General features: G+C 37.5%; 1 protein-coding gene and 1 long non-coding RNA gene across 2 annotated transcripts; one reads left to right on the top strand and one right to left on the bottom strand.

The window, feature by feature from the left end:
* Positions 1-12,943: 12,943 nt before the first annotated feature.
* LOC128073940 (uncharacterized) lies at positions 12,944-16,060 on the bottom strand. Its single transcript, XR_008202935.1, has 3 exons — positions 16,045-16,060; positions 14,039-14,203; positions 12,944-13,539 (listed from the first exon to the last, which is right to left on the bottom strand). It is a non-coding gene; the product is annotated as an uncharacterized LOC128073940 (long non-coding RNA).
* Positions 13,717-22,358, top strand: RERGL (RERG like). The gene is made up of 5 exons (XM_052669285.1): positions 13,717-13,953; positions 14,071-14,127; positions 16,583-16,656; positions 19,083-19,225; positions 20,321-22,358. The coding sequence occupies exons 1-5, from the start codon at positions 13,902-13,904 to the stop codon at positions 20,601-20,603; spliced, it is 609 nt and encodes a 202-aa protein (XP_052525245.1). The 5' UTR covers positions 13,717-13,901; the 3' UTR covers positions 20,604-22,358.
* The last annotated feature ends 49,731 nt before the right edge of the window (positions 22,359-72,089 follow it).

Here is a 72,089-nt window from a genome sequence, read left to right on the forward strand (position 1 = left end):
CATTTTTATTGGCGAAACGCCTCTGGTCATACACACATAATTTTGGCAGGAAATTCACGAGCCTGTAATGTTCTCACTGTACCCATGTAGAAACAGATCTTGCCAAATGTAATTGGTTTAACAGCAGTTTATAAGAAAAGACATTCCAAACTGATAAAGGAAGGAATTTTTTTCAGGACAACTCAAGGCATGTTTTCTAATCACGTAAAACAACTTTTTGTGATCATGTAAAACAACTTGTCCACTCCTAGAACAGCATGCAAAACATATATAACTTTTGCACAACACACCTCAAGATTAAAGTTGTTACTTACATACAACCATACATTGATTTTCTTTGACAAAGTGAAAGAACACAAATCAACATGCTTAAGCACAAAAACATTCTGTTATGGAACAGAATACAACTGCCTTTGGAAAATTAGCTCTTGTGAAAGATTTGGGGAACTCTTGCCAGAGAAAGTAAACAGTTCTGAAATCCATAGATGAAAAGAATCACTTTCTTGGAGGGGCGGGGAGGAATAACTCTTCCATTGAGAGGTAACTTGAGGAATTAAAAAACTTACTTAGACAAAGTCACAGTAAAATTTGGACAAGTTTTTGTAGCATCCAAGGAATTCAATTAATGTGTGCTCACCTTTCAGAAGAATCTTTAACACTTGCCCACCCTTAAAAATACATATTGTTACAGACAGCAAACCACAGAGTTTTAATCAACCCAGTATGTGTGCTGTAAAGAATGGCAGAAAGTGGCACATGCCTTAAAAATGTGCGTCTGCCATATAGTCTCCATTATAAACAAGCAAACACACACACATTTCAGCCACTAGAATGACTATTTTTCTTTGCAACTTCCAACAAAATAAAGACCCAGAAGAACAACCTCCACACATTGCAAGACACACGAGTGAAAATTATTTCACTTTTTGAATTATAAAACTTATCCCTATGTTAAAAATATGATGTTCTGCTGTGGAATTTAAGCAGTATGAAACTTTAAGCGAAGCTTCTTGTGTTTGTAATGGAAGGAAAGAGCTTAACATTAGCTGTGAGCAAGCATTTTAACAACGGTGTATATTAATCAAGAGAGCAGTTTAAGATCAGATGATGTACGTGTTGCCTGAGAAGCCATATCAGGACACTGTGGTCAGAGAATGGTACAGATAAGATAAACCTGCAGCTGCAGAGTCCCCTTCTGAGATTTTTATAACATTAACAATTTTTCAATAATAATATTAAAGTCAGTTAGTTCTTCCATTCAAACTTCTGCATGACTCAGTTAATCTTTGAGAGTAAGCAAGGATTTTTATGATATAGGAGGAACCACTTCTTCAGGTGTGGTTTCTGAAGTTGTAAACTGATCTGAAATTCATGACTTTTATCAGAATATTTAAACAATTTTGGAAAATATAGTTCACAATGAAGGCATTTTAGAGCCTGTAGTGCCAAATTAAACCAAGCTGGAAACATTAAGTTTCTATCATGGCAGAAATGAAGGATTAAAGTCTAGGTAAAACTACAGAAAGACATAAAGATGGCTCCTGCCACCCCAGTGTATCTTTCTCCTTACCTCTGCAAGTCACATCTGCTTACTACCCTAACAAATAAATTTTAAATCTGTCAGCTTTCTCCCTCAAGAGCTAGGACAGACATAGAAAGGCAGGATGGACTCAGCCATGTCACAGTGACATGTCAGCTGAGTTTTAAATGCAGAAGAATCTTCTACAGATTGAAGCATAAGTAACAGTTTGAATTTGAATTTTTAAGACTGAGGCTGACTTTGCAATTCTGGAAGTCAATAAAAAACTTTGGACTTGTAAACTGATCAGATTCAGTCTGGAAGTCACTGAGAAAAAAATACATGCAATGCTCCCAGCATGTCAAGCTGACAGGTCACTTTGATTTTTTGACCACAATTCTACTTTAAAGCTAACCTTTCAGCAGCTGCTCAGTTTCAGTCATCAATCCTACTACTGTTGAAAAGTAATAGCAAAATAACATGTTGACTTTAACAGAAAGAGGATAAGGCTCTGGATAGCACTTGTCTTGTAAGTTATGGTCTTACGACAAACAAAAATAATCACAAGAAACTTCACACGAATTAGACAGACATAAAATATCTCTGACCTGCAGTTTTGGGGCAATCAAAATCCTTGGTGGGAAGAGGGAGGTGGAAAACACTGCTGAGGCCAGTCTGGATCAGAAGTACATTCCCAGCACAGCTGTGCCCAAGCCTGTTCCAAGACAGAGAGATGAGTTCCCTTTTCATATCCTTCCTCTACAATACTCACAAAACCTGCCCTCCAAAAGGAGAAATAGAAATCTTGTGAATTCTGGATCATTAACACCATAATGCAAGGGCTGTAGGGAGCCAGCTGTTTCCATGTGAAACAAAAATGTGATTTATCATTATTTCCATTAAGAAAAGATTGAGATGTGTAAAACTGGGGACTTAATTGGGATACTTTCTGAGAACTAAGAAATTTAAAGAAGTTAAGTGTAGGGAACACTCAGTGGCTACTCCTGTCTAGCAGGTAATGCTACGTTACCTATTTCTAAATTTAAGCAGTTTCCTAGATGTTCTGTGACCCTTTCAATTTTAAATCTTTTTTTTTTTTTTTTTTTTTTTTCTAGTTGTGATGCATAGTAAGCAAGAAATTACAAGAGTTTGGGGACTGAATCTTGTTTTTCTTTCTGACTTATCATTTCTAGCAACATCTCTGTTGCTTTGTCTGGAATCCTAAAGAAAAACAAATAATCAATTGCAAACATGTTAGATGTGTACTATCTATGCTCTGGAGCTACTCATGATCAGACTCCAAGTCAGATGACAGAGTCACAGAACTCTCTTCGTATCAAACTCAGGTTACTCTACTCTGCTCCCCAGTTACTCTGAGAATGTCTTCTTGACCCCTCTAAATGGAGTAGCAATTTCATAATGTAATTCATCATGAGGCAATGTTGCTAAAAGTATTGCATTGCCCACTGGAAAATGGAAATTCTGATACCAGAAGCCTTAAACATGGAAACAATACAAAAAGGTAATCAATTCTTATGCAATTTCTAAATTCAAAATTCGTAGAATCACACAATGGTTTTGTCTGGGAGGGACTTTTAACGCCCACCCAGTACCATCCCCTGCCATGGGCAGGCGTGTCACTCAGCAGCTCAGTCTGCCCAGGGCCCCATCCAACCTAGCCTTCCAGGGATGGGGCATTCACAGCTACTTTGGGCTGCATCAACACCCTGTTAGTAAATAATTTCTTCCTAACTTAAATATTTCTTCTTTTAGTTTAAAGCCATTCCCCCTTGTTTAAGACTATTGAAGGAGGTGATTGTCCCCTTCTACTCTGCACTTGTGAAGCCCCATCTGTAATACTGTGTTCAGGCCTGGGTCCCCCAGCATAACAAATATATGGATCTGTTACAGTGGGTCCAGAGGAGGGCCATGAATATGCTCAGTGGGCTGGAGCACATCTCCTGTAAAGACAGGCTGAGGGAGCTGGGCTTGTTCAGCCTGGAGAAGACCTCATGAGACCTTCCAGTAGTTAGAGTTTCTAAAAAAGTCGGAGATTGGCTTTCACTGCAACATTTTACCGTAAAACATTTGTTCCCAGCACAGCATGCTAAAATGGATGCCTTTCACCTGTTTGGATTATCTGCTCTAGAAAATCTAGCCAGTAACAGTCTCTGGCTTGTTTGGTTCCTGCCTTGTAGCACAACTTTTTCAAAATGTTTTGCTCTATGAGGAGCAAAGAGAGGCTTCTCACGACATGTACTGAGCTGTCACCACTGTATCAATAGTTTTGAGCAGTCACAGTTTTATGTACCCTAATTAAACCTCCACCATCCAGACTGAGCTAATTAAAAAGACAACAAATGAAGTATGAAACAAACTGGCTGTAACTGTGTGTTTACATGATGCAGATACCTGCTGATGAATGTGTTTCTGTTACTCTTTTTCCCTCCTGCTTCTTTCAGCTACAAAGCCAACAGCTGTGGGCACTTGGAGCATCGACAGCAATTCGAGATTCAGATGTTAAATCCTGATGTATTTTTTCTTCACAGACGTAAGCTCCATTAATGTCTCTGCAATATGCTCTGTGGTGGGGCTGCTTTCTATTCCTGTGTTCTACAGTCCTACTGCTACTTTTGATTATTTCTTTTCTGCTACTATCATTCTTGCTATATGCATAAGAATAAACTCATTTATAAGTTTCTCATGGGAGCCTATGTAAAAGAACTCCTCGTGGAAAAATAAGGTCCAGTGAGTTGTTTGGTAATAAATTACACATTGCCTTCAAGGAAGAAAAGAAAAAAAAACATTTTTTCTGGGAACATGCTGCGGTTTCCACTTTTCACTTCTAAGACAGAAAGATGCAAGACCTTTTCTGTACAAAAACAAACAAACGAGCAAACAGAAAAAAACAACCCACCAAAAAAGCAGCATTTTTGATCACATTACAGCTCAGTGAGTAATTTTAATGAAAATGGCTCCTTTTCAGTTCTTAGCAACAAGATAAACTTTTAATGTTACACAACCAAGTCAATTTTGAGTCAGACAACCTCCTTCTAAATTTCAGACCAAGAAAAATACTCCATGGCTTTTGTTTTAATTCCAATGGAAGCGATCGCTTCTAAGTTAGTAACTCTAGCCTTGAAATACTTGCATTCTACAGCACTAATCAAAACAAACCCATATTGAGAACTCAAAATTAATGCTAGCCATGCTAAACTGTAACAATTTCCATGGCCAAACTGAGAAAAATTCAAAAGGTATATTATGGGTAGTAATAGTAATTTGGATCATAAAAAACTTCAGAATGATTTTATCCATGTTCAGCATATTACAAGAATAATTACATGTAGTCATAGCAGAACTATGTCTGAATCCTTATCACAGACTATAAGCACCTTACTCTAACAAAATCACACTTAGCAAAATTATGCATTTAGTAAGTACACTGCATTTAATCAGAAAAATAGACCATAACAAATTAAACATAATTTTAGGCTTTAGACTCACAAGGTTTACTAAAAAAAATCCTTAAAGGTTTTAATTGCAGGTTTTCCAGTGACGGTTCTGCTGAGAGACACCAGAGTGTTCAATCCAGAATAACATACTACAGAACACTAAGAAATCATTATTCTTTACTTGCAGATTCTCTGGGACTATTTTAAAGGTTCACAAGTCTATTAGAATATGCAAGCAAAATCAAATAGCTATATTATGACTTGCCTATTCTGGCTGATAGATTCTAGTGCTCAACACATTTTCATATAAATTAATCTTGCAATTACAGAACCTTGAAGAACTTTCAAGGCATATTAAAAATGGCTTTCATGGCTCTATCATAACTGCAATGAGAATGAACGTGAAAAGTTGAATGATCTTCAAGTAAGTTTACATCAAATAAAAAAATATTTTATCAAAACTGGATATTTACTAATGCAAATATTAGTTTCTCCCTGGACAGCCTTGCAGCTTTAGAATCTGAGGTACCATCTTATGACATGAAATTAGTTAAATTAGCCATCCTGTTTGCCAGTTCATTATAAATTTCTCTACGGTTTAGATTTAAAAATCAGGGAGATGTTTTATTACATATTGCAGAGATAGCATTACATTGCTAAAGTAGATTTCCGAAAACACATTTAAATTTAATCATTTTAAGTAAACTAGTGTACTGTAATCAACAGAGAACTTTGCATTTGTCACTCTTGTCTGTTAAAACAGTTATTTTTAAAATAAATCCTTTAGAATTATAGACTAGTTGAAGTTGGATGGAGCCTCTGAAGTGTCCAGTCTGAATCTCCTCTCAAAGCAGCAACAGCTACTGTAGTTTGCTCAGGAATGTGTCCATCTGGGTTTTTAGTTTCTCTAAGGGTGGAGCCTCTACAGCATCTCTAGGCAATCTGTGCCTGCATTTAATAAGCCTCACATTAAAAGGACTTTTTCTTACATTTAAATTGAATTTTATCTATTTCAGTATGTGCATCACACTGTGAAAAGTGCAGTGTTGAGTCGATTGAGTAAATTGATCTGAGATAAAAAGAAATGCAATACAATTTTTTAAAATTTATTTTTATGAAAAAAAAATCAGCAAGCTGATCTGTTCAGCCACAGGTTCACAAGATTTAATGCTAGGGAAGTGGCAAGAATCTCCAGGAAGGAACACAGGAAGAGCAGAGCTTATTCTTTTGGTGGAAAATCATCTTTTAGCTTAAGATGGATGTGGAATCTCCTCGAGTGTTTTTCTGAATCCAAACCACAGCAACCTACACAGCTGCAAACAGCTGCGTAATTTCCTGAAAAGGTTAGATTCTGACATCTTTAGAACACTGTATCTGGGAACTGAATATTTCCCACGGCACAAAAATTTATGAACAAATTTTGACTTTTTATTTTCTCATTTATTTTACTAATACCTGGTGGATGCAGCACAACTTCAACCTGAGAATAATAATCATAGCATTAGCCTGGAAGAAACTAGGAGATTAAGAATTGCTCATTTATGTGTAAACCTAAGAAATCCCCCATATAAAAGATACTAGTGAGGTGTCATATAACTAGCAGCTGAACATTACAACAGATAAAACACAAGCAGACATTGAAGACACAAAACCTTAAAAACCTCCTTCTCACCTCCCATGATGTCTCAAATTGTGATTTACAGAGATATAAGACTCATTGGGGGAAAAAAAAACTATCTTCTGCTCCATATTTTCTGTTTGGGCATAAAAACATTGTAGAACACACTTACAAATGATAAAGGAAGGAGATGTGATTTTGAGAGGTAGAATAATTGCAGATGACAAAGAATATGCTCAGCTGGAATCTTCCTTCATCTCTAAAATGATGGAAGAAACATCAAGCCTCTTTTTTTTTTTTTGATAGAGCCGGCATTAAACTTGACATTAAACTTAAAGGGCCCTGGAGTGAGGGTACGACTTTATAGCTCTACACCAACATCTTATGTAGCATCCAGAAAGACCTTACTATCATTTAGTATCAACATCTCTCACATGGTCACTTGAGATAAGAACATATGAATTCGTGCTTTACCGCAGAGCAACTAAAATGACTGTAAACTTGAACACTAATTTATCTCAGTGTGTCTCATTTGGGAAATCCCAGTAGGATAATTCTCACCAAGTGGGCAGAATGAACATCAGAAACTGCTAACAGAAATGATTTAAGGTGTCCCTTCTCCCAAGCTTTAAAAGTGACTGGCTCACCAATCAAGTTCATTTTAAGCCTGTTTTTTCTACTTTAGCGTCAGTGGAAACTTCGCATCTGATATGCTGGTATTGTCTGTTTCCAGGGTTCTGTTCCTTTCACACATTTCAGGGAAAAATATATCAGTTACAGTTTCTGCCATTTTTTGGATATAAGTTTTTTGTTCCTAGACAGTGGGAAAACTAATAGAAAACACAAGTTCAATTGCTTTTTCTAATTTGTTATATCCTCTTTGCCACATCACAAGACAACATTTTTTTTTCCCCCAAGAAATTAAAAAATAAAATTAAAAAGAAAAATGGGAATTAAGTACTGGCTTTTTCTCTACCTTTGTTTGTTTTCTGATTGTGATCAAGCTTTGCCACAAGGATGTGAGTATATGACATCCTTTTCTTGAATGGCAGAAAATGGTATGTATGTGTTCCAAATCCCAAATATTTGTAGAACAACAACAACAAAATGGTGGTGTTGCTACATTTGTTGTTTCTGTTGCTGTTGTTTTAAAGGGAGCATATGAACTGGCAGAAAAACAGAAATCATGAAGGTACATGCAGTTCATCTGGTATGCAATTCTAGGCAGGGCACTGGTTAGATTTTTACTGTTAGAATTGCCCTTTGAAAATTAACAGTGATCACCCTAAGTGTTTTTTAATAACCTTTCTGACAAACTCATTAGGAGGGGCAAGACAGACTTTCTGTAAATTAGACAGTGAATGAGAATTTGAATGAAATATTTGCAAGATTGAATATGTATCCACATGCAAATAACAAATCTTAAATGCTTCCTTTTTTGCTTCAGTCTGCAAGCACAACCAATGGCAACTGTTTTAGGTTCTCATTCCAATCATTAAGAGCTAGAAATGGTTTTGAAAGTGCAGACATTTTTTGATCAAAACACTTCTCAAATCAGAGGTGAAAACTGAAGTGAGAAAAAAAATTAATGCACTCAGTCTTGTGGCAAAGATACATGCGTGGAGGTGTAAGAGTTCCTCAGAATAAGTGCTTTTTTTTGTTTTGTTTCTTTAACAGTCCATCTTGTATACTTATATAAGTAGAATAATGGCAGTGAATAAAAACTGCTTACACCCCCAAAGAGAACTGTAATCACCTGGAATGTAGGAGACAGATTTTAAAATCCTCCTGTCTGATTCTGGATATGAATTTGAGCATATTTTTATGAAACGTTAAACAAATACTCCTCAATTAAAAGGTTATTTAGTTAATCTTGGATTATATTCTGTCTTATTTTTAGAACTCTTGCAAAGGATATTTGGAAGTACAGATTTTTCTTCCAGGACCCAAAGTGGGAGAAAAGTTTAAACTCTGAGTTACTTGACCAAGTACAGTTGTCTGGCCAATTCCATTACCTTCATTGGAAAAATATTTTATTTTTGCTTCAAAGATTGTAATTTCCTCTGTATATAATCTTCAATTTTTAAATGTGAATTAAAGAAATTAAAGTCTAGCAAATACCACAGTTAAATATGTATTTTGTGATTTTTTTTTTTCCTTAACAAATACCTGCAAAACTTGAGATAATATTCCCTTAGGAACTAAAAAATAATACAAAATATATATAATCTTTATATTGGGATTTAGGGTATAAATACCCTCATTCCAGCATTCTTGCAACTCAGATTCTAACATGAAAATAAAGTTAAACATCTAAATACACAGAAAACATTTCTATTTTCTAGAAGAAGTCTTATATAAGCACAGCAGAATTCAGACAAAATTGGAAGTTAAAACACTTATATATAAAGATGATATATGCCATTCAAAATCCCTCGCTTCTTGTCATTAACAGCATAATTACTCAATAATTAAAGATAAAATTTTTAAAGCTCCCACAGGACAGTCCAAGCCATATGAAGAGACTATTTTTGTGCTTTAATATTTGCAGTAGTGAAACATAGAGGTCTTTATCATGTACTAGTCCCTTAACAGTTATACATTCAAAAGATAAGCTGCATCCCAACTTTGCATAAAACAGATGTTAAAGGAATAGATGTTTTATGTGGTTAATTACTTAGAGTAAGAAATGAAAATAAACTCAACAGTTTACCATGCAATAATGTCATCTTGGGACTTCCTCAAGCCAAAGTACACTATTTACCCAAGAATCACTCAACTCGCTTTTTAAGGATACTGAACATACTTTTCATGCTATTAAGAAGATGTTTATTTATAAGGATAATGGACAATTGGTCCTACAAACTTGTAAGTCCAGATGCCTCTGATTTCATTCCCATGCTGACCACAAGTTATACTCACCAGGCTTTGTGTTGTCCCAGCTTTCTCTGGGAGTATCACTCCTAGGGACAGTGTTTAGCCACCTGTTAAGCCACTGCTGTGGCTGAGTATAAGTTAAAGGCCTCTGTAAAGAACTAACCCTGTTCTACCAACCTTATAAGCTAGAGTAGTAACAAAATCCTTCATGACACCATGAGGGATGTGCATTTACAGATCCTGTTGGAAGTCTGAGATGCTGTGGAGTTTTTCACATCCAGTATGACTTGAGTACTAACAGTACTTTATCATGGATCAATTTTGTAATTTCTGCTAAAAACAAACCCACGCTTTTTCACAGTCAGCATCAGAAGAACATAAGAATTTGCCCCCAAAATCAATTCACCATTTTGCATTACACCATGCAAAGAGAACCCTAAGTGGAATAGTACTGTAACTATCTTCTTTTTGTCATAAATATCTTTGAATATCTCACTAAGAATGTATCTATGTTCACAAATGATAAAAACATCACATTTAGCTGAAGAGCATGTTCTACTTTTGTTAGTTTTGTTGTGGCTTTAAGCCTCTAATTGGACAGTTCAGTGTACCATAGCAGCTGTCAGAGTAGCTGATAGAAAATTTACAACACACTTCCTAAAGATTTGGTGAAAAATAGGCTTTAAGAGACAGATCTTGCCTGGAAAATATTACTCCTTAAGCCAAAAAGAGACTAATTCTGCAGGGATGGAAACCTCAGCAAGCATTACAAATCCTGTGCCATATGGTGCAAACAGCTGGCACCTGCTTCACCCAGTGGTTTCCAACTGTGCTTTTTGGATCAAAACATTATGGCTGTCTACAGAGTGCAGATAGTCTTGTACTCCCAATTCCACCTTATTTTCAGCAATTAAACTGCATGGAAAAAAAAGCTAAAAAGTAAAGTAAGCGTTTTTCTGATGCTCATTTTCACCACAAGCATTTTTGACTCACAGAGGTCTGACACCGAGCCATACAAATCCTCCTCTACAGAACTGGGAATGGAATGAGAAGAGACCTCACCAGGCCAGCAATCTGCAGCTTTGTGAAAACTTCCACCATAACTAAAAATCAATCCTCCACTCACTCTCATAGCAGAGTTTGCTTACTTGGTTAATGATTTATTTCTATTACATGTATTCTTCACAGCAGAGCTTTAAGTGTGCAGAGATCACTGACTCATTTGTGACCACCAGATCTGAAAACAACCCGTAAGCTTCTGTTTACTAGGAGGATGAACTAGTTCTGTTTTGTTTCACCTCTACACCTTTACGGCCAGGGTAACAAAAACACAATCAATCCAGTACAGAGGGGACAGCACACACGGTACTGGAAGGAACAAAAACTCAAGAGTTGTACAAGTTGCAGGGAAGGCCAGTCACACATAGACCCCACAAAGCAAGGAAAGAAAGTGACTTATTTTTAAGCTGCACTGGTTTCATCTAAAACAGCTCTAGTGAGGAAGATGAGAGGGCAGCATGCACAGATAGAGAAAGCAAGCAACTTTCTGAGAGGCATTTTAGACAGGTGTCACTACTGCATCTGCCATAATGTTCAGCTACGAAGTCCTAGGCAAATAATTCTGAAAGATGTGTTTACACTGTATCATTTCTTCTAAAAGTGATACCTTCCTTCAAAACATTATTATTCAGTGTATACCTTCCTTCAAAACATTATTATTCAGTGTTTCGAAAAGCTGATCAAGAAATGTGTTAATTTCATTTTGAAATGTCAAAAATGACATTGTTTAGACAGGGATTGGTCTGTTCACTCATGGATGAGTAACCACTGCATTTCAGTTTCATGTGAGTGCTCACATAAAAGGAATTAAAGATGTGCCCTCCATGCGCAGAGCAATTCAGGAATACCTTGTTGTATATACATGTAAGTAACAGGCACAATAGCAATAAAAGAAAGCTAATAGAAAAAGCTCATAAGAAACTCATTTGGAGTGGATATTCAAGAATTCCTTCCACCATGTTTTCTCAATTTCACTTAGTTCTAAGAAGTGACGGAGAAAGTCTCAGAAAATAAATGTCCTTGTTTAATATTCAGTTAAACTTAATTTACCTAATGCTTTAAGAAATATGCAAAACAAATTCTCATTCCTCTCAAGATTTTTTATTTATTTCTAACAGAAATAAAAGTTCTAAGCAGCAAAGTCTCCAACACAGGCAGCACTCTGGCTTCGGTTATCACAGCTGTTACCTACACGTGTGAAAGTGTTAATGTAGTTAAGAACAAGTAATGGGAAAAAAAAAAAAAAGGAAAGCTGAATTCCTTTTTTATATCCTTTGCCCAGGGTATAACTTGAGTTTGTACAATTTGCATCCTGACTGAAACATTCAGTACTGCAGCAATTGAGTTTGAACAAGCTGTAGCTTTCTTAATAGAGGTGGTTGAGCTTACTGCACTTTGAAGCCTCTCATTTTCTCATTTCACTTGCCCGCGCTTGACTGCAGCAGTGTCTAAAATAGGCTTGAGTCTTCCTTCAGCTATTGGGAAATCTCCATTCCACTCCAATTCTGACATTAAATTTACTGAGGTGAAAAATAATGTTATGATTTCCCAAATCACATTCACAGCCCACCTGCACAAAGAGCTGTCCTGACTCGCCATGACACAGAGGCAAGAATGAGCAACAGAATCATAATAAGCCAACATTGCTATGACAAAGAAAGGAGTAAAAACATCAAGAAAATGACAACCAGAAGAAGGTACTGTCAGTCCACTTCTTCAATCTGTTCTCCTGTAGAATGGACCACTTACGGGGGTTAAAAGTGCATTAATCAGCATTTCATTAACATAGGGACTATTTGTACATTCTCCAGCAGAAACTGAAGCCCATTTGCCAATTATGAGAAAGGCACACTCACACATCACACCACGGCCCAAAAGGAACAGCAGAACAGCATTGTGCCCAAGGGCAAGCACTCAGACTTTCCTACTGCAGAACTGTCGATGTGTATGAAGTGATAAAATACTCAGTTGTGTTGTTATACTATTAGTAACTTTAGCCTAATGATGTCAGTATCCATTTCAAACGCTAATGTTACAATAGCCATAGAAGGTCAGACTACAGTTCTTTTTAGACACCTGTCTTGTCAGTGAACAGTAGCAGGAAACTACAAAAACAAACAAACAAACAAACCCCAAACCAAAAACAAACCCACACAAACCAAGAAAAAATCCACCCACAGAAATAGGTAGGGACATCCCCTGCATCCCCTGAACACACTTCCAGCTGTTAACATCTTGTAAGTCAGGGACTTAGGAGCCAAGTTATGTCTGTTATCTGTACATGTCTTATTCTTAAATATATTTACTTCTACTAAGCATTCTCTTGAACTGTAGAAGAAGTATTCTCAAATCCCTTCCCTGACTCATTTTTTAAAGCCACGGATACAATTGGTTCTCATAATAGCCGCTAGCAAGTATGATGAAGAAGGATTTATTGAAGCATTTATACAGAGCCAATGTTGGAACAGAACAGAATAAAAAGACTAAACAAACATATTCAATTTACATAAACAGAATAAAATAAATGGGAACAGAGTAGTTACATAACTTGTGTACTAGAGTAGTCTCCTGTTTACTAGTGGGATAACTAAACTTATTCTCAAGTGCACATTCAAACAGCCTTTAGAGAGCACTTGTGGAGCAGAACAAAGTTTTTGTTTGCAATACTGCAAAAGTGGTTTTGGCCTTTGGTGCTCTCTGTACTTCTGTCACATTTCTCTACAGCAGAGGAGTGCTGTAAGCCTTACCTAAGCTCCATTCAGCAGAAAACTTTAAGTTCTTTACCAGACTGATTTAAGGAGTAAAAGTCCTCATACACACAAAAAGCACATTTGCCTACGAGTAAAGGTTTAGTGAGTGACAAGAGCTTGGAAACCTTTTGAGGCTGAACAGCAGAGAAGTGAAAAACAGTTATTCTCAGCAAGTTGCCTCAGAAGCATTTAAAGGGGCATGGGGAGGAAGGGGGGAATCCCTCCATTTTCTTCACATTCCTGGCACGGAAGGATGGCGACCTGGAAACAAAACAAACACTCCCAGATGCAGAGCTGGAGAACTTCTTTTTCCTCTGTATTTCGTTTGTTTAGTTTTATTTTTCTTCCTCCTCCCTCCCCCCCACACACCACCTCCACCCCCAACAAAGCATTGGGGCCGGGAAGCGGACATCGAGGGCCACACCAGGAGGCAGGAGGAGCTGCCAGGAGAAAAGTTTGCACAGGCTGTGGGGAATACAGGAGACGCCGGGGGCGGACCGCCCGTCGGAGAAGCGGCGTATCTCAGCCCCTCCTCCCGCCCCCAGTCCCCGGGAGCCGTAAGTAGCGGCAGCGCCGAGCGCTGTTACTGGAGGGCTGCGGCCCGGCGGAGCGTCGGGAGCGGCATGAGCGAGGTGAAATTGGCCGTGCTGGGCGGCAGCGGGGCCGGCAAGTCGGGTAAGGGGGAGGAGTGGAGTAGAGGGGCGGGCTCGGTACCCCCAGTCCCGTTTCGCCTCGGGCTGCCGGGCACCGCTCCGCTCACCTGCTGCTTCCTTCCTTCCTTCCTTCTCGCAGCGCTGGCGGTGCGATTCCTGACCCGGCGCTTCATCGGAGAGTACGCGTCCAACGCCGGTGAGCAGCGCCGGGCTTCGGGAAAGGGAAGCGGGCGGCCGTCGGGGCGCGGCGCCAGCGGGGCGGTGGAACGGTTCTTGACGTAGCGAAGGGGGGGGGGGGGGGGGGGGGAAAAGTAGTTGCACACAACTTTTTGGAAACACTGAAGTTTTAGCTTGTTTATCAGTGAGGTCTGGCGGCCAGACGTCGACTCTGCAGGCCAGGGAAGGCGAACCGGGTATCTGCGCAGGGATCGTCTCCAACTTCAGTCTGGTGACAAGCTCGTCGTGAGGCGGCTGTGAAGGGCTTGTGAGGGAGAGATAACCGAGCTGTGTGCGAGCTCGTGTAGATTATAGTAAGCTCCATCAGAGAGGAGATAGGGAGGAAAGAAGTAGATTTAAAAAAAATAAAAAAAAAAAAACACAACACTTCTATTAGTATCTCCTTACCCGTTCTAGAGGTGAAACACTGTTTATCAGGCACTGCTGGTTAATCAAAGTGTGATGCAAAGTCCCCTGCTTCTGCAGGATTGCACTGCTTTGATAGCTTAGTGACAAGTCTTGCCATGCTGAGGATAGAAGTTCTCATTCATATCAGAATAAACACACTTAAGACACTCCTAAGATCTTGGAAGATTGCAAAACAGGATTTGAACTTTCGTGGTTTAGGTGGAAGCAGTAAAAGTATTGAACTGATACACAAGCACCTCTGGAATTGTGCTATTCCGGTTGTATGGCACAAGAAGGCCCAGAGTTTAACAAGTCAAGTGGATTGCAGTCTATCTTGTTTTCTCTGCTAGAGGATTTTTTTCTTTCCAAAAACTTGTTTTAAACAAAAACCAGAATAAACAAAAAAGTTAAAGTAATACTAAGAAGCTGAATTTCAGTTATACATCTAAAATAACTTAGTCTGAAAGTAAGGTTACAGTTGCACAGAAGTGTTCTACTACTGTAGTTACTTACGCCAAGACTTGAAAAGCTGTTGATGTCCCAAATATTCATTTAAGCCTAAGCTTTTACTTGCAGATGTGTAGTGCTGTCCACGCATGTTCTACATCACCTAGAACTCTGAACAAATTCCTGGGTCCTGGGCCAAAGTCCTGGGCCTCTGATAGTACATGCATTTTCTGAGACTTGCAAACACCTAAAACATTTTGTATTCGTGAACAAATGTTGGAAGAAAAGCTTCCCCTCAATTTCTAGAGGGGCAAAAGGGAGCTAAAAACAAAGAAAAGGGATGATAGAATACATAGCACTGCAGAACTGAATTTAACTGAACTGGATTTAAGTAGTGATAATGAAAGTTTAGTTATGGAAATCACCAAGGAGCTTAGTTTTGATTCCTAAGATGTTTGGGGATCATAGTTCATTATCAGTTGAGCTCTTAAGAGTGAAAGAAGAATGCTTGATGTGAATATAATGCTGAACCAAAGATGTTTGGTTCCAGACATCATAGCCCTTAACCATACCCTCCTTATATACATTTTGAAGGGTATTTTCAGTAGTGCCAACACTGATTCTTGTTTCTGTACCTCAGTAGTGTGAAGGATTTACACTGTAGAAAACTTGTTGACGACCAGCTCTATGAACACAAGCTGGTTGTATTCTCTTAGAACAAACTACTGTCTAAAACAGTGATGAATATCTTGCTGCAGTAAGGTTCTCAGAGCTGCTGTGCTGCCAGAGAATCTTTAATCAGAGAGCTGACACTACAGAAATGTTTTAGGATTTAGGCTAAGGACATTATCCTGTAAATATTGATCCGATACTACATATACTACTGAAGTTCCAAATACCAGTAATCTAGTTTACCGCTTTTATAATGCTGAACCTCAAAAATAAGTAATTGTAATGAGATGGCAAGTGTAGCAATGGCAGTATAGTAGTCCTGGGCTGCAGCAGCTGGGGACACAGAAACAAAGTAAGAAAATCTACTCACCTTGAGAAGGCCTCAGGTACACAGGGATTTCCAGCAAGATACCCTTGCCTCCACTGCCAACCCTTAAATGAGGTCTGGGAAGGAATGGATCCTGGCTCTGCCCCTTCCAGTCACTCATGTGGATTGCATCCACCTGAGCATCATGGGTTGGCCTTGCCTTCCTACTGTGTTAAAGCCATGACTTAGCATTTCCACTACAGTAATCATCAAAACTTAGCTGTTTCTGAGGACTGTGTTATGTATTTGTCTTTGAGAAGAAATCTAGGGTCTAAAAGTATTAATCACACCATTGCTTTCCTGGGAATGCCACAGTGAAATGGTGTTGGTTGGTCCATGGGACTGGGCAGATCAGGTGGTGCAAAATGAAGTGGGATTGTTTCCAGCTAAAAAAATGAACAAACAAACAAACAAAAAAACTGTAAACAAAAAAAAAAAAGCCTCTTCGGTATTATCTTCCCTTTATCACATTTTATTCACCACCATTCCCAGTCACTCTAGTGCTGCTTCTTATTGAATGCCACATATTTATTTTTTTTAGAATGCATCTACACTAAACACTTTTGTCTGGATGGGAAGCAGATACACTTGGAAATTTATGACCCTTGTTCACAGGTAAGAATTTTAGGGGACAAAAAAAACCTACTCCTCATTCTACCTGTGTGAGGTTAAAAAGGGTTGTAAACATTCTTTCTGTTCTAGGAATTTATTCTTGCACTTTTTCTTTTGCAAGACACAAACTTTATATTTGTTGTGGTTCAGGAAATGTGCACCTTCCCATTTCATGGAAGAAACACTCAAATCCTTTATTTTTTTCTGTAAATACTTCTGCATTTTAGAATGTTTGATATTAATTAATCTTTCCCACTTCCATATTGTATATTTAAATACAGCAAACTATTATAGGAGTATAAAAAAAAATTCTTAAATTTCCTACACAGGTGGATTTTGTTATTTTTTTTATTTTTTAATAAGGCAAACTGTATATTAAGTGGCTGTGGAAATTATCGAAGTAGGTAAGTCTGCAAATGAGACTTACATTCACAGAACAGACAAGGAGAGCCATAATACAAGCATCTAAATGTTGGCAGATAAACTTTGATCACAGTAAACCACCCTCAAATGAAGACTCTTTTTTGTATTAATTTCTTTCCTTCTGTTTCTGATACGCATAAGCCTTGGTAACATATAATGCAAATGGATCTAGGTAGGTCTGTCTCTGCTAGTTTACAAGGATCCCTCTTGGACAGTGATCCTGCCTCTCACTGACCAGAATAATGAATGCTAAAGCCAAAGCACTGGAAGTTTGGCTCAAACTTGAAATCAGTGACTTAAGAAATGTTAACACGGTGAGCGCATAAAAATAACTTACAAACAGATCTACTTCTTTTCTTCTTAAAGACAAGCAACAGCAAAGCAGATCCTGAAATAGGCACTGTGCCTTGTTAATATATTCAATGGAGCCCTCCCTTGTCATTGCAATCCCTCTTCAAAGCTACTTTTCTGTAGTCATTTCCACATATCTCAGTCGTCTTTCCTAAGCCCATCTCTAACTTCTGTTTACTGTCATATTAAATCCTGTGGCATCTGAGCATACTTGAAACAGTGACAGTAGTAGCTTGCTATGTTAAACTAGACTAGACTACTTGAGGGTGGAGTGTTTGGTTGCTTCCCCTTGGGCTCCCTTTTTGCTTTCAGGCAGACTGGAGATCAACTGTGTTGAGGACAACTCCTCTTGCTGGTCCTCTTCTAGCTGCCAGTTCTTCCTTAGTAACAAGGCCTAACGCTCACTGTTCGCTGTCTTGAGTCTTTCTTTCTTCATTTCCTGTAGAAAGAGACCTGTAGAGGACTAAGTAGGTGATGGGCAGGAGAGGAGGTGGTGGTAATGCCTTTTTATCAGTATGAATTGTTGATGTTAGAAAGAGACGGATGGCATATAGAATTCCTATGGGGAAGAAAAACAGGTCCTGAGAGGAGGCCAAGCTGGGAAAGGAAAATTCACATTTGTTTCCACTTCCTGAAATCTTGCTGTTCTCTGAGGCTTCTGTCTGGTAGCTAAACTCCTGCTCTGCAGCATTCTCTGTCTCTTCATCTGGCAAACAGCCATCATACACAAATCACCTTTCCTGCCCCTTAACCTGATGCTCTGCCAGCATTCACTTACCATCCATCATATAGACTAAGTTGCATTTATGATGCTGCTTTGGTGTTGAACTAATCAAGGCAACCAGGGTAGGACACTGATGAAGGTTATACACTGCAAAGAGCACAGCTTTAATTCAGCTTAAGCAGTCCTCAAGTTACTGTCCAGTGTGTTTTCCATAAAGCACATGGTCAAATCTAGGCTGGCCTATTCTACCCATCTTGGGTCATGTGGTCCTTGTTGATGGGATAGTTTGCAGCTGTTGCTTTCTAGAAATTATGACAGTGACACTTCCTTGGTGTGAAAAGACACAAATACTAACTCTCAGTATCACTTTGTGTGAGTTCTGTCACTTGTGGAATTTAAGTCAATGGCAGCTAGAAAGGAAAATTTTCAAGCCCCGTGGAAATCTATCCTGTGAGTAGGTACTGCTTCAGACTTGAATAATACAAAGAAAAAATGAGAAATGGCTTGGAACAAAGGACTTTTAATAAATTAGTTAAGTTCACTGTGGTCAGGCAACTAGAAGCATACAAAACAATGCCATAATCACAGACACAAATGGCCTGCATTTAATTCCCCTGTAACTTCAGAATATTCAACATATGTCTGCTGGAAATACAGTCTGTACAGATAATGCAATTTCACTGTTTAAACAAAGCAAAGGTATTTCATAATGAATTCTTTAGTGCTCCAAAGTGCAATCTGTAGTGATGGTTATGAATGGGTTTTTGGAGCAAGACTCACCTGTATTCAATGCAAGCATCCATATCATCTATTCATATCTTTTGCAGTGAAAGATACAGTATTCTTGCATTCACAAAGACAAAGAAAATACTCAAGAGTGACAACAGTAATGATATTTTTGCATGTGAATTTGAACTTCTTTCACCCACAGCAGGGGAAGCTTTCCCTCACAGATGAGCTCCACTGGGCTGATGGATTCATCATTGTTTATGACATCAGTGACAGAGCATCATTTGCATTTGCAAAAGCATTGCTATACAGGATCCAAGAGTCTCACATAGGAGCTTGTAAAAAGTAAGTGGCATTGTTTTAGTTTCTTTCAGCAAAGCATCCAAAAATAAACCTGAGAACATTTCATAAGCTCTAGGAATCCAAATAATGATTAAAATCCAGCAGTGTCCTCCCAGCACAATACCAGCAGTATGATACATCAAGGTAAACTGTTAAAAATTACAACCTGTTTCACTCTGTCCACAGCTAAGAGAACAGTGGTCTTCATTCTCTTTTCTTACAGCAGTATGTTTTAAATAATTGCCATAAATTTGTCTCCTGTGACTTAGATGAGTAAAAACCTGACACATACATCATGTAATTTTACTCCCTCACTGCTGTTCCTATCAATGTTGGGGATGCACCTACAAGGAATTCAAAGAATCTAACACCGTGAATTTCCTGTAAGCTGCATTTAGCTGTGACTCCAACATCATTTGTGCATGAGTGATCATATGGTAAGAAAGTACTTAGAAGGAAAGTTGAAAGTCTGAGTAGGTGTGTTGGTGGGTATTTCTGTATTGGTTCTCTGAGGTGCTTACTAAAATGAATAGAATGAAATCCTTTTATTACCAGAAATGAAATAAAAAATAACTCTTTTTCTGTTGTCTTGCTTCTGAGCATCCTTAAACAGAATTTCTATGGAAGAAATAATTTTAACAAAAAAATTGGTATTAGGATTCCCATGTCTTTTTTTGAGTTATGTTATGTGCATCTCTTTGACTTTGTTGTGTTACCTAGAAATTGAGAAAGTATTCACCTTGCTTATTCATGAACTGCAGGAGCTGACAATATCCTCATCAGCGTAGAGTATGAAAACTGCAGTCAATGCAAAGTACATGCAATTATTGAGTAAAGGATCTAAAATAAAAAATTCCTGATAGATATCATAAGAATATGTTGCATGGAAATTCCCTTTCATATTTGACTATGGTCAATAGAAAGCTGTAACTGTACTTGGTAAAGTTAGGAGGCTGGCTTTTTTGGTGTATGTTATTGGTTGTTTTTTTGTTGTTGTTGTTTTACAATGCCTCTTACTCTTATTATACATATATAGCACAGAATACTACTCAGTATTTTAACTTATCTTTTCTCCAATTAAAACTTTTTTGATTTTAGAATGGTTGAGTCAACAGTGTTTTTGGTTGGTAACAAACAGGATTTATGCCATATGAGAGAAGTCGGCTGGGATGAAGGTCAAAAGCTGGCGATGGATAACAAGTGCCAATTCTGTGAATTGTCTGCTGCAGAACATTATCAGGAAGTTGTGGCAATGTTCACAAAAGTTCTGAGGAGTATCACCTCAAATCTCAAGGCAAAGGAAAAGAGAAGACCAAGTGGATCAAAATCAATGGCCAAGTTAATTAACAATGTGTTTGGAAAGAGAAGGAAATCTGTGTAAAAGATGGTTAGTCCTGAAGTAGGAACAAGCTGAAATAGTGGAGCACAAGCAGGTTTGGGATTCAGTCAACTTCCTCTGCGGGTCAATGTCTGGAGGAATAAGATGGTATAAAAACCAAAGGTGGGAGATAATATGGTTGAGGAGCAGGACCTAGGCCTAGGAGATACGACCTCTATCTTCAGTTCTACAGCAGATTTGTTGTGCTAGGGCTATGTCACTTAATCTCTAAGCTTCTTTCAACCATTATCTCCTAAGTTCTTCAAAGAAGGAGAGTTTTGTTACATATTTATTCAGCACCAACATGGTCATGGGTGGAGCTTTTAGGTGCAGCTGAGAATAAACTGTTATTTACAATAAACTCAGTCTTGCTGACCAAACTCTTTCTTGAGAGCTTGAGATATAGTTCTTTTGTGCAAGAACTTCTTCACTAAAGAAAAGTAAAATACTCTTACTGAATGCAAGGAAGAACAGTTCAGAACCTCTAATGGTTTAAAGGTGTTTGACACCTGCTGATATTCATAAGAATTTAATGCTTGGACACCAAATCTATCATCATATCTATCATCAAAGCTGCCTTGTGGAGACATCAGAAGTAGGGAAGCATATAAACAGAGCAGTATTGTCTCCAGTTCCAGTATCTTTTTGGTTTTGAATGATAAAAGAAAGTAGAGAGCACTGAGGAGGTTAGAAACTGAAAAGTGGTAGTGGGTGAGCATTGGATGGCTTCAGTGAGATCTTTGTTCTGTGAAATTGTTTAAAGCTAGGATCAGTGTAACATCTTAGGCTGATGACTTTCCCAGAACAGTTTTCCTGAGTTGTAACACAGTTTCTTTAAAAGACAGATTTGTCAGTTAAAGTATTTGATGTCTGCCTGCTGGTAGGAGCCATGCTCCTAAATTGTGCAGTGCTTTTTCGAAGGACCAGTGTTTTTATAGCTGAGTCATTGTGATGGTATTGAAATCCTGCTTGAGAGAGTACTAAGGAATATGTTAGCTATGCTTTGAAATGTGGATATTAAACATCAGATGGGTCTAAATAAGCTGTCAGTTAACATTCAGAGCTCTTGCTGTAGACTTACCTAAATAAGGGCTTACCCCTGTGTGTTTGAAATTGCTTTGCTCATACAGAAATTAGAAAGGGAAGTGGTTTGAAAGCATACTACTGCCTCCTGCCCATTCCAGAGGACAGCTGGAATTCAGTCTTAGTGACATGCTACCCTGAAGCTTGCCTCTGCTTGGGAACGTTATCTGCATTTTAAACTATTAACATTATAGGTAAGGACAAAATACTGATTTTAAAATGTCCACCTCCATAAGATGGCATATAGAAAGCCATACAATCTTAATATTAATGTAAATAAAACTGAAGCATATTTTAGTAATTATTGAACAGAGAGCCCTTGCTTTTTTTAAGGAAAAAAAAAAAAAGTATTTCCTATTTACTTATTTTATTTTAAAAGTACAGATATTGGAATATAGTTCTCAGCCACAGCACTGCTTTATTTTTATTCAGAGGCCGCTCTATCAGATCAGGAATAGTGTATTTAATATTGCATTGTCATTATCTATGAAATTGAACTTGAAGTCTACTCATGTACACCTCTCAGCTTTTCAGCACACAGAATTCCAGAACAACTGCTAGGCTGTTCATCTGCCAGGGCAGCTGTATCTTGCTAGCTCTAGCATTGTCTGATTCTGAACCTATTACTGTGTTTACTACTGTGGTATTAAATAAACGGAATATAAGATGGATGTATTTATGCTTTTCCTTTACTTTGTTATAAAGCTATAGCATCTTTTCATTTTTCTTTTAATCATTACTTTTTTAGTACTGTGAAGTGAAGTATTATATAGATCTGGAATTTGAATTATAGAGGTAAATTTGGAAATCCGACATTTGCACGGAAGAGCTTCTGGATGCAGTTCCTGCACACAGTGAAGAAGACTTCGTGTACCTTTATAAAGTGAACAGTAGAGAACAGTAGATAGCCTTTTTTTTTTTTTTTTTTTTTTTTTTTTTTAATCTTTATCCTTTTAGAAATACCGAAGACAACCACAGAGAAAATAATTGGTTTTGATTTGCTGGTATTAATTGGAATATGATCTTACAGATAGCAATTTGCAGCATGCCTTGCTGGTTTTCTTCCCTTGTTATCCAGATGGGATAAATACTGGAATGCAGAGTAGCTGTCTCCTGGCCCACAGGCCAGGTTGTACTCAACTGAAAACTACCCGAAATGGCTACAAGGTACGCTTAGGATTAAGAGTACCAAAACCTGCTATAGGCATAATTTGATGTTCTTAAGATTTGGATTTGCGTTGTCTTTAATATCTGGTAAGTGATGGCAGAATTTGGGAACGAAATCGATTTCAAAGCAGTAAAGCACACACATTCTTCTGTAAGTGTATTAAAAGACTGTTTTACATGTTGCTAAGTTTTTTTGTAGTTAATGTGTTAGTGTCTCAATCATAACAACCCTGTTTGCAAAGGAAGTGCACGATATATTTTGATGTTTGGTGCTCACTCTTTTTAGTGGTATCACCTGCAGCATATTGATCTCATTGAAGAGTGGAAATGGAGCTACTGGAGTAGACATGGATTGCTTCTTTCTTGCCGAAAGATTTTCAAAGTACAGGAGTTAAAGTTTATTTTTGCCGTACTTGGAAGTTGTTCTTGTTCAAATGAATTTTCAAAGTTTTAGTAGAACTTTGCCTGAGAAAGGAACTCAGAATTGACGTTCTCTCTCACTGTCTTCAACTTTTTTCTTTCTTTTTTAAACTTCAGAAACAGTGACATAAAGCAAAGATTCTACTCAAATATAAACGTAATAGCCCCTGGCTCCCAAATGCTGTCTCTCAGAAAGCTTTCAGGTGCTTTTTGAAACTCTCTCTCACTACAGTTTTGGAAAAAAAAATCAAGACAAACACAACCTCAGTTTCTTTTCCTGCTGTCATGTCTACATTAAGCACTTTCTTTCTGTAAATCTCGCTATAGTCACATTCACAACAGGGCAGAGGGCAAAACGTCACAAAACCTTCAGGCTTGATGCTGATGGAAGAAAGAGTAAAGTAATTGGATACAAAAGAGCAACCAAACACATACTGTTTCGTTCTGAAAAATACATTTAAATCAGGCCATAAAATAGCCATAAAAGAGGTAGATCAGAAGTTTTGCAACTGTGCTATATTCTGAAAACAGCAGCTACTACAGGCTTCCTAGCCCAGTGCAAGCAGCTGACATCTGAAGCAATTATGAATGGTAAACATTGAAGCATAAAACCCTTGTGAGTCATGTGGGGACAACCTCGTTTCTTTCCTTTCTCTGTCTGGCTGCCCTGTTTGGAGGATGATGCAGCAGAAGATTGCAGTGTTCTGTCAGGTGGCAGAGAGAGGGATGGCTGCTGTGCTGTCAGCCTGAGCAGGTAATCGGCTCTTACTGACGGCTTCCGATCACTCGGTGTTTTCAGAGGATGCATTGCGAAGAATTATGAAGAAGGTATTATGAACACCTCTCAAAGCAAAACTAAAATGCAGTAAGTAGCCAAGAATACCATTATTTTCAATCACTGTGCCTGCTGGAGCAAATGCATTAGGTTAATGAAGTTTTTGTACAGGGCTTCTTTGCTCATGGAGACAGAGGAACAAACTCCACCTCTGATTAATGTGCTTGAAAGGAAACCTTGCCTATCTACTCTGAAGTAAGAAATTGAAAAAGAGACTGCCAGCTTAGGATAGTCTAGAGCAATACTGATTTATTCTCTAGGATTTAGCTTTCTCTCTATGAAAAAAAAATGAAGCTCCTTCCTTCTTAAACCAGTTCACAGGAAAACTAGGCTCTTTTATGAAAAACTGGCCTTAGCCTTTACCTGACCGTGCAAAATAAAAACAAGGAGCTGATAAATTTTGACATGCTCTTCAGACAGTTTGAAAAGCACATTATTTCATTTTGTTTATATGCCTAAACGTGTATCTGGGAATCTATTCAAATTCTATAATTTCTGTTGTTTTAAGATTTGGATTTTATTTCTCTATAAAGACACAGTGTTGTGAATGGCTATATTCTGTATCCACCTGGATATTATAGGACAGGCCAGCTATTCTGGATAGGAAGCAATTTTTAAGTAGGCATTACTCTCTCTCAGACAAAGACTGTAAGTTTCTGTCTTTTAATTGCTTTATAAAGTAAACTGTGTCCCTCTGATTACATAATACCCATGTTTAGCCTTGTATTTTTTGACAAGACTGCTGTACCACTTACAGCTAAAATCGTTTTTTAAGTCTGGCTAGGAGTTCAGTTATGCATTTAATCCCTGCTGGACTCTGTAAAGTGTCCAGAGCTTATCCAGTGAAGGATTCTAATAGTACAGAGAAATATGTACTACAAAGGGGACAAGTGGAGAATGGAATTACTATCATGGGATTTGTATCAAACAATCGAAGTAGGTCTGTCCTTTCCTCCACTCCTATGTTCATATTCAACAGCAAGATGGTATTGTATCTATGTGTTTTCTACTTGATACAAATACATCAGAAGGAGACATTAAAACATTAGATCTTAAAATTAAAAGTACTGTCTCATCTAATGAAGACGACTTTCTTAGTAGACACAGTTTTTACATGGACTTCACACTTTTTTTTTTTTTACAGAATTGTTTGCTAACCTTTCTCCCATAAGAAACTTCTACTATAACGATGCTATGAGCTTCTGAAAGTTTTACAACCTTTAGCTGTGTCTTTCGAAAGGAACACGCTGCTTCGTGAGAAAAACGACAGCTTTACTGCTTCCCAGAGCTCCCTCTCGTGGCGTTTTGCACACACTTCATCCTCCGTGAGCAATAAAACAGTTTATCCCATGGTTGAAAAATCAATGCTATAAACGCAAGATCACAAAATACAGGCAAAAACCCACTTTCCTTCCAATACCATAAAATTTTGCTTTTATGCTGAGCTTAACAATAAGAAGTTTCATATGTTTCTTTTGACTTTATATATACTAATAAAACTGAATGAGTTCATAAGGCATTTCTTAAGATTGACAGATCTGAACTCAGCTGTTTCTCTGAAACAAAGTCTGCAATGCTGGTAGGTTTCCTGTTAGCACACTGCCATGCTTATTAATGTCCTTGAGAAGGCTTGAGAGTTTCCATAATTTCCTCAACTACTTCTATTGGCCTGATAAGTGGCCTGACCTCCACCTTGTCATTCCATTGCTTCTTAAAGGTGTTTATCCCCCGAACAAGATGTGGCAGGGAGCTAAGGCACAGTTAAGCAGCAGTGTTTCTTCTCTTATCTGCAAGCTATAGTACAGATACACAGTGTTTAAATGAGTAAGATCACCTAACCGGAAAGACTTCAGGAGTGGATTCATCTAGCCAAATACTGAAGTCTACTTCTAGACTGAACTGAACTGATACTTCACATCTCACTTATACGCTTTTCTACGCAAGAATTTGCCTTTTCAAGGTGATGCCTAAAACAGCGTACATGAATCACACTCCAAAAAGGCATTAAACTCTGCGGCAACTATAAAAATAATTAAGATTGGAGATCTCTGAAGTTAGATGAGATGAATCATGCTTCAAATACGGCCTCTTGAGGCTCTTTGCTAGCTGTTTTGCTCTTCTTCTTCATCACTACAGAGCCCATCTGTCCTACTTTACAAAGTCAATTGAGTCCCTATGGTTAGACAATTAACATGTAGCTGGAGACAACCAGCGGGTCATTTAATGTCAGATTTATTTCAGATGATTGATCAGGATGCTAGATTAGATTTGATCCCCGCTGAACTTCCCCGTTGAATGAAACACCCTGAAATACAACTATCAGTGTTGAATTGATAGATGGACTGGAAATCAGCAAAGGGTAAGCTGAGTATTTCCACAGATTGCTTCCAAGCTAGCCCAACTAACTAGCATATCTTGATGCTTCACTGCAGTCTGCGGCATAGACATATTTTAAATGTTTGCCTATGTAACTTTAAAAGCCCAAGGTGGAGCAGAAAGTTAAGTGAGATCTCCAGAGTATCGATCTATTAAATCAATTAATAGGTTTCTGAGTTGGAAAATATGTTTCAACAATTAGTGCAAGAGCAAATACAATGGCTCACTTTGTGACTTACTCTGATAGAAATTATAGGCTGTATGTAAAAAGCCAAACTGCTTACTTGCAAATGGACAGCATAAGATCTCTCTATTGTTCATGCTCTGATTTGAAGAGAAATGTCCTCCTGTTTGCAATTGGAGGATTTTGCACCAAATGGCTCTGATCTTAAAATTTTATTTCATTAAGTTAGTGGTCGAACTAAGCAGCAAAAATTTTCAGTAAGCTATTTCCTCTTGATTACTGATGTGTGGTCATGATCACACCAGTTTCCCATCACATCTCCAGCTGCCACAGCTCTACATTGTCCTTCAAATAACAGCATGAGTCCAGAGAAATGCGTGTACTGATGGACCAGCAGATGCTGCTGTAGAGAGTATGCAGCATCTGAGTAGCAAACGTCAGATCTAATTCTGTTTTATATTCTTAGACTGCTTTACCTGAAAGTTAGAGGACCACAAAGCAGATACCAACTTTACTTCCTCTTTCAAATTTCAAACCCCATATTTACTAACAGGTTCAGGAGTTAATATAGAGAGAATTAACCAACAGAGCATTTCAGAGAAAGTTCAGTTGTTATATAGGCTGGAATCTAGGCTGAAATATTGTCTTAAACTTTTTTGTTGCCTTATACAGTTGGTAAAGTCATTTTACAGTTGGTAAAATGTAACAGAAATTGCCTCATGGTTTTATAGTTTATTCCACATAAGCTATTACCAGGAAAGCCACCTTTTACTTTGCAACAAGATGGCTTCATGCAAAAATCCTAATTTAAACACAATCTCCATTTTCAATAATGGATTATAGAAATGTATTTTGCTGGCATATATCTGGGCTTCATTCTTCAAATCCTCTGCATGAAAATGTCCTCTGAGCAAATTTTCCTGGTTTCTAAAGTTGAGTCAAATAGGTAAAGCTACTTGTGTATAAGGGTTCTTGTGATTACTGGGCTAAGCTAAATGGATGCACAATTATATGATTAAATACAGCAACATTTTTTACTAACTACATATAATTTTGGCTGTCACTCACAATCAATTGCATTAGATGATTCAATAAGTGATTGAGGCAGTCTGGGATCTGTCCTGTACAGACCTTAGGGAATACTGTAAATTCTGAACTAAATTGCATATCTCTTCTTACGCACAAATGGAGAATTGCTTACAAAAGAACTAATCTATACTCATCTTTTACAGTGCTTGAAATCTTCTTCTGTTTGCTTGCTTTTTTTTACCACCAATGCAGATTTACCAACAAATACTATTCTTCATGTATTTTTTTTTCTAAATGCAAAGGGTTCATCTAGTTATCAGTTTAGCCTATATTAAAGAAAGGCCAATGAACACAAGATTCTCTGTCCCGAGTGGTCTGGTCTGGCTTCACAGAATTATTTAAACTAGATTTTTTACCATCTAGCCTTTAAAGAGTGCCTCCAACAAGCCTTCTTGGTACTGATGCTGTAATTATCCCAGAAGTCACACCAGTTGTGCTCAGCTTAGTAAGTTACTCTTTGGACTTCCTCATTTCCTTCTCAGTGATCCCCGTTGAACTTATTCTGTGATGAATTTAGTAGTTCGTGTTATATACGCTTTGATTGCTACGACACAAAACAGGTATAATAGAGCATATTATCATGTTCTGATCTCTTTTTAACGCAGTACGCTGGTAAGTATCTGGGTTTGTAAGGGGCATGGGAGAAATCTTTCCCTCTCTCTTCCTTTCTGGTTGCACATACAAATGCACATGTGATAAAACTCCAATTATTATTATTCTTTAAATCAGCACTGACATTCAAATACAGGTATGCTTGAATTGAGGATAAAATATGCTAATATACACAACATTTTATATATGTATATATAACCCTTTTCAGGTACACAGGACAAATAGATAACACAGAGCACGTATCAGAAATGTTGTATTTCCACTTTGACCACAAAGTACATATGCCTACATGCAGAATGGGAGGGAGATGTTGGCGTAAGAGAAGTTCTGAAGACTGTTCAGGACTCCACAGCAAACAACATACTCCCCTACTGTTAACCAGTAGTTTTTACCAAAGCATCACAGACATAATTCATATGAGCTGTACTAAGAATCATGTGAGAACTGATCTAAGTTAAATGTAAATGAGTTGTTTAGAAATCAGAAGCAGTACAGCCTCATCTCATCTTTATTCTTCACAGCAGATATCCAGCCAAAGGGCCAGGAAGGCACAATGACAAATAATGTACCCGTATATGTATATGTATATGTATATGTATATGTATATGTATATGTATATGTATATGTATATGTAATGTACCTGTATAATTGTTTCTGCTCCACTTTTCTGAAGTTGCCATTTCTCCAGATCCACAGAGCTACCTTGTGCCTGTAGCAGCAACATGCATAGAGACAACAGCCCAGATCCTATTTCCCAGATATCTCCCTTCCTTCACCCAGCAGAGCAGAAGAGAGGCAAGCCTTTGTATTTAATTTGATTATACTCAGGGTCAAATCCTACTTGCTGTTTTTCTGGAACAAATCCAGAATGACTCCAGATTTATAATGGTACAAGTGAGAACTAAATTATGCCCTGAAAATTTATTTAAAAATTTTTCAGACACCTAAACAGATGGATAAATCAAGCACAGATTCTCAGGTCAACCTCTACCAGAAGGAATCTCTCATCTGACTTACGGTGAGAATAAGATGCTGTGATAGCAGCTAACAATAGAAAAGAAGATACAGTAAGGGAGGGGAATATTTTTCCTTACCAAAGTCACTTGATTTAATACATGGCATGCACAATTAATGATGGATTTGAGTGATACCTGTATGTTTTATAGGTTTATAAATTGGCTGTAGTAAAATCTTATACATCCTATATCACTAGGTATTGTTTCAGCCTGTTACAGGAGATATCTATCTAGAGTTGACTGAATTGTATTAATCTGATCCTAGTTTAATGATGCCTTAACATTTTTATGGAAGAATTTAATGTTTGCAATATCCATGTTCCTTATTTGAAAGTGTGACTTATAGGTTTTCATCTTCCTTAAATTATGAAATCCTTCAGCTAATAAAGGAAAATGATTATGGTTTGCAAAAAAGGCAGAGTCATTTAACAATCCATATAACTGTCTATTGTAGGTCTTTGCATAATAATTGTAATTTAGCTATTAGGAGTTCTAAAGGCAGTTATCAGTCATATGCTGCAATTCTGAGGAATAAGGAAAAGCTCAAATTATTTAAGGGGTTTGTAGTTTCCCAGGGGAAAAAAAAAAATAAAGCAGAAATCGATAATACTTTTAGCAATGAAAAAAAATGCCCTACTGAAATAACCAGTTGTTGATGGCAATTCTTCTAACTACCCAATACTAAAATGATCTTATTTCCTCCATATTTCACTCTGACAAAATGATCATCATTTTATACACACTTCTGTGAGCATAGAAAGCCAAGTTAGAAGAAGAATTTGTAATCTCGATACTGAACATTTTCCTTTTTTACTTCAGGCATACGAAGAAAGGTGATCAAGGAGAAATCAGATGGACTGTAGTCCTGGAGAACAGATCCCTTTCAATATGAAATTATGTAGGTTGCTTGGAAAGTAATGTTCCCTTTTTATTTCCATTGAAACTACAACAGATACAAAGAACACAGTGATGCTATTTGATAGAGCAAATTCTCAGCTATAAAACAATGTTTTTCAACTTAGTCCCCATCATTAGCTATGCATTTTCACCAGCAATGAAAAAGTTTTGTGCTGTGCTCGTAAAAATCTGCATCGGCAGAAGTGATCCAATGCTGGTGTTACCATCACTGAAATGCACCATCCACTGCCTCATCTCACTGTGCTAACATCCTCTCCTTGGTCTCCACAAACTTGTAACAAATAATTTGAATTGGAACAGACATTTAAAGATCATCTATTCCAACTCCCCTACAATGATCAGGGATACATGCAACTAGATTCACTGCTCAGAGCCTTGTCCAGACTGACCTTGAATGTCTTCAAGGACAAGACATCTATCACTTCTGGGAAACCTGTTCCAGTGCCTCACAACCCTTACTGTAAAAATCTCCTTCCTTATATCCAATCAAAATTTCCATTTTTCTAGTCTGAAACCATTTCTTGTCACAGTAGACCCTGCTGAAGAGTCTGTCCCCTTCTTATATCTCTCCTTTAGATACTAAAAGGCCGTTATCAGGTCTCCCTGGAGCCTTCTCTTCTCCAGGCTGAAGAGCTCCAACTCTCAGCCTGTCTTTGTAGGAGAGGTGTTCCATCCCTTGGATCATTTTTGTGGTCCTCCTCTGGATGCTCTCGAATTCACATCTCTCCTGTACAGAGGACTTCACACCCGTATGTAGTGCTCCAGGGGAGGTCTCACTAGTGAAGAGTAGAAGGGCAGGATCACCTCCCTTGACCTGCTGGCTATGGTTCTTTTGATGCAGCCCAGGATATCGTTGGCTTTCTGGACTGCAAGGGCACATTGCTGGCTTCCCATATCCATATGTCCAGCTTCCCATCTACCAGTACCCTTAGGTACTTTTTGACAGGGCTGTTCTATCTTTTCATTACACGATTTGTACTGACAGGGAGTGTTGCCACTACCCAGGTGCAAAACCTTGCACTTGATTTATTAAACCTCATGAGGTTCTCCTGGGCCCACTGCTTTAGCCTCTTGATGGCATCCCATCCCTTGTGTGTGTTGACCACATCCCACCTCTCAGTGTCATAAATAAATTCTCTGAGAATGCTCTCAATACCATTGTCAGTGTCACTGATGAAGACTGTAAAGAGCATCAGTCTCAGTATTGACCCCTGAGGTATACTGATTTCTGTCTGGATACTGAGCCATTGACCACCATTCTGTGGGTATGATTTCAAAACCAGTTTCTCATCTGTCCAACACTAGTCAAAAATATATTTTCCTAATTTGGAGAGAAGGATGTCTCTCATGATGACATGGGGGAACATGTCAAAGGTCTTACTGAAGTCCATATAGATGACATCAGTGGCTCTTCCTTCGTCCACTTGATGCAGTTACACCATCATAAAAAGCAATAAGGTTAGTCAGGCAGAACCTGAGCTTGGTGAAGCCATGCTGGTTGTCCCATACCACCTTCTTCTCTTCTATGTGCCTTAGCATAGCTTCCAGGAGAATCTGTTCCATGATCTTTCCCAGCACAGAAGTGAGACTGACAGGTCAGTAGTTCTCAGGGTGATCCTTTTTACCTGGCTTATAAACGGATGTGATGTTGCCTTTTTTCCAGTCACCAGGGATTTCACCTGACTGCCAAGAGTTTTCAAATATCATGGAGAGTAGCTTGGCAACTATGCCAGCCAGTTCTATCAAGACTCTGGGATGCATCTCATCCATACACTTATGGGCATTCAAGTGCCTCACACGGTTGTGAACCTGATCTTTGCATACAGCAGGAGGGACATTATTTCCCCCATCCCCTCCTACCAAACCAAATATTTGAGCAGTAATGAGCAGTTATCAGAGAAGACCTAGACAAAAAAGTTAAGGTACCTCAGCCTTCTCCTTATCCATTGTTACCAGCTTGCCTCTGTCACTCACTAGGAGAGGTATGCCCTCCTGGACTTGTCTTTTCTGGTTGAGCCACTTGTAGATGCATTTTTTGTTCTTCTTGGCATCCCTGATCAAGTTTAGTTCAAGTTGGGTCTTGGCTTTCCTGATCCCATCCCTACACAGCCTAGAAGCTTCCTTATATTCTTCCCATGGAACTTGTCCCTGTATTTTCTCGCTCTTCAGTTTGACCATGTAGTTGCTGAGCTGCTCTGCATCATATTTGAAAAATCATGGCTGTCTGGTGAAGTCCCTGGTGGCTGGAAAAAGGGAAACGTTACTCCCATTTTTTAGAAAGGGAGAAAGGAAGACCCGGGTAACTGCAGGCCGGTGAGTCTCACCTCTGTGCCTGGAAAGATCATGGAGCAGATCCTCCTAGAAGATATGTTAAACACATAAGAGATAAAGAAGTGATTTGAGACAGCCAGCATGCCTACACCAAGGGCAGATCGTGCCTGACCTATCTGGTGGCCTTCTATGATGGAGTGACAGTGTCGGTGGACAGGGGAAGGCTGGAGAGATGTGGATTTGAAGGATGGCCCATTCAATGGCTTAGGAATTGGCTGGCTGGACGCAGCCAAAGGGTTGTGATCAATGGTTCTGTGTCAGGGTGGAGGTTGGTCATAAGCGGTGTCCCTCAGGGGTTGGTTTTGGGTCTGGTGCTCTTTAACATCTTCATCAGTGACACAGAAGATGGCAACCTCAGCAAGCTTGTGGATGACACCAAGCTGAGTGATGCAGTCAATACACTGGAAGGAAGGGAAGCCATCCAGAGGGACCTGGATAGGCTGGAGAAGTGGGCCCATGAAAACCTAAAGAAGTTCAGTAAGGCCAAGGCTGCACTTGGATTGGGGCAATCCCAGGTATTTGTCCAAACTGGAGAGCCTGAGGAGAAGGACTTGTGGGTCTTGGTGGATGAGAAGCTGGACATGTGTCAGCAGTGTGTGCTTGCAGCCTTGAAGGCCAAGTGTGTTCTGGGCTGCATTAAAAAAGGAGTGGTCAGCAAGGAGAAGGAGATGATCATCCCCCTCTACTCGGCTCCTATGAGGCCCCATTTGGAGTACTGTATCCAGGCCTGGGGCCCCCAGTACAGGAAGTATGTGGAGCTCTTGAAACGGGTCCAGAGGAGGGTCACTAAGATGATCAGATGGCTGGGGCATCTCTCCTATGAAGAAAGGTTAAGGGAACTGGGCTTGTTTAGCTTGGAGAAGAGAAGACTCTGGGGAGACTTCATTCTGGCTTTCCAGTAGTTGAAGGCAGCATATAAACAGGAGGGGGTACAGCTGTTTACAAGGGTGGGTAGTGATAGGACAAGGGGGAATGGTTTTAAACTAAGAAAGGGGAGGTTCAGGTTAGATATTAGGAGGAAGTTCTTCACACAGAGAGTGGTGACGTACTGGAACTGGTTGCCCAAGGAGGCTGTGGATGCCCCATCCCTGCAGACATTCAAGTCCAGGCTGGATGTGGCTCTGGGCAGCCTGGTCTGGTGGTTGGTGACCCTGCACATGGCAGGGGGGTTGAAACTCGATGATCACTGAGGTCATTTTCAACCCAAGCCATTCTGTGATTCTGTATGATTCTATTATAAAGCAGATCCTGGTTCAGGCATGCTGGTCTCTTGCATTCCTTTCCTGACTTTCTACATCTGCGGACGGAGAGCTCTTGTGCCCTAAGGAATGCTTCCTTAAAGATCTGCCAACTCTGCTCTGCTCCCTTGTTCTTCTCAGGGGATTTTGTTGAAGAGCTGGAATTTGTCTTTCCTAAAATTAAGCTTCCTGATTTCATTCTTTGACTGTCAAGAGTGTGAACTCAACCATAGCATGATCACTGTAGCCTGGTCACCCCTCAATCCTGATGTCAACAGTCAGTTCACTCATGTTGTTGAGCAACAGGTCTACAGCATTGCTCCTCCCCAGGTGCAGCTATCTATTACCTGGGTCAGGAAGTTATCCTTGATACAATCCAGGAGCCTCTAGGATTGCCTACAGCTTGCAGTGCTGCTTTTTCAGCAGATGTCTAGGTGGTTGAAGTCCCACAGCAGAGAGAGCCTGTGATCACGACGTGTTGTGTAGCTGAAGGAAGAAGGCCTCATCAACAGGCTCCACTTGATCAAGTCACCTGTAGCAGACCCCAATCACAAGGCTCCCTTTGTTGCCTCAATCTCTAACTCTCACCCATAGGCTTTCAACTTATTCATGGCCATTCTTTAGGGACAGCTCTCTTCTATTTCTTCCTTAATGTAGAGGACAACGTCTCCTTCCCTCCTTCCTTGCCTGTCCCTTCTGAACAGCTTATTACAACTGTCAATAGCCGCATTCCAGTCTTAGGAATCATCGCACCAGGTTTTGGTGACAGTAACTAAATTGCGGTTTTTCAGTAGCGTGGTGGGTTCTAAGTAATTTAGGGTAAACAGCATTATTTTTAACTTATTTACAGAAAAATAAGTGGTTAGAGCTACTGAATGCACATCCCAACTTAAAATCGTATAGCTCTATGATTTCGGCTAATGTAATACACCATTGGAAGCTGATCTTTTTGTTAGCTAAGCCATAAAAATTCCATTTAAATTCTGAATGCTAAGAAACTGGACTATTAATATAATTATTGCAAATGTCACTGATTACAGATTATAAAGCTTAATAGACTATCATCATTAAAACTTGTGCTCTCCATAACTACATTGTGTATCAACTTGCGCTTGATTCTGCAAATCATTTCAAGACTCTTTTCCAATCTTGTGAAAACATTTTTCTAAAGAAAAAAACAGAAGCTTTATAAGCAATTGAGAAGACAGTCAAGGGAAATGGCCTTTGTTTAAGTTTTGTTTCTAGATAGAAACAAAATAAAGGAAAAATTGGTATTTTTTTTTTTTCTCATTGTAAATACATTTGTTATGCCTTGACTTGTATATTTTCCTTTATCAGCCAATCTTTATAAAGCAAAGCATACTGTATTTTATAAATAACATCTTAATCAGTCTGAGCTTAAGTGATGGGCTTTTAAGTTTGGATATACTTGGATATACTGAGAACTTAGGACAGATCTGGCATTTTTCATAGAATCATAAAATGTCATGGATTAGAATATCATCTAGTTCTAACGCCCTGATGAGGGAGATCAGGCTGCCCAGGTTCTCATCCAACCTGTTATTTTCAGGGACGGGGCATGCACATCTTCTCTCGACAACCTGTGTCACTGCATCAACTCATGCTGGGAAAAGAATTTCTTACTAATATTTAATCTAAATCTTTCCTCTTTTATGTAGAATCATTCCCCCTTGTCCTATCATAATCAGATAATTTAAGAAGTTGGTCTCCATTCTGGTTATAAGCTCCCTTTAAATATCAGAATGCAGCAATGAGGTCTCCCTAGAGCCTCTTTTTCTCCAGACTGAACAAGCCCAACTCTCTCATCCTGTCTGTAGGAGAGGTGCTCCAACACTTTCATGACCTTTGTGGCCCTCCTCTGGTCCCTCCTTAACAGCTGTGCATCTTTCTTGTGCTGGGGTCCACAGATCTGGATACAGTACTTCAAATGAGGTCTCACAAGGGCAGAGTAGAGGAGGACAGTCACCTCCCTCACCCTGCTGGCCACCCCTCTTTGGATACAGCCCAGACTACGGCTGGCCCTCTGGGTTGCAGGTGCAAACTGCTGGCTCACATCAAGCTTTTTATCCAGCAGGACGTCCCAAGTCCTTCTCTGAGGGGCTGCTCTCAATTAGTTCTACTCCCAGTCTGTACACATACCTAGTTTAGCCCAGACCCAAGTGCAGCACCTTGCCCATTATGCTCCCACTGGCCTACTTTCACTTCAAATCAAAGCAAGGGAATGTGTAAATAGTCTGAATGTCACAGCTAGGTAGGCGAAGGTTAATCAAAATACAACATGATGATGTTAAATGATGAACTCAGTGTTTATCCTAACATCAAACAGAGAACTGATATTGAAGAACAAGGCATGGCTATGAGAAGAATTCATTCTTCTTTCTGATAATTCCACTGAAGAAATTGGGAAGAGCTCTACCGATGGGCAGAGAAAGAGATACATGAAATATATATAAAATATATGAGCTGCTAGAGTGCTGTTTAAGGTTCTGGAAATCGGAAACGTAGACTGCATATGGAAATACATGCTTCAGAATTCCCAAGTCAATGAAGCCTAGCACCCCATTTTTAAAGAGACTAAGGTCTAAAGATTTTCAGAACAAAGGAGGATTATCTGCTGTGAAAACATATTACAGGAAATCCCTTTCAGCTAGCTATACGCTTTAGTTTCTTTGTTTGTAAAATTTGTGTGCTTCTTCAAACATCTCTTTAAACCAGGCTTGGAAATGTTCAGTTTGAATCATTTCTTATGTATATGAAAACATGCTGTATTATTTCTCACAAAATTGGCAAGTTATTAATACAAAATAAATGAGGCTTAAAATTATGCTATAAAGCTAGAAACTCCTAAAACCAATGTGACATTTTAACATGAAGCAGAGCATTTACAATGAGCAAAGCATCTTAAAATCAGCCCACAGAGTCTTTAGGTAAATAACTGAGTTTTTCAATTTAGAATATTAGTACACCTCGCAAATCATACCTGCTAATGTTAACATATTATCCTAGCACAGGAGACATACTATAATAAATGAGATGGTAAATATTTTCTAAGGAGAGGTCAGTATTTGCTTTGCTTGGTGCTTTTAATTCTTCAAATGCATTAATGCTTAAATGACCAGAAATCAGAGGTGCTTTGGGTGGAGCCTTGGTACAGAGCACCTTGCAGAAGGAAGGTGCCCAATCTGTCTCATACAACATAAATATGAATTAGGAATTCCAAATACACAAGTTATTTGTAAATTTTAGTATTAGCCTCTTGAAGGAAGATACAAAAAATGTTGTGGAGAATATTTCAGATCTTTTGATAGTTCACTTACAGTTATATTTTTTTCAGCTCTTTTGGTGGATCATGTCCACAACAGTTTACTTCAACATTAATAATGAATTCCATATGCTGATTACATATAATTGTGAGAGCACTTATAGCTTTTGGCAGGTTTATTTGGTTGTGTTTTTCTTCAGAGAGAGGTTATATTTAAAGTTCACACCAGTAGAATATTACATCTAATGGAAAGAGTCATGTAGAATCTGCTTTTTAGTTTGTTTTGTGGGGTTAGGGATGGTATTTTCACCTGTACAGCTTTTAAGATACTATCATCACTTAGCTAATGACAAAAGACAGGTTTTCTCAAGTACATATTTCTATCCACACTGAAAAATAAATTACCTCAAATTCTCAGTATATACGGGTTTGAGCCCATGTCTATTTAATTACTTGCTTCAAATTATTATACTTCCCCTCTGTCCCAAATCCAGCTGCTAGTTATAAAATGACATAAACCATTATTAGCTATAAGTTGTTAGTAACAGGTGATACAGCTTCTAGAAGTTGTTTTTTTGGGTGGGGAGAGATGGGTTGGGGAGAGAGTGGAAGCAGCAAGAGAAAGTTGACATACAGCTTGCTACACCTTTTGGAAAACTTGATCTGCCAAGCTACCAAACATTTATACTCTGAAAATCTGTCTCAGACTGCTTAACCATAACGTTCAGCAACTTCAGCAAAATATAGCTCAATGTCACATACAAAATTTAAATCCAAAACTTTTCATGATTCTTAAAGTTCACTTGCCAACTATCCATGCAGTGTCACTCTCTCCTGAGTTATTCTATTTGCCAGCTAAGTAATGTCATGTAATGTGGCAGGATATTTTTCTGACTGATTAAGTGTAGCGCAGATGAGTCTTACAGGAAGAAACATGAGAAGGTTCCTGTGGGCTGGTAGCTTTGTGCCAGCTTTGTCACTTCTATTTGCCAGCATGTAACAACTTAGACTTCCCAAGAGAACTTGGAAAACGCTAATACTTAATTCAACAGCTCAACACTATAATCTCATCAGAGATGTAAACAAATTAAACTGAAGCACAGACAGTATGACCTTGGATAAGTTTCTTCAGCAACTTGTGCCACTTTTTACTCTCAACCTTAGCTGCCATGTCCATTATTTTTAGGCTGCTCAAGATAAGACCCTTAAGTGCTATGCATTTGGAGCCTTCTGCAGTAAAGGGCAGAGTGAGAAGTAATAACTGGAGTAAGGATCTCATACAAAAAGCTTTAAAAACTCCTTTTATCTACATCTGCAGAATGCCATTAACAATCCAGTAGCAAATATTTAATAGAACTTAAACACACTAATGTAAAGGAACTGAAATTCCAAATGTAAACTGGAAAGAGGAATGAAGCTGTTTGAACTGAATAGAGCTAAGACAAAACAATTGAAATTGGTGCTTTTGTGAAATTCTTCATTGAGACTCAGTGCCTATAGAAATGTCTGCAGAATTATGTACATATGTGCTTTGGCCTGCAACTACGATAACTTTATGTTTTTTACAACAGCTTCAATTCAGTCCAAAAAGATTTTCTCTCTGCTAAGTGATTCAAACTCTTAAAACTAACTTTAAAATATATATATACAACTCATTGATCATCTTCAATAATTTTCAAACATATTAAAGTTATTGTCTGCTGTCAGCACCAATCCCATACACACTACATCTGATCAATATTTTCCTTCTGCCTCCAGTTATAAATAATTTGATACCCACAAACTTTTATTCCCCTTAACTGTTTCTGGGAAAGAGGTCCTACAGTTAGGATATTTCTCTCCCTTTTTTTGACAGGCCTATACATGAAGACAAGAACCTTGTTGGGATGCTGAATAGCCTGTCTCTGTGTGGTGTTGCTCTAAACATATGGCTCTAAAATTCAGAGCAGATATATCACTAGTGAAATCCAGATAATTGATTCATAACTCAGCTACATCAGGCAGGTTTTTTGATGGTATCTTTATAAATAGGCTGGTGCTTTAAAAGTGCCTGATAGTATCTCTCATATTGACATGAAAGGCATTTGGAGGTTGGAATATGCTAGTTACACGACTTGTATTTTCGGTGCCACTCATTAGGTCTGTTAGCCTCTCAGAACATTAGCATAAATATTTTAGTAATTATCTTTTGTAGTTTAATTCTTTCTTGCATATATTCTCTCAGTATTTTTAGTATTTTACTGAATTGTGTAAAATAATTTTAAGTTCTAAATTCTATATTGTAAAGAAAAAACATGGTTATTATTCAAATGAACATAGAATCATAGAATCATAGAATCGCAAGCATTTTGTGACTAAAAAGTGACAAAACATAATTCAACTCAACAACAGCCTTTTAGATATATTCTTATGATCTTGTACCTTCCCTTCAGTTCTTGTTTTTAAGTTTCACCCTAAAAAAGCCAGCACAGTTTGTATTACCCAATAGAAAATATCACAAGGTGCTCTGCAAATGGTATTTTAATGGACCTATAAAATATCTACTTAGCAATATTTGCACCAAATAGTATAGACAAAAGAAACAACACACAAAACTACTTAAGGTGGTTCATTCAAAGAACACAAAAGTGCTGGGAACCCCTACAAAACACCTTGCTTAAAAACTTAAAAAGTAAAAGCAAGATAAATAGGTGACAGAATTGCCTTAATTTACAGGTCTTCTAGAAGTTATGTGCACAATGCCTGTAGGCTGCTTTGAAAAGTCTTATCTATACTTTCACTTTGAAAGAGATGTCAGTGGTAAAACAGATAGCATTTTTTTCCTTTCTTAAAGATAAGCACTTTATATTGACCACATGTATACATACTCACTTTCTCTGTTGTGTGTATATATATATATATATACATATATATATCTGTCTACCTATATTTCAGCTTTCCTTACAGAAATAAAAGCACTGTAACAGAAAAAAGAAACAAATTTAAGAGAAAGGAATCTAATAAAAACGAACTATATCCACATCTCATGGGTTGATTAACTGAAACAATGCAAAAGTTTTTTTTTGTTTTTTGTTTTTTTTAAAAAAAAAAGGTTTTATTTCCTTGATGTCCTGGCTGTCCCCATCATGTACATCATGCTGCTGGCATTTTCAATTATTCTGAGAAATAAGTAAAATGAAACAGTATCTGCTACACTGAGACATCTTACTGAACACTTTTCATGCGTGAAAACACTCACTGATACTTCAACTTGTATGACTGCAGTGGATCCTGAACATACAGCTAAAAGATTTGCCAGTCCAGAGAGCTGCCTCTGCTCTCACACCACACTGTGTGCTAGAAGAGCCTTGCAGACGTCCATGTGCCCCAGCAGAGCAATGCTCTAGACATTTACAGGAGCAAAGTGTGATAAAAATAACAGGTTCAGAGTGCCTTGTAGCGTCTGAAACTCTGCCCAAGTTTAGTGTTTTCTGGTGGTGATGTGAAAACTAGACAGTGCTTCAAGTGGAAGCAGGCTGGACATGTCTCCTTTGTTATAATACACAGCTCTACAGGAAGTACATTCTCATTGCTCTCATGTGATAAACCACTGAGGTATTTCACTGATCAAACTCAGTGTTAGGCTTTCACAATAAATAGCCAGTGACATCACCACGGATTGCTTATAGGCAGTCTCAGCTGCCACATCTGTAGCTGCAAACAAACCTCCTCTCAGCATGGACACACCTTGCACAAACTCACTCTGGGCTGAGCTGCTCCTCGTGGCAGCCATGTTGTCCTGTTCAGCCAACGCTTCCATGCAACATGGTGGCCACCTTTCCCGTAGCCATTACCTAGAGGTCTTGTTTTCCTACAAAACTATGGATACAGTTTTTCCACAGCTTGCTATGGAAGCAACCACAGACCTCCTCCAAGAGAGATTAATCTCTCTCTCTTCCATCAGAGTGTAAGATGGGGGAGGTTCTGCACATGTTCCTATGCTGGGGCAGCTTACAGGGCCCACTTGTGTTCCCTCCAGTGTGCAAGCAGCTGACTAAAACTACTGTGAATATTGTTTTTCAATCCTTGTCCCAGCATGCACTTTTTCAAAACAGACTCTCAAACAAACAGTGACAAAAAAAGGAAAGGACATTTTAACAAGGGGTAAAACAACTTCTTTTTGCTGCTGCTCTTGAGTTCACACGGCAATTTTAAAACTCATAAGGTGGCTTAAAGTGGTCTTTGACCCTTTACCCTCAACAGCATCTTTTAAAAGCATGCAGTGCTGAATTTGAGTGAAATCTCCCATCCTGGGTATTATAATAAGGATAAAGGCTTTCTTTGCTACAGATAGAATGAAAATATTTGTTTTAAAAGAACAAACATGTTTACAGGTAGTGATTCTCAAAACTCCAGTTAATAGTTCACCTCTTTAATCTGTCCCTTTTCCTAATTTAGAGTTGCAAGGAGTATGTTTTAGCAGGATAATAGTTAATTTTTCATTGTAGTCATAAATGGAGCCTATGAAGCCTCTTTAAACACTATTAACACTATAAAATCTACACAGGCTTAAAAAACTGACCTCATATTCCTGTTTTTGGTGCACATACTGATGTCAAATCACAGAAACATGTAAATACACAGACATAAATACCTTCCCAAACAACCTCTTGCTTGCTATCCTAACAAGCATTTATAGTATGCACAGAAAAATATACAACTTAAATTCAAGATTATCAATGTACTTATGGAAGTCTTCCATCAGAAAGTTGTGAAATACATCAATTCTGATGTGCACAGCAAAGAGTTTAAGGACACCAATTTACATATCTACACAAGTTTGGGATGGGTAAGTGAATACTGTGACTGCTAGTGCTGCAGAGGGTCCCAGATGACTCTCACCTCATGCTTGCTCCCAAAAGTGGTGGCTGTGGATCATTTTTTCTTGTATTTATCCAACCTCAACCTTTCCCAGGTCAGAAAATCTTCAGGGCCAAAATCTCCATGTAAAATAAAACCACAACTGTCATGCTGTGTGCTGAAAGGGATGGAGAGAAACAGCAAACCCCTCTGCTGAACCATGAGCTGGGTACCTTTGTTTGCAGTCTGAAATGCTTTCTCACTTCCTTGAAAAACACTTGCAGGGGGGATAGTAAGTCTTCCTATGATAAGGTGTGGGATGGCATACTTAGATTAGAAGTACAGGGTTCCAGCAGGGCTTTGAAGGAAGCTCTGCCTTGAGAAGTGCTGGTGACACTGCAGCACATGCAGAATCCTATGATGATGAGGCAGTGGCTGCTTGAACAGTAGGAGAAGGCAATGGAGAAAACCAAAGGACTTCAACCTCTTCCACAAGGATGGGCTGAAAGAGCTGAGGCTGTTCAGCCTAGAGAAGAGAAGAGTCTGAAGTGACCTGATTGCAGTCTCTCAGTATCTAAAGAGGAGCTACAGGAAAGAAGAGGACAGACTCTAAGGGGGTCTGTAGTGACAGGGCAGGTGGAAAAGTCTTCAAGTTTAAGGAGGTAGATTTAGATTAGATACAAGGAAAAAGTCTTTTACAATGAGGTTGATGAGACACTGCACAGGTTGCCCAGAGATGTGGTTGATTTCCTGTCCCTGGAGGCTTTCATGGCAAGCCTGGATCAGGCTCTGGGCAACTTGATCTAGCTGTGGTGTCCCTGTTCATTGCAGGGGAGTTGGACTAGACGACCTTTAAAGGTCCCTTCCAACGCTAAGAATTCAATGATTCTATGATTATATGTAGAGCATAAAACAGACAGGAGCACCGAGCCCTCGCATTCAGCTTCCTCAGTAGGAAAGGAGTTATAGCATCACTGTGAATTTAAATGAAATTTCCATTTTCATAGAAATAATCAAAAGAAGTATGTCAGAAAAATAAATTTTATTTACACAGATCAGAATAGGATGAGAAGCTATCTAAATAGGAATAGGCAGCTGAAAAAATAAGGCTTGAGGGAAAGACCATAAGATTGTAAACATTTAGGCCTTCTCCATGTAGTGAATTTACTTCTTTTGCTCTACTGAGACCACAAACCATATTTTAGCCATCTAATTTTAAAAAGGTGACAAACCATTTCAGTGCAGGAAGTATACAAATTTGTCACAAAGACTAAAATGAAAATGAAACACTTGTTCACTCGTACACTTTCACTTTTCAAAGTGTAAGCTGCTTTTAAGGTGATACACTCAGTTGATTGTCTTGCAGAGATGACCCTTGTGACACATCCGTTAATGGAAATCATGGAAACCAAATGAAAAACTTAAATCCAAAGTGGGCAGTTCTTACACACAGCACTTACTACAGATCTTACTGGATGAGTATGACAGAGACAGTATGGGAAGGCAGATTAAAACCAGTATAGGGACTGCTGCAAAACAACCCAGCTGTTCTGAAATTATTTATTCTCATGTTTTTAAGTGGACTGCTAGAATACATGTCCTAAGGTGGCAATATAACACCTTTTCACACACAGCACCTTCTCTCAGCAGCAGTGCAACTTACCACTTCCCAAAAATTTGGGTCCTTCAACTAACATCAGCTCAGCTGACCCTCATCCAAATTACCATATTCAGTTCTCTGATAGGGGAGAATAGCAGGGGTGATAGACTTCCATGCCATAGCAGGATCTTTGCATATAGCAATAAGCATTCTTTTTGCTTTAGATAGCTCTGTATTAAAGAGGTTAATCATGATCTCCTCAGTTATTCTGCAGTGCAATTCTTTTCTCCTTCCAACCTTCCATTACTTCTTTGTTTGGCCTTTCAGATCCTGAGATCCTGAGATGTCTCACCTCCATAAAAAAGAAGAAATCTTTTGCTTTCTTTCAATGTTGTCACTATCAGAATGGTGGTATTCACTATCTTTTGGATCTTTTTGTTAGTGGCCTATTCAGTGAGGGCCCCCAGGGATACACACTGTTATCTTTGTGGTCTACAGTATCTTTTCTGAACTTATGAAACTTGAATTACTGGAGATCTTGCATGAAACATCTTATTACAGTATCCAGAAGACTGGAAGCCCTTCAAAACATTAGGAATTATCTTTGTTTTTATGGTATTCCTGTGGTAAGTATTTTAAAGTTCACTTAGCCTACTTTCCTACCCATCTAACGAAATTCTTCTGCTGTCTACCCCACCCTGAAAAATAAAAGCATCAGATACAAATGGAATCCGATTTCAACTTTGTTTCTGTCCCACTCCTTCCTGCCCCTACTTCCCTCTGTCCCCCCCCAAACTCTGGAGAAGGTTTCAAAGCTGGAAAAATGTCTAACGAAAATACCTGGCACAAAACAGATCACTGGTGACTTGATCCAAGCTCAACCGATTGTATCCCCTGAGCTATGGGATGCCATTGCCAGAGCTGTGATTTACCAGGCACATGTTTTTTCTCCTCTGTAACTTACAGTACTTCTAGGACTACATTACAATACCTGAGTGCCTCACAATCTATTATGCATTTAATGCTAATGACATCTCTGTGAGAGATATCGTTGCCATAATTCTCATTTCATAGATGGGTAACTGGGACACATTACAGACTAGAAGCCCATCTAAGAATTACATCGGTAGATAAGAGTCCAGGTGGAGATGGCTACAACAGAATAAGGATATCCACAGAGATGCTTATATCAGCCCATATTTATTAGAAAATTCCCCTGTGCCATCACTACCCTCTGTAACATCCATAGTGTTACAAGGGAAGCAATAGAGAAGAACTCCTATGCTCTGGCTTAGCACTTGTTCAATTCCTGAGACAAATCTCCTCTTGTATATTACAATATCAATGAAAAGAGTCTCACAGGACCTCTTCTGAGAACAAGAGAAGCTATCATGAACAGTTAGCAGCTTCCATGATTCAGTACTGCTGTGGCAACAGGGATGAAGCTCTTACAACTATAGACACTCATGACAAAGATAATCAGGAAGAAACAATCCCATCAGCCCAGAGTGGCTAATGTAAAGAGAAATGCTGTGTGCTTATAATAGGTGACTCCTTGTTAAAAGGCACCGAGGTCCCTCTCCGTTGGCCTGACAGGGAGCCTCAAGAGGTCTATTGCTTCCTGGGAGCCAAGATCTGGGGCACTGAGAAGAGAGTGCTGAAGCTTGTCAAGAGCACAGACTGTTATCCACTATTGCTCCTTGATGTGGACATGAATGACGTTAGAAGCCAGAAGAAGGGCAGAATCAAAGACTATAAAGCCCTAGGAACACGAGTGAAGAAGGCTTGGGGGCAGTGGGTCCAAAATGGCAATGCTTATGCCACTGAAACCAACTGAGGAATAAGTCAGGCCAACCAGAATAGTGATAAATGTTCTAGATGTTGTTCACCTTGGCTTTAGTAAGTCTTTTGACACTATCTTCCCAAAACATCTTCCTAGGTTAGCTTAGAAAGTGCAGGATAGATGAGCAGGATAGTGAGGTAAACTGAGATCTTGCTGACTGGCAGACCTTAGAAGGTTGTGATCAGTGGTGCAGAGTCTAATTGGAGGCCTAGCCATGATTCTCGCGGATAATAGGCCTGTGTAATAGGCCTGGTCTTGTTCTGGATGAAGGAGTAGAATATACTATCAGCAAGTCTGATGATATGAAGCTGAGAGGAGTGGCTCACATACCAGAAGGCTGAGCTGCCGTTCAGTAAGACCTGGATTGGCTGGAGAATATTTGAGAGGAACTTAATGAGGTTCAAGAAGGGCAAGTGCGGTGTCCTACACCTGGATAGGAATAACTGCATGCATCAGTACACATTAGGGGCAGACCTGGAAGGAGCTGGAAAGGAGCTCTACAGAGAAGGATTTGAATATTCTGGGGTACAGCAAGTGATTCTCTCCCTCTTCTCTGCTCTGATGAGGTCACATGTGGAGTAGTGTGTTCAGTTCCAGGCTCCTCAGTTCAAAAAAGAGGGACAAATTCTATAGATAGTCCAGTGGAAGGCCAGAAGGTTGATTAGGACCCTGGAGCATCTTCTGTATGAGGAAACACTGAGATACCTGGGACTGTTCAGCCTGGAGAAAAGAAGACTGAGAGAGGATCTTATCAATGCTTATAAATATCTAATGAACAGAAGCTGGGGTAGGGATGGGGGCAGGCTCTTTTCAGTGGTGCCCAGTGACAGGACAAGGAGCAATGAGCACGAACTGAAATACAGGAAGTTCCATAAATCGTGAGAAAAAACTTCTTTACTTTGTGGGTTACAGAGCACTGGAACAAGCTGACCTGCAGAGTTAATAAAATCCTTCCAGGACACTTGCTTTTGTAACCTATTCTAGGGAAACTGTTTTTGCAGGGATGTTTAGATTAGGTAGTCTCCAGAGGTCCCTTCCAACCCCTACAATTCTGTGATTCCTCCATCCCTGTTCTGCTAAGTACTCATCTCAGGTGGCAGCACATGCGGCTCTCCTGTGAAAATGAGGGCTTGAGCTGCTGCACTCCAAGAATTGTTGTTGTTATTCTGCATGATTGAAAGAATCTGGACTCTTGCAGTCCTTCATCTCAGAAGTCTTAATGCAGTAGAAAAGGAGTGCCTCCAAAGGAGTCATGATTTTAGAGTCTTTCTTTTTTTCCCTATTGGAATAACGCATGTAATAGAGACAATTTTACTTAGTAATAAAAGGCAATTTTCAAAAATGCACAGTTTACAAAGTCTTATCACATCTCATAGAGTGATGGCCCTAGCTTGTTCAGATTCCTACTCCCTGCAGTGGTCCTGTTTCTCATACAACTCCTGCTCTTTTGAAGGATTGTCCCTTTAGTCCCATTAGGGTTTACTGTTCATCTCTGCTGGCAGGATTTCTTCTACTGTGGTCCAAATGAGATTTATAAATTGGCCAGAGATAGGGAAAATCTTCAAAGCTCATAATGCTGGCATTATCTCTTCATAATCCTCCCAGTATGAATATTCCATTTGCTGTTTTCCAGTCAGATGGTACCAGTTTTGGCTCAAATGGTTTATTAAAACATTTTCTGCTGGACCGATTCTATCATGTAACAATTCTAGTACAATTTTTGGATGAAGATTATTTAGTTGTGCTAATGTGGTGCTATCTTATTGATTTTCAAATCAGATTAATACATTTCTATTTCAGGTCCTTGTTCCCAGTAATTATTTTGCTTCCATATTTTGTAACTATGTTCTCCTGGAAAATTGGTAGAAATTCATTAAGATTTTGAAATCTACCCAGAGAAGCTTCTTGGGTTTTCTGAAAGATGCATGTTTCTACATATTCTCTACTTCTGCAGAATTATAGCAGCATAATTTGAAAGTATGTATCTCTGTAAGTACACCATCACAAAGTTCACATAAACTATCACAACTCCAAATTCATCTGATTGTTTTCTTTAGAGAATATATGGAAAAAAAAATAATAAAGCAAACTATTTCCATCTGAAACAGAAATCTCACAATGAACCAAAATTCATCTTGGGGTTCCTGTAAGAAAGCTTACTAAGTCTGTTGATGCAATCCTTTCAAATATTTTGTAGAAAACAGTGATATAACAGATTCCCATTTTCCAAAGACTTCATGTTTTTACTGCAGAAAAAATATATACAGATATATATGAACAAACCTTATTGATATTACCTGAAAAACTCAATTCATCAACTCATTTTATATACTTGATTAATATAGAAACAAAGATTTGTATTCAGAAATATGCACAAGTCTGAGAAAAATAATTTAAATAGTAATATGCTAATAAATATTGCTGATATAGCATAGTTCAAAGAAAATATCTCCAATAATATAGCCAATAATAAAAAGAAAGGAAGAAAATTGAAAGGGGATGGGAAAAGGAAGCATATGCAAACCCTAGATCAAATGCATCCTTTATTCCATGTTGTAACTTATCTATATTTTTAGGTACAGTGATAGGGCTATTAGGCAAATAGCCCTAGAGGGAAATAATAGAAGTCCAGTATTTTCTGCCTTTACGTAAGCATGCCTGTGGTATTTCCAAACCTTGCTGTTAGGTAAAGATGTAGGCTACAATATTTAGTATTTATAAAATTATACATTCAGCCTGTATTCAAGAGCATTCATATTTGCAGGGAACTGAGTTTCTTAAGTAGAATTTCAGATATAGCTCCATGTTATCACAGATTAATCTGGAACAAACTAAAACTTCAGCTAGCTTGGATGCAACACCTAAACCATTTAAGATGCAGAGGTGGGGGTAAAGAACAGCAGTAATTCAAAATTAAGGAAACAGTGCCATGGCAGGGGTAGTTAGTTCCTGTTTTCTTACCACTTATTTTCAGCCTGACAAGGCTATTACTAATACAATTTTATTAGCTCAGTGGTTTTAATAGACATGAAGACCCAAAAGAAAGCAGCATTTCTGTGCTTCATCTTATTTTACATAAATGTCGTGTCAAAACTACTCTTCAGGTGAAAGCTTAAAAACAAATAATATTTTTTGTTAGACTAAAGAAAAGTTTGATAAATTTCTGGGCACTCAGCTCTTCTTCAGGATTGTAGAAAAACTGGCCCATTTTTTCTTTGCCAAAAAAAAAAAAAGGTTCACTTAAACAACTGTCTACAAACTGGCTGTAATGCAACTCACACTTTCTTTATTAGAATTATTTTCTAGAACAATGGTAAACTTGGCCACCCTGTGTGCTCTGACTGTTGAGTCTTCAGAGGCAGCTAACCTTACCTTGCTGAGAAGAAAAAGTGTTTCTGTTGTACTGATCTGTATGCATGCCCCCTTGCAAAGCAGAAATGACAACCCAAGTGCCTTGGTAAATGGTTGCACATGAAAGCAAAGATGCTTTCTTCTATCAAGAAAAACAAATGGCAGTTTCACCTGGTTTGGCATCCCAACCATCAAGTGAGAGAAGGGATTTAGAGTAAAAATAGTGACAGTTCAGCTATTATATTAAAAACCACAAGATCTAGTAAATGGAGTTTCTAATAAAAATTCTTCCTAACTGGTTAATTGCAGTTGCTAAATGATTTCTTTTTATAGTAAAAGCTTTATAATTAACAAGGCAGACATTGATTTCTAGTCATTATCAATTTCTCTATGATTATTATTGCTTCTATAATAATCTTCACTGTATTAACATAGATTAAGAAGCTCTTTAAAATAGAGCAGCTTCATTAGCTCTTACTATCACAGGAGGGTCTGCAGAACTCAGCACTTCAGTTAACCACCATGCAAAGCTGAAAATAAATGCTGCAAGACTCTATTCCTAGAGGCTGATGTGCACAAAGAAGTGTAGAAACCTCAGTGCTCAACTTTGAGCACTTAACTCCCAGTCAATAAATCTAAAATCATTAACTTGGACAGCCACGTTAACAACATTTCTGTGTTCATCTTTATTACCACATTAATGAACCACCTTTTATCCTCTGCACATAATATATTTGAGAAACTTTATAAATCCAAATGCAAAACTGGAATAATTTCAGCTGGATGAAAGAAAGCATGGTATAACAGTTTCTGGAAAAGCAGAAATTGAATGAAGCGCAGTAGCATGGGAGAGGGGATGAACAACACATCCTGCATAAACCTCCTGGCTTTCAGGCCTTAGATACTCTGACTGAAGTAGGAATGAGAATGGCATCTGAGACATGCACTTTTGCTCTTTTGAAATGTGCCAGGGAATCATTACAGACTAAGCAACTATTTCTCATCCAAAAGAATCGGATGAGTTCCACTTGTTCTTTTCCACAGAGATATTCTAAGTCTGATAAGATCTATGGCTGCCCTTTGGACACACACAGACCACTCATTTCTGCTTAGAAATAATAAAATTCAATAAAAGGTTTAGTGCACTTTGAATTTGTTCATTTTTTTTAAAGTTATACTGATTATTTTGCATTGCGGTTTCCATGTATAATTCTTATGGCTGTAAAGAAGTCACATAGAAGGTTGGGAATGGGACAATATTTTTCTGAATTATGGATCTTTCAGATATAGTTCACAGACTGTTTCTTTCTCGTAATAAAATATCATCTAATTATATTTTTGGTGACTGTTCTTCTCAGACTTTCCAATTGTTCTCACTGAACTTTCCTCCATGAATTAAAAAAACAAACAAACAAAAAAAAACCAACAAAAGCCAGGGCTCAAGAAAAAAAGGGTTTTGAAGACGTGATGTTTTATATAACAGTTGTAACAAATAAAAGAAAAAAGCCCATGCAACTCTGTGATGTCTCAGCACAAACTTAAAACACACAGATCCACACTTCCCAACTGCTGCAAATTTGCCAAAGTAGGAAGATTTGTTTTGGCCTACAACAAAGACTGGGAATAGCTAGACAATCTAAAGCATTTAAATACTAAAACAGCATTGAGTGCTCAGCCTTGTTCTTTCCTTCTACTGCATCTAATTTTTCGATTGCAGATGAGAGAATGCAAGAAGAAACTGCGCAAATTCTAAGAATATCATAACAGTGTATCAAAAAAAGTGAAATATTGCAAACAATGCTCATAGTTGCAATATTTCCTTTTACCTTCCCTTCCCTTTTCAACATTTGAAAAAGGCACCTTCTCTAGTTATGTACAATAAAATTTTCTGCTCGTAAGAGAGTCAATCCTTTTGAGATTTTCAATCAAACATCATAGGCTTATTTTGTCAATCCTGGCCTAAGCATTGCTCAGCCTTCTCACAGTTACTAAATGGCAGAATTCTATCTATGTTACTTTAGAAGTGTTAACTTATCAAGTGCTATGTGACAACTTTTTGCAGATTGCTGCTGATTTCCTCAATTTGATTAAGATCTGTTAGACTGATCCAATATCTTTTAAAATTATCAAAACTCTCTATTCATCCCTCAAGAAATAGACAGGAATACCTTATTCCTTTCACGCTTCTGCATCACAGTGGAAAAAAAATATGAAATATACAGAATGTACAAAGTGAAGGAAAATCAGATTTTTGGGATTCTTTTTCAAGAAACTACCAGATGTGTGCTTAACTTTAAAGTAAACCTAAGCTACTCACAAATACAATAATAAACAATGAAAAAAATAATCATTATTCCACAAATATATATATATATATATACATCTTGTATATATATATACATCTTGACTACCATTTTCTGATGCTGTACAGTAGCTTTAGGGGTGAAATCCACTTGAATACATTTAAATTGTACCTACAGCATGCAATGGAAGAGCACAGCAACAAGTTCCTTTGCTTTGCTATGAGTTAAGTTATCTGAACACGCTGTCATGCTGACCTGGGTACATGCAAGACAAGACATGGTATCAACTACATGGAAAATGCTACGGCCATACCCAGACACACATCTGCTACCATGTTACAAGAGAAACAATGAACATCAGACAGTGTTTTGGCTCAAGGAAGGCGCAACAAATTTACCTTCTCTCCTTCCAAACCAACCTATGATAGTACTTTCAGGATTTGAACTAATATATTTGTGCAGTAATGCATTTTTTTGATATGGACAGACCAGCTTGTTCAGAGCTAGGCTGGGATTTCTAATATATGTATTGTGTGACGTAAGCATACCCTGAGATCATTTATCACTCTGCCTACCTAAAAAAAAAAAAAACTTCTAAAATAAGTCTTACATCCATATCACAAGACACAGAGATTAATATATTGTGTCTTCTATTCATGGTACTCAGCTGAAACTTGATTTAGAAAAAGAGAAACTTGCGATGCAACAGTAAAAAAAAAAACAAAAAACAATTAACTGATCTGATTATAATCATCAGTGAAAAACAAAAAAGGTTGTAGCCAAAGAATCATCATATCTTTTGAAAACTCTCTGGATAAACTTAATGGATACATACAGAAATATGATCTAAGGGAATACATGCATTCATTTCCCTTTTCCATTCACCTAAGAGGGTACTGAAACTTTTATCTGATGCCATGTTAAGGTATAATATGCTCTGAAATGCAACAGATAAGGAATTCCCAAAACTTTCTTTGATGTCTCTCAGTCATATTTTCATGAAATAATTCACTACACAAAGAATTAAAAAAAAAAAAAAAAAAAAAAAAAAAGTTAACTTCTTTGTAACTAAGCAATTGTTGCTGACCGAAAACATGCTACTCCTTTCGCATTTTCAATCTATTTATTTTTTTTTAATCCTTGTTTTATATCTAGAGGAGAAAATGGGACATATTCATCTGGAAAACTTCAGTGAGAAATCAGATGTGAGAACAAAGTCCCAGTCTTTCATCCAGAAATACAGAAGACATCAAAGTGCCACACCTTTCAAATTACCAATTCTCTAAACTTTTTGTCCCAAGGCCATCACAAATCTCTCTCCTCTTGTCTAATTTATGTTTCAACAATGTTCTCAATAACACTCTACAGCTCAATGTCTACTGAGCAAATATTCCAAAAGTGTTGCAGAGAATTATTATGTCCTAATGAAGAATATATAGAACAATAAATGTATTGAAACCAATCTACTTTCTCAGACATGAAGGATACATGAATGTAATTGGTACTCTAATTTATGACAGATACTTGGTGGCTACTCTAACTAGGGTCCTGCACTGTAACTAATGTAAAGAAGACCTCTGAATCTTCAGCTTCTCATTAAATAGTGATATGCCCTTCCTTCTCTAATTTCAGCATGTAGTGAGTTTAGAGTCGTACCAGTACTCAGTATGCCTTCCTTTAAATGTTTCAGAACAAATTTGTATTGATTCAACTCTATTAATTTATTGAGAGACAAGTATGTTTCAACAGAGAGTGGATTAAAAGAATTAAAATTCAAAGTAGGTAATGACATGGATGTCCTGTTATGTCCTACCTGATCCCTGTTGGAAAGCAAATATCCAGGCTGTGATGTCCCTGCTGCCAGAAATAAAAAGCAGCTGCAGTAGCAACTGCTTGCATTTCTTGGTCAGAAAGCTAATACAACATTATAAGAACTTTCACTTTTTTTTCTTTCTTTCTTTTTTTTCAGGAAGAAACCATTTGACAGAAATATATTGGTCATTCTCAGGACATGTTCAGAATGCTTTCTGCACCATTACCAAAAACAGTGCTAATGACGATGAAGTACTAGCTGTCTTGAGTGTCTTGAGGTCAGTGATAGTTAATAGCTTCAGGTTTGTAATTATTTAAGCAACAAAAGAAACCCACAACAATAAAAACAAGATATATACTTAGGATTTGATTGAAAACTCATATAACTTCCAATTTGAAGAGGTAGAAACTTGATATGAATGCCCCAATTTAACTATGCTTTAATTCTGTATACTCACTGGTGCTAGCTCTCCTTTCTTCATTTCGTATTGATTTATTCTATACATAATTCTTAATGCAATGCTAGATCCAACAGAATGACAGAGATTGTTTTCAAGGCTGCTTCTGAACTTCACAACTAGGCTTGCTTTGCTAATACGGAATTCAAGACTAAAGCCCACAAGCTCTGAAGAAGCTAACATTGGGTTCAACTCTGTCTTCCAAATTTCCTGTGGTTCATGGAAGTCACTCATGCATACTCCATTTCACACTCCTTAAATTCCAATTAGATTTGAAGTTTAAAAGATGAAAGTGGGAAATAATTTGCAGGATAAGAAAATTTTACTTTAGTCCCATGAAATCTAGACCTCTAGGTATTTATTTATCTAAGCATAGTATGCTGTCAGATTTAAACAGATGTGATAACCAACAATAATTTATTCTGTAGTCTTTTAAGTCTGGAAAGTTGTAATTAATGAAATTAATAAAAATACACTGTCAGTATATAGAATTTTATTTTGAAGAAGAATGTTGAACAAGCATCAGAAGATGGGCTTCATAAGCAAAACTGTAAAGGAATTAGAAATAAGACAGACTGATACAAGGGACATGGATTTAAAAATTCATCCATGAATGGATAATAGATTAAACTTCACAAAGGGAAATCAATGAAAAAGTTGTTCTGCATAGAAATACTTCTGTGTTCTGTGCTTGAAATATGAGCGGCCTTGAGATGGCTAGTCGTGCCAACTTTCTGCCCATCAAGAAGATGCTGCATTAACTTTTGGTGCATACTAGTAGCAAGGAATAAAATAGTATGCAGGCTATTGTGCTTTAGAAGAGAAGAACACTACCAGTTTTTAAAACTCTATGACAAGGTCTTTTGGGCTCTTATTCATTGGCAGATTTATCCTAGTATTTCCTTTCCTTTCTCTTCCTCTGTCTGCCCACCCACACTTAATTATTCACCAATTCTGCTTCAGCTGAAAGAAATCTCGAAGGTACCCTGAAGGGCACTTTGGAATAACCACATAAAGAAGCCCCTTTGCAGAATATATTCATATACTCTGAGAATGGCTACCCTGCAATATCCTCCAGCTACAAAGTCACAAGTTTGTGATGTAGGATCTCCTTGACTTTATTTATAGTGATGGAGATAAATTAATTTATACAGCATGAAGTTAAAGTAACTGAATATTTCATGAGCTGGTGGATGAGCTGGGAAAGTGAAATCCATACTCTAATCACAGACAAGGACTTAAACTTATCCTGAGAGTACACCGCATACTGCAAGAACTGGCTATTTGTAGAATGCAATGATGAAGAGACTTACAAGTGTAAGGTTTTGTGGTCTCTCTCACAACATGCCACACTGACATATAAGTCCATTCACCTAATGCCTCTTTCCCATAGTCCCCACTTTGCCACACACTTACATATTGTTGTTTTTGGCCCTTTATTCCAGGATCAGGGAGGTTCCCTCTCTGGACTCGGATAATGACCTTACCCTTTTCTCCCTTGTACCTCATTAACAGAAGGTAATCTTCTAGCTGATCTTCTGCTCATTTGTTTTAAGGATATAATTAAGCTAAGTGGTATCTAACCCAGAAATCATTTTATTTGATAGTTAGGTACCCAAAATTCTTTAAAAGGCTATGAAAACTACAAAATGCTATGAAACTACATGCAGTTGGTTACATTTTGATGTGTGTATTTAATGATAGAAAGTCACAAACATGAATTATGAAAGGTATAGCCATTTTCATAAAAGATCTGCAAAAAAACATCTCACAAAGAAGATAATTGTAATTTCTCCCATTTTAAAGAGCTAGATTTTAAAATCCTTACAGCACTGATGATACATGGCATCTCAGTGGGTAAGTTTGGAAAAATATATGAAATTATTACTATAAAATTTAGTTGATTCAGTCACATTTCATTTTTCTTAGTACCATGTTTACTATCTCTGTGGCTTTGTTTTTTACAATATTCATAAGAATATTAATTAATTAATCTTCTTAGGCTGGGGAAGTCAGTATTTTCATTTCCAGTATGTAAAGTTTTTGGAGAGAATTTAGAAACAACGAAAGGTCAATCTTTAATTTTAGCATCAAATGAGATGAGACAGAAAATTGAAAAAGAAAAGCCTTGGAAAAGGTATTAAGTACCTGCATTCTGTACAAGGAAATCATGTCCCCCAAATCTTCCCAAATGAACTTATCAGTAGGATGCACTGAAAAAAACAATTTGGCTCTCACATATCCTTAGACAACTCCCTCACAAGAAAGAATCAAGTTATGGGTTAATATATAAAATATATTAATTTAACGTGGACTTTCAAAAAAGTTAACACAATGGAATTTGTGTCATTATTTCACTAATCAGTCCCATTTCTGTTGTGAGCACTGAAAACACTGGCTTTTTTTCCCAGTTTGCTTCCTTCAAAAACATGCCAGATGAATGCAGGCTCTTTTTTGAGACTGTAAGTTAATAGCAATATTTTGATCAAGCTGCATTTAAAATGACTATGATCACTTAAAAAGCTATAATTCCAGGCTGCTGAAATGAACAGCTGGTGCTCTTCAACTTTCTCTTTCCAATGGGCAGTTACAGATACACAAGATTATGAACAAAACCCATGTCCCATTGTCCATGGTAATGTCATGCAACAAACACAATTTCTGTAATATTGTGAGAATCCTTCTTTGTGTTTTTTGGCTCAAAGCTTGCTTCCTGAGGTATTTTGTTGAGGAGGCAAGTGATGGGTGCTGTGTGGCAATCAGCATTGCTGTGTGGACAATTTTACATCTTTGGAGCTGTTTGCCTTCGGAAGATAGTGCTCAGGACTGTTTACTGGCGGAAGACCTAGCCTGTGACCAAATAACTCCTGTTTGCTATGGAAGGCTGGGGGATGATACCATTGTATCCTGCAAAGGCGAGATACAAGTTGGTGCCTCCCTGCTTCCTCTATCTGCTTGCAAGGCCAGAAAGACAAGAACAAAGGAATTTCCTGCTAAGGTCCCAGAGCCAGAAGCTGCCACTCAAGGAGAGCTGACTCAACCACTTTGGATTTGAGCTGTCACTCCAAAGACAGCGGACTCGACCACTTTGAAGCACTGAAAAGGGGCCATCATCGCCATGGTCGTCTCTCGTCGTGCTTCATCGTCATTGTCAACAGGACAACTCTGCTTGACGGCACACCGCTACTGAAGATCAAAGACTGAACTACGAACCTCGCTGGATCCATGGTGGTGACTATGTCCCTCTTGCTGCCTATAAAGACTCCTTGCTTCTTCTTTTCTATCTTTTCTATCGCCCTCCTTCCCTTCCCCATTACCCTAATTCATAATAGTGTCCGTCCTCCCCTTTGCCATTTCCCTGATTAAGATTTGTAATAAACTGGTTGGACCAACATTTGAACCATTGCTTCTTAATCTCACGCCAGGTATATAGATAATAAAAGAACCTCCTCTCCCTCCTAGTAATTGGAGCGAGACAAATATATATTTTCTTTTCCAGAAAAACAAAACAAAACAAAGCATAGAAACTGACTGTTTTGCTTATCATTTCTCTATCAGCTGTAGAAACCACCCGCTGTGCTTGGACATTATACAGGGCATGTGGTATGCAGGAGCACAATGCATCAGTGGAGGTTTAGAATAGATATTAGGAAGAATTTATTCACAGAGAGGGTGGTCAAACACTGGAAGGAACTGCCCAGGGAAGAGGTGGAGTCTCCGTCCCCAGAACTTTCTCCATAAACTTGTCTGAAACCTCAGCTCATAAAGTAAATAAAATGCTAACAGTGAGGACCTGGGGGAATAAACATAGCTGTCAGTTTGCAGAGATCTAGGTAGGAAGGATTTAATATTCTTACTGTAGCACTTTACTACAGACTTTTCTCAGTATCTGAAAATATTGTTTCCGCACTAGTGCTGAATCAGACCTAAGTATATGCAATGACAATGTATGTCCAGTGTTGCCTGAGTGTATGCTTCTCTGTCTAGGTCTCTCTGCAGGAGGAATCACTAAAACACGTCCTAGATGATTGCACAGGGTGATTTTGATGCAATGTCACCAAACACGTAGTGAGTTTGCTTCAAACAGAGGAACTTTATCTCAGGAATTTACTACAGTGAGAACACAGGGCAAAAAAAACCACCAGAATTGTTCAAGTTCCTAATTTTCAAAATTGTCAATGCACATGCCCACACACAACTAGCTGAAGGAAATCTTACACAACAACAGGAGAAATATCCTAAATCTATCTAAAAATCCAAGCTCCTATAAACTTCAGCAGATCTAAGATTTCATCATCATCTTTCTGATAAGCAAAATTTATCTCACATTAGAAGGAAATACAGCTTGGAGAAATAGGAGCAATAACCCAATCTACCATAGCTCAGCCAACAATTCCAATGTAAACACATATAGCTGATATCAGGCATAAATAGTGTTGGCTCAAATGTGGTTTAGCAAGAGTTTTCATCTGGACAGGTCTTGGTTTGCTTCCAGCTCATACTTGAGCCTGTAGCTGTTGCTAAGCTTAGTACTGCACAGACCAAAATGATGTACCAAAAGCATTTGCCTCACCTACCCAATATCTTTAGGAGCTAAACTAGGTACAAATCTCCATGAGTCAGTTAAAAGCCTTATAACGTGCCCTAAATATCTGGATGCTGCCAAGTTTACTTCTCTAGTGTTTGAAACACACTAGCCTAAGAAACTGTGATCACTGTTTCTGCAAGTCAAATATAAAATACATTGTTGTAAGTGGGACAGGGCTACTTTCAGCCTATTGAAGATATTACTGAAAATCTTGAGATCTGCAGCCCAGTGATACTACAAAGAAGAGCAAGGTCTGCAGACAAAAATTAAAAAATTGGAAGACAAGACTGAGTGATTCTAATTCATTTACTTACTTACGGTCTTATTAAAAAAGACCCAAACAACCTGCATGCTAACTGATCAGACTCCATCATAAAACTACCTCAATCAGAGAATTTTTCCTCCTTTCCTGTTGAAATCACTTTTAGAGTTCAATTTCCTATAAAAATAAATCCAGTTTTATTCAGCATTATTTTATTTACTTTTCTTAGCAAAGTAAATTCGACCCAGCAGCCTGAACTGTGCTTTTTCTCCTGAATATTTGTCTCTGGGCCTTAATGTCCCATGCTAAAATCCAATCGAATGTGCAATTTTTTCTTAACATAAATCCACAGCAGATTTTGTGCCACCTAGTTATCCAACTCTGCCCCTCTGGAGCTGATACTCAGCATACAGCTGCAAGACACTTCTCTTCACAGCCTAACAAGCATGTTTCCTTAATAGGAGATTTCTTTCTAAGCTAAACAGAAAGCCTATATGCATTCACAAAATGACTTTTAAAAACTGTGAAACCTTAGCATAAATCAACGAGACTAGAAGCCCCACGATTGCAAGAAATCCAACTCAGCATAAACCAAGTCTTCACAGAAATAATGACAGCACTGAGTTACAGTCATTTTAGTGAAGTGAAGCAACATGGCAGAAGCTGTCTGGAGAGTGACAAGACCAACTAGCCAGTCACAGGCTGGCAACCAGCAGGGCGAAATCTGATCAAAACGAAGGGGCAGTAGAGAGATGCCAATTTTTGTCCCTTGTGGTGATCTCTGCTCCTGAGGTCTGAAGTTCAAAGTATTTTGCCCAGTCCCTCCCCCCACCCTTTGTAATACTCCATAAAAGCCAGCTACCATCAGAGGTCTTTATAAAAGGCCAATGAAATACAAGGTTCAGCTGCTAAAAATGCATATACTCCTCAAAAAAACTGAAATACACCAATCTGCTCTCACCTCACTCAACCATGCAACAGCCAACTGAGCTATTATTACAGTTTGCTATAAAATATATGCTTAGCTTCTATGTCGCTTCCTAAAGAGTTGTCTTTCTCATTTTTAAAATCCTAGGTCTCTTTAAGAAACCTGAAATGTATTGTTTTTCTTTTCCTTTTTCAAAGAGTTCTTAAGCTCAGCAACAGTACCACAATTCTAATTGAATGGACAGATAGGATGCTGATAATAACTGCTTTCTGTAATAAAAACTATTGATATTGTTGACCTGACAGATTATCTGCAATAGACAGAACACAATGGCCAAATTTAAAAAGCAAGGGAAGGAGAGCAGCTTAGCACAAGAATATATTATATTATTATCTGTCCTTTTGCTTCTTGGAATTATTAAGAATTATTATAGAAATTATCAGTCATCTCTACTTCTTTTTCTCCCATCTGAAATGGAAACAATGATTGAATGTCATGGAGAACTTTGATCATTTTTCTTTCTTGATACAATGTCTTTGTAAGGTGAGCTTCTTAATTTTTATGGTAGTATCTCTTACAGGAATCCCCAAGATTTATGTCAGCACATGACATTTTTCAAAATTTTGTCCCACATTTATAGACCAAAACTGAAAATATCAAACGAATATCCCTAATAATAATTGACATTTCTTAAAAAGCTTTTTATTCAAAAATCTTAACACTGCTATCATAGTCCAATACTGATTCCTACTTGAAGTAAATTTTGTGGAGGTTGCAGCAAAGAAAATGATAACTGGTCTCTGTGAATTATGGTCATGCAATGGCTTAGTGAATATCTACTCAACAGATTTACTCTTATCCTGAAAAAGCAAAATTCACAGTGTCATACACTTTGCTTACTCAAAGCACCTATGTAGCAACACTCTACAGCTTGATGTCTCAAAATAAGAAATAAGCTGAAATTTCAACATGACCCTTCATGCAAGGACTCAAGATGGTCTAGGTGATTGTACTTTACTTCTATTACAATTTACTTCTACTGTAAATTGTATTTGCAGGTGAAGTACACTAGCTGGATTCTGTTCATTTTAGTAGAACTCTGTTCATCTACACCATGGAGATGGCTTCAGGTGTAAAGCGTAAGCTACCTCTGCCACTCAATTTTGTGCATTCCAGGTTGTTTAGAGGTCATGGTGAATAATAGCCATCTACTTACCCCTAGCTATTGAATTTCCAGATGTAAACAGCCAAGAAAACAAAATACTACAGTAGTAGTTCCTTTTGTTCCGTGTGCCAAACATTAGCACTTTATTTTCAGAATTTGGACAGCATCACTTGCCAAGCATTATATTACAGCCTGAAAGATATCCAATCTTAAGGCTTAATTGAGGGTTTACTTGCATTTTTCAGTTATCACACAAGTTAAAGAACTTGGGCTTTAAGAAAGAAAAAAATGACCAAGTATCTAAATGGGCAGCTATGTGGGATTCTTATTACAGGAATAGAGATGATTTTTCCTCTGGAATGATTCTATGCATATAAAAATATTACTGCAGACGTAGAACTCAAAACACCAAGTTTTGAGCTCAGAAACACAGAAAGCATGCTTCAAATTTATGTGACTTTAAGAATAATAATGCAGAAATATATTTAATTTTTTACCAATTTTTAATTACCTCTTCCTGAAAGATGTTCTCTTTTCACAGCGTGAAGTTCATTTTAAATCAGATTTTAAAAAGTATTCAGTTTATTTTAGTATGTAGTAATTTTGACTTAATATCCTTCCTGATACATTCTCCTGCCTAGTATTTATTATTTATTTAAATTAAGCAGAACACTGGTAATATACCTTATTTGTTCATAGTACTCAGTAAGCAGGGTTTATTTTCTTTGCCATTTAGTTTATTTTATTTCCCATTACTGCCTCTTAAAGTTAACTTCTGGTCATTTCTAGACTAAAAAAATTGAGTGACTGTTCATAAACTCTCTGTTATCCACTGGATATAACTTAATTTACAATCCAGTACAATGGAAAGATGACCCCTAAATTTCATTTTGCAAAATATTTCTCTTTAATATCGATCCTACTCAAGAGTATGGTGAGGCACTGGCACAGGCTGCCCAGAGAAGCTTATGGGTGTCCCATCCCTAGGGGTGTTCAAGGCCAGGTTAGATGGGGCCCTGGGCAGCCTGAGCTGCTGGGTGGCAGCCCTGCCTACAGCACAGGGTTGGAACTCAATAATCTTTAAGATCCCTTCAAACACAAGCTATTCTATGATCTGTAACTCTGTAAGGTGATTTTACAGATGTGTTTTTCATGACAAATCTATGTAAAACCATGGTTTTGAGATAAAAATAAAAATAAAAATAAAAATAAAAATAAAAAATAAGTTATGTAAAGTTGCATTAACTCAAAGTCCTGAGTCTTTCCACCAGACCTCCAGCAATGAATTCAATACTATTCCTTACTATGCAGAGGATTATTTATCTATTGGGTTCACAAGCACAAAATCCAGAATAACTGCTGGGAAATACTTTTGAAATAAAACACAATAGTTAGCAAGTGATTTTTTAATTTTTATGGATCGCAGTTCAACCACATCAAAACTTCAGGGAATGGTGCACTATTTACTACATAAAAGAAAAGCAGGGAATATGGTCCTGCGGATACTTGAAACTTTGGAATATTTAATCAAGTTATGAATTCTGAAGATATGATCTTAATTTCCTCTTTTTCAATGAAGGACACACTGTAGAAGACACTGGTTAGATTTTGAGGATTGACATTACTTTCCAAATGGATACAGACTATCTAATGTCTATAAATACATACCTGCTTGCAGAAATAATGCAGGCAACTGTCACTTCCTTTCTTTAAGAGATATTTTTCATCCATACTTTCTCAAATTTCATTTTAAATATAGTCTTGTAATTCTGAACATTACCCAACATCTACTAATAATTACAGTATGATTCTCAAAAATAACTGAAATTCTGACAGCTGCGTATTTGACAAGGTGTTTGCTTCAGAAGGATCTCACACACATTAGTACTCTGGGCAAAAATTAGCCTTGGGACCTGTAACATCACTATTAGTTCACCTAATACTAAAACATACACAGTCTGCATCTTGGACCGTATACACAGTAACTGGATGGATATCTCCTCAAATGTTATCAGTTTCTTAACAAATACTTGAAAACAAAACCTAAAAGGTATGGTAAATAATGGGAAAAATTCTGGCATACGTAGGTAGTAGATTTACAGAATTATGCTAACAGTAACTAAGTCTTTATAGGTCAAAATAAACAATACATAGTCTATCAAACCCAGCAAAATACCTGGGAAATGGTCCTTTTTATAGACATATAAACTGGCTCCCAAGGGATGTGCATCAATCCAATTACTCCTATGTAATCATGATAAAGTACTTTCTGTAAAAGAGTTCCAAGGCAGACCTTTTTCCCTTGGCTGCATTCTTCCAGTTTATCATGTAGGAATGCTACTGTAGCAATGCTAGGAATTATAACCTTTACAAATTCTTACATTACTAGTTATTCAGGTTTTTTTGTTTGTTTGTTTGTTTGTTTTGTGTGTGTGTGTTTTCCTGGAAAAATGAAACAAACAAAAATCCTGACATTGCCTTTTCAGTTTATCAGAATACATATTTTATGTGCATTAAACCCATCCTAATGACTTTACTCTGAATGAGGCCTCAGAAAATCCTTTTCATCACCAGACCAGAAAGGAGCAACCTACGGCTCTATCACCAGGGAAGATCTGACAGAACTCTAGTTCTCTTCTTTGCTACAAACAGCTGCACCATAACTGAAGAAGTTTCACAGCTCATCTGGGATATGAACCACCATTTGAGTCATTGTATTGTTCAGTTGTTCAGAAATATTATCACGTTTTGCATACATGCACCACTTTGTTTAAAATATTAAAACCAATTCTTTGAGCTGAAAAATTCTAAGACTGTATAGTTTTACCCAATTTATAGAATTTCCTCCTTGCCAAAATTAAATTTTGAAAACACAGCCTGTCTATAAAGAAGGGGATAGGAATACTGCAACTTCTGTAGGGAGACTTTGAACATCCTAACACTGCCTGAACTTGAACTTTCTTAATTCTAGTGAAAAGCAGAAGTCCTTCAAGCTTCTCCTTATGGCCACAATTTCAGGCAATTTTCCTGAGGATCATTCACAGCTCTTCAAGTCCTATTTTTCTTGATATGCAGAATTTCTATTATCAACACCTTCCTGTTTGACAACTTTTTTATTACAGGTTTGGTTTTCTATTCCAAAGGTCTCAGAATATACCTCAGAATATACCTAACAGCTGAAGTAATTTTATACCTTCCCATCTAAATAGGAAGGACTTTTATTAAGGAATTTTGCCAAGCTTCAAAATCCTTCTAATAGAACTTTTAGCCAACTAGACTTTCTAAAATGTACTTACGTAATCAAAAAGCTTTTCTGGTAACTGCATTTCTCCTTTGCTTTTAAAGTTACTAAACATGTTGGTACCCTGCGTACAGTTCAATGCCCAAATGAATGTAAAACTACTACAATAATAATACTGTAGATTTAGAAACATTTCAAATAAGCCCAGATTTTTTTTACTGAATACACAGACAATCGAGCTTTTTTTCCTATATTCTTAAAGCCAGAACAAACAAACAAAAAGATATTCCAATACCCTTGGTCATCCAGAATCAGAAAGAAAAGGAACAGATCAATGCAAACACATGAAACGGGAATATAAAAGCACAAGTTTATTTCCCTCTTTCAAATCCTATATGCTGTACCTTAGGTCAAGAGGCCTATTACCTTCACAATTTAGAACATGAGGCACTGGTTTTAGCTGACCTATATAAATTATCTGAAAACTAGATCCAGCTTTTGAGGGATCAGTGTAAACAAACAGTTCTGATCTCAGAAAAGTGTTAAAAGCTTCTTGCACATTTTTTAGGAGAGATACTCGTGAAATCTTTATGGTGACAAGGTGCTTTTTATTAAAGGTGTACTAGTTGAAAAACACCACCTGTTTAATCCCCTACATTTTATTTTCCTCTTGATATAAAATATTCTTGATATAAAATAATGTCAGGCTTGACTACTGTTTGTCTGTCACAAGGAAAGGTCCCTAGGAGCTCTATGGGTTTTTTTGTGAATGCTTAGTTTTGCCAGCCCTTAGTCCCTTAGTGCCAATACATTCAGATGCAACAAGCTGGTAGCTCTTCTGTCACAGCTTCAGACGCAACAAGCTGGTAGCTCCTCTGTCACAGCTATCATCTGATCACATTCCTGTCGTTGAATCATAAGAAAACAAACAACCAACCAAACAAAAACAACCCAAAACCACAAAAAGTAATTTCACAAAAAAAAAAAAAAAAAAAAAAAAGCTCCTAAAGTGTAAAAGAGAACTTGAAAAAGTAATATTTTCGTTTTCTTTTTTTAATAACATACTCTTATTTATTTATTTATTTATTTATTTCCCTTCGCATTGCAGTTTGAAGAAAGGCAGGATTAGAAGCTGTGGTAGGTACTTAAAATTTAACTTCATTCTTGGTGTTCTTATTTGGAAGATGCTGTCCTGGCACTAAACAGTCACTGACAAGAACCTCTAATCTCTCTGAAAGAAGAAGAACCTTCTGCTCTGCCTTTCAGCAGTTACTTTCAGTTCATGGGCCATCCTTAATGGCTTCACAGAGTGATATGAAAGCCGTTCTCCTTTGTGCAGAAAAATGTTAAAACATGTCTTCCTCTCTCGCACACACATATGCATGTTCATAGGGAGGGAGGGAGGGAGGGAGGGAGGGAGGGAGGGAGGAGGGAGGGATTTGTAATCACAAATACAAATTGTGATTATACCACCAAAGAATTTGTAAATATGCTGCAATATGTATCAGCATTCCTAAATATTATTATTTTTATATTATTAAATATTTAAATATTATATATTATTATATATTATTATTTTTATATATTTATAGACACAGATAAAGTTTTTGGCTGTGAAGAGAACATTTAAAACAGAAATCATGCAAGTATTAAATCCGCTAGTAAAGTTATGAGGGTCAGTTCTTGGTTTGCCATCCCAGCCAACAGCATGTACAAAGCAGAAACCACTATGAACAGACCAGAATAATTCAGAAAACATAGTTCACAGGTTGTATTAGAATCAACTATCACTCAATCCTTAGTTTAAATTACCAAATCTACTTTCTATTCTATTTCCATTTCTTCCTGTCAGGGGAAATATCACAATGTAGGAACAAAGAGGTAGTGGTAGTATTTAGATAAAATTATTAGGGCCTCTGCGATCTACCCTGTGGTGCTGCCTTGGCATGGAGTACCTAACATGCTTAGAGGGACACTCATCCCATACATCCTTTAACCAGTTTGGAGATTTTAACCACTTTTATTTCCCTCCTAGGAATGCAGTAAAGCTAGCTTCTATATCAGGTACATCTCACACACTGTGCTACAACTAGAAGCAATGTCCAGTTTTCTTCTACTCTGGGTTCTCATTCTGAGGATGAAACTGAAAGCTGTCCCATCTTTAGCACTGAGCACATGGGGCTTGTGGGACTCTAGTAGAAACAACACTGCAAAGATGAATGTGTCAATCTATCTTAATCCACATCTCACATACTAGAGAATTGTTTAGGAGTTCTTTTGGTATCATTAGAAATTTTATAGATGCAACAAGAACAGAACTGGCAAGAGAATGCTAAGGGCATTAGAAAAGTGATTATTTTTGTTTACACCATTAAGATACGGAATTATACAGTAAAGAACTATATTATGTCACTATCAGGAATGCTACAGGCAGCTTGGAATGAGGATTACTCTTTCACTCACAGAACCAATTTTGCTCTGAGTTGTAACAAGAGATAAGTAAGTAAGTAAATAAAGAAAATGTTCATAAAGAGTTTTGTAAAAAAAATACAATTCATCTCAGTAGCAGTATTTCCTTTCATTAGAAGTCATCAATCCACCTACTTTGAGTTTTGATGCAATTAAGATTTTGAAATAAATAAGAAAAAGAGAATAATTGGAAATAATTTCACTGAATATACCTCAATAAATTTCCTCATCACTTAAAATTTTCAACTTCCATCTAATTTTTAACTCTGTATTTTTGAAAAGTTTTATTCTCCTTAATCCGGTTTACTCTCATATCTATGGAATAACATTCAATTCATAATCCTATCATGTATGTAAGTTTTTCAGCTCATGCTTTTTAACAATTGAGGTAAAACAGACAATGCTTAAATGTTGTAATAAAGAGATTTCATATTGAACGACAGCTATTCTCTTTATGAACCAGGCACTAGAGAAAAAGCACTGAACTGATTATATTTCTTGTTTTAAATATTCATATGACAATGTTGAAGAGAGAAATGAATATCAGAATGAAAAAATTACAAGAAAAAAATGACTACAAGAAATCTCTAGACATTTATCACAAGCCTAGAGGATACTAACCAATCAACTTCTAAAATTCGCTCTTTGATTGAGATGCCCAGTTAAAGTCTGCATTATTAATATATGACTCTGTTAAAAAGTCTATTAATCAAGTGGGGATGAATGATTAAGTGGATAAAGCACTAGCCTTTCACCTGACAGGCAACTTTCACTAATCTCCTGAGAATTCAATTCATAAAAAAAATGAATGCTTGGATAACTGTATATATTAATTGTAAGCAATGGCTTCTTATTGTTTTTCTCTGTACCTTCAAATGTTTTTCATTTGCATATGCAACCATCTCCATTATAGATTTTTTTTGATAGCTTGTCATCAGGTTGGGATATGATCAGTAAAGTATGTGCTCATCGTATTTATCTGCAACAGCATCGTCTGTGGACTACTCCACCTTTGTCATCAAAGTCTTCTTCAGGCCTCAGAGAGATTAATGAAAAAGGTGCCAGCCCTTAAAACAAATCTGCACACAAGAATTCTTTTTAAGAGTATTTTGGTGGGATCTTACATGAGGTAACAGAACAGCTTGAATATAGACATGCTTAAGGTCTGAGGATTCTGAATATGCTACAGTAAACTCAGTCATGCGCTACTAAGTTTCAGTGCAAACTGATAGATTTCAGAGAACTGAATATTAAAATGGGTAATTAATTAAATGCTTTGTTTTCTTTAAATTAGATGACAGATACAAGATTTTTCAAATTCTACTAATGTTGTTTTTTTTTTTTCTTAAACAAACAAACAAACAAAAGAACACGCATCAAAAAAAAGCCTACCATCACTGGATTCTTCTGTTTTCAGTAATGTTTGCAATGAGGATAGAGATAGGAAGGAATTTTTAAATTCGGGGTCAAAAGTAAGTATGTTTTTGTGTGATCTATCATCGCATAGCATATTTTGTTGACATTGCAGGGTGCAAAATTTGCTCTTTTTTCTCATTGTAGAGGGAAGAAGCACTTTAGGGATTTAGACACTTGTTTTCATAGCAAATTACCCATTAACATTAACATTGTCTCTATCTGCCCTCTCACTGAGCACTAAATTTGTCATCATGTAATATCCATCAAGTACCATAAAATTTTTCTTGCATTTTTCTCATCTCACTGCAGAATTCTCTCTGAATGCCGAAATAACTGAGTATATCAACATGCAACAATTATGGGCTTAATGTAGAAATTCTTCTTTTGTACTATACCCATGATGAGATTCCATCGATCAGTGATCCTGCTATTTTGAAAGAGGGGAAATTACAAAGACTCTCTGTAATAAACAGCCATGGCATTTGGGTTTACCAACTACAGTAACAAAGCGGTATAAATTGCCAAATAAATCTCATAACTCAAGCTTACGTAGTATGTTTTGGTGGTTAGCAGGCATGCTTATCCTTTGATGACACTTAGTCTGTAGGACATTCAAAATCCTACTCCAATTATAAATTAAACTCATAAACAGTAGTGATTGTCATTTCCACCTATAAATGATAATGAGTGACAAAATAATGTCTTCCATAATGTTTTGGTAAATATATTACCTCAACTAGTTTTCTAGATGATGATTGGAAATGAATAAATGGCTATATTGTTCATGAGGACTAAAAAGAAAAGACAATGTCTACCTCCTGCTATCTCCCTAGGTGAATGGATTCTGAAGGGAAAACAGCATTAAATATTTATTTATGTTATTAAAATAAGCAATGGTGTTCCCTGGACACTTGCAAAAAGAGCTGTTATATGCTTGTTTTCTCTTTGCAAAACAAACTCTTACTTGTATGCCAAGAGTTTTTTTGTTTGGTATGCTTTGGGTGACATAATGCCTTCTAAAACTAAAGTTTGAAACAAATGCTGTCATTTGGAAGTGGTACAATATTTCTAATGATAGAACTAGTAGTGTTCTTTTTTCACTGCAGCATCAGAGCTTGTCTGTTCATTATAGCATTGGAACATTACATTTACACAATCCATGACAAAGGTTGAGAAAGAAATTGTATTGATTTCTGATCCCAACTCTTTCAAATATCCCAGAAATTCTAGCATAGATTACAAGAAATTCCATTGTTAATTTATAAATTAAAGTATAATTCCTTCTCTTCTCTTTAATTCATTTCAGAGACTCACATTCGAGTGACCCTTCTCCTCATAAATTGTTGTAGCTGGACAATAAACTTTCCCAAGTCTTTCTTTTGAGCAAAAGAAAGGACAAAGTCCACTTTACAGAAGAAACTCAGATCAGATATTGAGCTACTTAAAAATAACGTAGTCATTCCTATTCTTAAATGCAACACAGCCTGAGAAGAGATCTGATGCCTATTTTTATTTAAAACAGTATACTGGAAGTTTTGAAAGTTACAACTGCAAACACTACAAGGATAATAAACTTTTCTTAGTTACTATCCCACAGAACTGACTGGATTGGAATTAGGTGGGCATGAGGAGTATCAAAATATCCAAGCTTCGATATGAAACACCTGCTGGAAGCTATCCAGCTGCATCCTTAAAAATTGTTTAGCATTTTGTGGATTCATTTCTGTGCAGGAAAAAATGAGCCATTGATATGAAATCACTGATTCCCTTAGAGATATTCAGCTGAGATTCAGCACTGATTCCACCGAGTGTTGCTGTGAAACAATTTACTGCTGACACTGGATACATAGTGACAGATTTAGTTACTCATGCTAATGAAGGAGTAGCGCTTAGTTCTCTAAAGCCCTGTATGAAATTCTGCTATAAATAATAGCTGGCACTAGGATACATTACTAAAAGATAGCCTGAATGTCAATGCGGCATCCACAGTTCAGGGGGAAGATTTTAATGGTGTCAAGAGGAAAAATGATGTTATCCACCTCCATATCATTTCCTCTTCTCAGAGATCTCAGCTAAGGGTTACAGACCTCGCACTTATTTGGACTTACAAGAGACTTCGGTTCAGATGAGAAGAAAAAGAACTGGGGTTCCCATAAACCTTCATCTAGTGAGGTTGATCACAGAGAATTGAATTCACAAGAACAAGAATCAGAACATCCATGTTGGCTTTTTAGAGTCTAGATTAGCTGAGGCCAAAACAATTTTCTTAGTGTTCTTCATATCATGAGCTAGAACTGAACTCCTACTTCTATGGATAACATCTCAGGTCAAATCCTTTCTTACTGCAGATAAACAAATTTAGTAATTACACAGACTCACAAACTGCAGAACTTCCTCACTGGATATTTTCTCTTTAAAAGAGAAACAAAACTCTAGCTTACACATTCCAAGCTACTACACAACAGAATTAATTTTGACCTTTACGTCTTACAATTACTGCTGTTATATATCAAGATGTATTTCTGAATTGCATTGTTTGACAATAACAACTCTGTCACAGCAATTAGGAATGTCTGCAATATTAATACAATGTACCTGCCATGAAGAAACCTACAAACAGAGCTGCAAGAATGGTCAGTAGGGTCAGTAGGGTTCACTTCTACTATCAGAGAGAGCTGCCAGTTCAGTTAAAGACTGGATGTAAGTTATGAACTCTACTTCAAGCCTGTTGTTATAGATAGACAAAAAGTACTTTTCTCAGTCTATTAGACACACCGGAGGCACAGATAGATCTTTGAACTAGTTTACCAACTAGAAGATGTGATTCTTCTTCACCTATCAATTCACATCACTATGCAATCAAGAGGGAGCATACCTGCTTTAGATGTTGAAGGAAGTCTGTCAGAAAAAGAAAGACATTTTGAAACAAACAAACGAACAAAAAATACACTTGATACTTTAGAAAAAGAATGAATTACGATAATTTTTTTTGTTTTGTTTTGTTTTGTTTTGTTTTGTTTTTTTTACAGACTCTGGCCTGAAGATACATGAATGGAAATCTATGTTATGGCTACCTAGAAAGTTATTTGCTTATTCTTTTGGTTTATGAGAGACATTTCTTGATAAATGTGTGAGTAGATAAATCTTTTGTAAGAGAGTGCACACAGTATTTAGAATTCACAAATGCCAAGAGAGGCTAAAAGACAAAATCCTGTATTCTTTAACCATCAGAAGTTCTGAGTGTATTTGTAAGCCTCTAAATAATCTTGAAAGGTCAATGGACTTGGATTTTTTCAGTCTGAAAGCAATATAAATCCCAGCCAGTAAGTTTCTTGCCTACTACCACTTGTTTAAAAATGCTAGAACCACAAACAACATGAACAATAGAAATAATGATCATATTTTAATAAGTGAAAGCTAGCTTATTTTTTTTTTAATACCAGAAAAGTGTGCAACTATAAGTATAAACTAATTCCAGAAACTGGAAATTAGAGATTACAGGAAAAGCTCAGGATCCAAACTTTAAGTACCACAACAGAGAAGAAATTTCCAGTTATAATTTGATCTTCTTTTGCAATTAAATCTGAAAATTTTCAAGACTACTATTATGTCATTTGTACTACTCTCACTAAGTATCGTGTCTGAATATGGAGAGTCAGTGAGGTCTGTAATGCTGCAAATAAATTAAGCAAGAAATTAAACTGAATTTAATTAGCTATCCTCAATGCCTAAAGGATAAATCTGAAAATTTTGCACTCAGTGTTATGAAAATTGATCATACTTGTGACAACATGACTTTTAATATATTTACTAACATATTTTATAGTCTTTTCACTAGACTTATAAGAATTATTTCACTGCAAAGCTTAATACTGAAGCTAGCTCACACAGAAAAGGTTTCCAAAAATGTAGAGCAGGATAGGAGTTAGAATGTCAGATCTATCTAACTGAGAGTACAGAAGTGCGCAAGATATTTTGGAAGGGCTCAAATTCCTGTTCCATAAGTACAATGGAAATCTTAAATAACCCAAGTAATGGAATACTTTGGGCAGCACAGCTTTATTTTGCACCATTCAAGATCTGGATTTTATCCTGGTCCCCAGAATTCTAACCTCAAAGTCCCACCTGCTTTTTACACTGGCATCCTGTCCAGACATCAGGCATCTCTGGTATTCTGGAGGAAGATCTTATGCTCTAGAATCTACTTTTCTGCTCAGAAAATACCAGCCTACATTCTTCATTTCTATAGGGACGTTCCTCCTACAACAAGAGGCAGGAAAAGGAAAAGGAAAAGGAAAAGGAAAAGGAAAAGGAAAAGGAAAAGGAAAAGGAAAGGAAAGGAAAGGAAAGGAAAGGAAAGGAAAGGAAAGGAAAGGAAAGGAAAGGAAAGGAAAGGAAAGGAAAGGAAAGGAAAGGAAAGGAAAAGGAAAAGGAAAAGGAAAAGGAAAAGGAAAAGGAAAAGGAAAGGAAAGGAAAGGAAAGGAAAGGAAAGGAAAGGAAAGGAAAGGAAAGGAAAGGAAAGGAAAGGAAAGGAAAGGGAAAAGGAAAAGGAAAAGGAAAAGGAAAAGGAAAAGGAAAGGAAAAGGAAAAGGAAAAGGAAAAGGAAAAGGAAAAGGAAAAGGAAAAGGAAAAGGAAAAGGAAAAGGAAAAGGAAAAGGAAAA

Source organism: Tympanuchus pallidicinctus, unplaced genomic scaffold (genome assembly GCF_026119805.1).
Source record: "Tympanuchus pallidicinctus isolate F22 unplaced genomic scaffold, pur_lepc_1.0 scaffold8, whole genome shotgun sequence".
Lineage (NCBI taxonomy): Eukaryota > Metazoa > Chordata > Aves > Galliformes > Phasianidae > Tympanuchus > Tympanuchus pallidicinctus.

Coding starts and splice junctions, on each gene's coding strand:
- RERGL (XM_052669285.1), top strand. CDS start 13,902: ATGAGCGAGGTGAAATTGGCCGTGCTGGGCGGCAGCGGGGCCGGCAAG. Junction 13,954..14,070: donor CAGCGGGGCCGGCAAGTCGG/GTAAGGGGGAGG, acceptor TCCTTCTCGCAG/CGCTGGCGGTGCGATTCCTG. Junction 14,128..16,582: donor AGAGTACGCGTCCAACGCCG/GTGAGCAGCGCC, acceptor TATTTTTTTTAG/AATGCATCTACACTAAACAC.